The sequence below is a fragment of the Sminthopsis crassicaudata genome, chromosome 1 (assembly GCF_048593235.1).
Source record: "Sminthopsis crassicaudata isolate SCR6 chromosome 1, ASM4859323v1, whole genome shotgun sequence".
NCBI classification, from domain to species: Eukaryota; Metazoa; Chordata; class Mammalia; order Dasyuromorphia; family Dasyuridae; genus Sminthopsis; species Sminthopsis crassicaudata.
This window is the reverse complement of record NC_133617.1, coordinates 736,952,727-737,024,815: the sequence shown is the minus strand read 5'-3', so window position 1 is coordinate 737,024,815 and position 72,089 is coordinate 736,952,727. Positions and strand designations below refer to the sequence as shown.

Below are 72,089 nucleotides of genomic sequence, written 5' to 3'. Positions count from 1 at the left end.
AGAGCATCACATTCTTGGAAAATGATAGTTAGAAGTAAAAACATTTTGCTTGGCCATTCTTCTTTACCTAGTGAGGTCACAGCATTTTTCATCCTCACTTCTGACTCCTATTCATTCCATCCTATAAATAGATACGCTCAAATCTCTTAGGGGCAAACCTTTTCCTACAGTGAGACCCTTCCCTTTGATGTACCAGAGTATTCTGCGTCTGCAGTATCTTTCATGTGGTCAGCCAGGGCTAAATGACCCTTTATTAAATTGTTTTTCTGTAGCAAATCCCAATCCCCAAATAGATTCTCTTCATTTTGTTTGGTGCCTGATTTTTAAAAGTATAAATTGTGGGCATGGGTTTTCTGATGACTGTTGAAAATGAAACATAGATGGCAATTTTAGTGAGCTGGAAGCAACACTATATGTTTTTGTCTTGGTAAATGTATTTGAATTCAATTCAATCCAAGTCAAAATGCATTTATTAATACCTGCTTCATATAAGACATTGAACTCTATAGTTTGTGTCTTGGAAAATATATTTGAATTCAATTCAAATCCAATTCAGAAAGCATCTATTAAGCACTTTCTACATTTAAAGTATTGAGTTAGGTCATGGACGGAGACTGCTCTTGAGTTCATATCATATAAAGATCTGTTAAAGGAAATGGAGATGGTTCTGGAGTACTCTATAACCATCTTGAAGTGCTACCAAAGAGAAGAATGAGTCTCATTGTGTTTGTCTCCAGAGGACTGAACCAGGAGAAATTAAGAGATGTGCAGAGAGGCAGATTTAAGCTTGGTGTGGGAAAATGACTTTACCTCAGCTTTGTTGAGGAGAATTGGGCCATTTTTGAATGGTAGCAAACTCCTCTTCACTGGAGATCTTCAAGCAAAAGTTGGATGACTGCTTACTGGAATTTAGTACAAGAACAGAACCAACCTCACTCAGAGAAAGAACACTGGGAAATGAATGCGGATTCCTTGCATTTTTGTTTTTCTTCCCAGGTTATTTTACCTTTCTAAATCTGATTTTTCTTGTGCAATAAGAGAACTGTATAAATATGTACACTATATTGTATATAAGATATACTCTAACATGTTTAACATGTATGAGACTGCCTGTCTTCTAGGGGAGGGGAAGGAGGGAAGGAAAGGAAAAGTTGGAACAGAAGTGTTTGCAAGAATCAATGTTGAAAAATTACCCATGCATATGTTCTGTCAATAAAAAGCTATAAAAATAAAAAATTAAGCAACTATTCATACTGTTGTTCTTATTATGGTTGTTCTTGTTTGTCCTTTCTTCTCAAAGACAACTACTACATCAAGGAGGTGATGTCCTGACTTGCAACTGAATTGGATTGAAGTAAGGGAGTGCTGTGTAAAATCACCAGTCACAAATTCTGCTTCAGAGACAGACATGTTCTCTGAATTCTAAAATTCTAGAAGGGATAAATACAAAATCTTATACTTGGACTCATAAGTGGGAGATGGTGGAATTGTGACCAGATAACAATTGGTGATTTGGAAAAGATGGGGGCAAGTGTTGGATAATAATGAAGTCACTATGCCCTTTCTACATTATGGATAATAATGAAGTCACTATGCCCTTTCTACATTATGGATAATAATGAAGTCCCTATGCCCTTTCTACATTATGGTCTTGTTATAGTGGACAGACTTATGTAGATCAATGAAACTATCACCTATAAAAGTTATCCAAGGCAGATAGGTCATAGTGGAGAGTTCTGATCCACTAGAGAAGGAAATGGCAAAGCAATGTAGTGACTTTGCCAAGAAAACCCATGGACATTGCTAAAATGATAAAAGAGATGAGTCCCTCAGGTCAGAAGATGTCCAAGATGGTACCGGGGAAGCAGAAGACAACTTCAAACAAGTCCAGAGAGAAGGAAGTGATTGTGTCAAAGCAAAAAGGAAGCCCAGCTGTGGATGTGTCTGGTGATGAAAGGAAAGTTGATGCTGTAAAAATCAATATTAACAGACTTTGGGAGATAGTGGAGGATTGAAGGATCTGGAATTCTAGGATCCATGGCGTCATGAAGAGTTAAACACAACTGAACGAATGAGCAACACCATGGCCATTATGAGCTAACTCTATTATATTAGTCAGACAGCAACCATTTGTTAAATTTCTATTATGTGTCAGGCACTGTTAAGCACTGATGTGGTAGCCAAACAAGCTAGTTTGATCTTACATTCTATTAAAAGAAGCATAGTTCTTGGGACTAGGGAGGGAACAGTTCCATCTTGTTTTCTACTTTCTACCTCCATAATACTCCAACCAGAATATCATGTTCATTTCATGCTTTAGGAAGGACATTGAAAACCAGGCGATGTTGAGAATAATTATGAATGGCTCAAGTGGATTGCTTAGCCTGAAAAACAAAAGATTTTGGGAGAATGTGAAGGGCTGTCTTAAGGAAATGGTACAAAACTTAATTCTGTTTAGTCCTAGAAGGATGGGAAGAATTGTAAAGAGCCATATTTCAACTTGTCATGAGGAAAATATTTCTAAAAATGACAATTATTCAGAAGGTCAATGATATTTCAGGCAGCAAGTTGATACAATAGAAAGAGCACTGAACTTCAGAGTGAGTTGTTTCATCCTGTCCAAGTCCCTGTGACCCCATTTGGGATTTTCTTGACAAAGACACAGAAAGGTCTTCCATTTCTTTCTGTAGCTCATCTTATAGATAGGAAACTGAGGCAAAGAGGGTTAAGTGACTTGCCCAGAATCATTATAGCAAATTAGTGACAGACTGTTCAAGTATTCTTGACTCTAAAGCCTGATGCCCTATTTGCTGTGCCATGTAGCTTCCCTGGAGGCAAAAAGATCTGAATTCAAATCCAGTCTCAGATACTTACTAATTATGTGACTCTGAGCAACTTAAGTAATTTCTGTTTGGTTTAGTTTCCGTAGCTCAAAAATGAGGATCATGTACCTTAACAGTATTGTTGTGAAGATTGAGATGCTTAGAACAGAGCCTTCCACTTAGTAGGTACTTAATAAATGTTTATTCCCCCTTTTTTTCTCTCCCCTCCTTGGGAGGTGGGAGAATTCTGGCTACAGATGGAGGATGGGGAGGTTGTCTGGGAGATTCTTGTTCAGCTATGCTTTGACCTCCCATCTTCCTCTGCGTTGCTGTGGTTCTGGAAAAAGAGGCAGATTCTTCTCTAGAGATTTGGCTGATAGGTCGTGAATACTATCTGGCCATATTGACAAATGAAGACCATTAATGAAGAGAATGGTCATAATCCATCCATGAAAGGGTGCCCCTGAACTGATGAAATCCCAGATCCTTGAAAAAGTAAGTATATGAACCAGGCTGGTCAGATCATGCCCCCTTCCCAAAGGAAAGAAGGGAGACATGAAGAAACAAGAAGAATGATTGAGAAACCCAGAGAATAAGCATTGAGCATTCAAAGAATTGGACCAACCTCTGACCAATCTCATTCTTACCAAACTTACTCAACACTGTTGACTTAATGGCACCTCATCTCAGCTTACCCTTTGTAGAGAGTATCACTTCCTTTATTTATGTCTGAGTATCAAGCAGATAGTGTTCAGTCAGGCTGAAATCTTTCCCAAGCTGGCTACCTCCTGTTTGAGCTCACATTTACTGTGACATATCCTGAATCATTACAAACATGATACCTCACTTTATTCTTTGACAATAAATGTCAAAAAAATTTAACTTGAAAGTCTTAGAGACACAAATCAACCCAACAAAAAGATTTACTAAGAATTTTTTTAACTTCCAAGGACTGAGATTAAAGAGATTAAAAAGACAAAAATGTTGCCCTCAGACAACTTGTCTTCCACTTGGGAGATAATTATATATTTAATCTTTCTTAAGCATATAATATAAACAAAATACAAAATATAATATAAACAAAATTCAAGGAATCAGAAAAGACTTTTTTAAAGGAGTTGGCACTTGAAATTAAAGAAAGTTAAGGGTTCCAAGAGACAGGAGCAAGAAAGAAGAACCTTTGCAACATGGAGCCTGTACAAAGGGATGAGGGTAAGCTGTAGACCAGACTGAAGGCTAATAGCAAATAACTCAATTTGCTGGAGTGTTGAGTGCCTAAGGGAGAGCAATATGTAGTCTTATGTGAAAGGCGAGCCAATGGGAAGAATTGGATTCCAATACTATTTATGACTTGGGCTCAAGCTGGAAGTGACCTGGTTTTCTCAGTACATTGAGGAATTGGGGAAAACTCCAATTGATGTCATGGTGACCGGAGCAGGCTGACCAGATCAAATTGGAGCCCAAGATGCTAAAATTGTTGTCCAGAGGAGCTGAAGAATGTTTTGTTCATGACCAGGAAACCTTTAAAAATAATATTTTGTCAATGAAATCTTAAACATAAGTTTCATTCCACTTGAAAATAAAATTCCTTTTCTTTTTATTGATTCATTTCCCTTGGTTGTTCCAGTTCCTGAGTCACTCTTTTATTTTAATTGTCTTTTACTAACACAGAAGAGAGAATTCAGAGAGGGGGTGTATGAGGAAATGACTATGTTATAAAAAATAACAAGCATCCAAAATACTTCTTTTCCACAGTTACTTTCTGATATACTGCCCCATTTTTATTCATGTCTCCCTTGTACAAAGAAAAATCATTAAGTAAAACTGAACGAAGGGACAGGCACGTGTAATAGTATGTACAACATTCTAGCCATAAGTCAATAAACATTTATTAAATGCCTACTATGTGCCAGGTGCTGTGATAAGCAGTGAGGTTATACAGAAAGGGAAAAAAAGTCCCTGATATTGAACTCACAATCAAATTCCGTTCTCCTAGTCCAACATATCTCTACTAAGAGAGATATTTCATCTTCTCTTTCCCAGGACTGAGACGGATCATTGGCATTACGTCTAATTTCAACTGTCTTTTTGGGTTGGTTCCCATCTCTTTGGCTGCCATTTATAGATCTACCACAAATTAGCTGGATTTGAATTAAATTTTACTTTGGATGGACAAAGTTTAAAATGTGTGCTTTCATTGTGACCCTAGAAAGAACATCAAATGTTTGATTACATTAGTTGAATATAGTTCAAGGAGCCTTAAAGAGATTGATTTAAAAATAAAATATAAAATAAACATATCATATTAAAATGATTAAAAAAAACCCCTAAAATCAACTAGATTTCTGAATGGTGTTCATCAAGTGCCATAATAAGTTTTAATGGATGGTTTGTTGATATGGCACAAAACAGCAGGTACAGTCAAAGCCCTAATTAGCAATTTTGGCACCCAGGGAATATAGTACAAAATATATCCTCAAGTCAACTTAAGAAGGGGTAGATTAGGGGAGAGCTATGCCTAGGAAAGTGTATGACTATCAGGGGGAGGAAGTATGCCATATTCCCCCTTGTGTTAACTAACTGTTCCTTTTAGTTAGGTACTAACAACGAGGTGGTGCTGAATAATGGATAGAAAGCTAATCTTGAAATCAGAACAGATCTGGCTTCAGGGTTCATCTTGGGCACATACTGTGTCATTTCAGGAAAGTCACTTAACAGTGCTCTACACAGCTCTTTTAGGCTGTAATTTACTGAGAAGGAACCTACTAACATTGGTAAGGAGAGTTGGCTCACCCCAAAGAATTACAAGACAAGTACTCATCCCAAACGAGAAGCTAAGCTCAATTACTTCTATATTGCCAAAGTTCTGCAAATGCTTTCAACCCTCTCTAAATTTTGGTACCCTGCTCACCCTACCCTAGTTTTACCTTTAGGAAGAGTCATATGTAATATAAAATTATTAGCAGATCATTTATATTTTTTGAGAGAAGCACATACCACTTTCAAAAACGAAAACTGTGAAATGATGAATCGCTGGAAGCTGTTGAGCTGGGAGTTACTCCAATGACACATGTTAGTATTTATTATATTCAGGAGCTCTTGGTTAAAAAGACATCCAGGAGATAGCTGGGTGTAAAGCCACTGTGTTATAAACTCCAGCTGATGCTTCTGTCAATCACCCTACTCCAGTGAGCAAGAGTCTCACATTAGAAGACATTAATCTCACACTAGCTGATAGACAGAAATGCAACTCTGCTCTTCCATTAAATCAAGAGTTCTGAGATCTCCACCTCAATACATCTCATTGTGCAATGGAGGAGGGCCTGTGCTCCCTGGGAAAGTGCTGTTCTTGACAGTTTAGAGAAAACAGTCTGGCTTTGTGTTTGCATGTTGTAGGGAAAATTTGGCTGCTAACAGAAATTTAACAGGGTTCCAAAGGTAAGGATTCAGTGGTTCACAACTGCAGGTTCACCCCTTAATGAGAGGAAGAAGGAGTAGTTGTTCCTTTAAAGGTCTCTTTCTGATCTCTCCATTTGCCCAATTGTAAATGGAACTAAAAAACCTGTAAATGTATAATTTCACAGACTTTCTCAGCCTCCAGTCCTGACATTTATTTGATATAGCAGGAAGCTTACCAAAGAGAAATCAATAAAAGAAAGTGGAAAAGAGGGATACTGAAGAGGAATTAACTGACAAAGCAGAGGCTTGAATCTTGCCTTGCCAAAGGCTGTCTTAGCAGCCTGCTTGGGTCAGTCTGGGACTTGGCTTCATTGCCTACTGGCTAGTTTCTCCACAGTCAGTTGGCTTAAGAGCGTAGGGGTAGGACAAGGAAACTATGGGCCATTTTTTTGGGGGGGTAGAGTTGGGAGAATTCATAAAAACCTAGTCAGAATTCTGGGGGAAAACTGATTTTGCAAGTTAATAATACAGCACCCCCGCTCCCAGATAAGATTTCCATTTCCATTTGGCATCCCTGCAGTCCAACAGGCCAAATGTTCTTGACCTTGTTCATGGGCTGTTAAACTGTTGTGCACTTGAAAAATATTCTGAACTTCTTGTCAAGACTGCTTGGAAATTTTCTGTCTGACAATTGATAAAACTAGATTTTCAATGAAAATTACAATTTACTTATGTTTACTTTATATATATGTATCTTATTTATCTATTTATATCTATATCTATATCTATCTATCTATCTATCTAGTCTTAGCTCTATGGAATGAAAATGGTCAAATATCAACTTTGAAACAAAAATGATTATTTGTGATATATTTAACTTAAGATGACACTTTTCATAGTTATAATGCAAGTAGTTTTTATTTATACACTCTGAATGTTTACATCTTGCTGTTCTTTCAAGGAATCTTATATGGTTTTTTCCTATGTGGGGCTAACATCATTTTGGAGGGGAACTTTTTTTTTAGTTAAAGCTTTTTATTTTCAAAATATATGCAAGGATATTTTTTCATCATTGACTATTGCAAAACCTTGGGTTCCAATTTTCCCCCTTTTCTTCCCAGTCCTTTCCCTAGATGGCAATCCAATATATGTTAAACGTGGTAAAATATATGTAAATCCAATATAGGCATATGTGTTTATACAATTGTCTTACTGCACAAGAAGTATCAGATCAAAAAGGAAAAAAATGAGAAAAAATAAAATTCAAGCAAAAGAAGTGAAAATGCTATGTTGTGATCCACACTCAGTTCTCAGAATCCTTTCTCTGGATTCTGATGGCTCTCTTCATCACAAGATTATTGGAACTAGCCTGAATCATGTCATTGTTAAAAAGAGGCATGTCCATCAGAATTGATCATTGTATAATCTTGTTGCTGTGTACCGTGAAATCTGGTTCTGCTCACTACTGCTCAGCATCAGTTCCTGTAAGTCTCTCCAGGCCACTCTGAAATCATCTTGCTGATCATTTCTTACAGAACAATAATATTCCATAACATTCACATACCACAATTTATTCAGCTTTTTCCCAACTGATGGGCATCCACTCATTTTCCAGTTTCTTGCCACAACAAAAAGGGCTGCCACAAATTTTGCACATGTGAGTCCCTCTCTGGAGGGATTCCTTTTAAAGAAGCACTTTGCTCTACAAAACCAAGCATGGTTTTATAGTAAAAAAAACAAGGTATACCATGAAATTTTGCATCATTTAATTCTTTGATGTGGTCTATTGTGAAATATCATTCATGAAATCAAGTCTATTCTCTTACCATCCTCAAGGACACTCTACATCAATGGTCCTTAAACTGGAATCCATGAATAGATTTCAGGGGATGTATGAACTTGGAAAGGATAAAATATCCTTATCTATATATTATTTTTCATTGACCCCTAACTGAAATTTGACATTTCCTTCAATTTAAATATAGACAACAAAACATTATTTCAAGAAAGAGTTCATGAGCTTTACTAGGCTTCTAAAGTGCCCTATGATACAAGGTAGTTTAAGAACTGTTTCAGATGAGTGGCTAAATAATTCTCATAAGAATCTTAAAATAGGCATATGGATCTGCAGTTATTTATAATTTCTCAAATATAATATGTTTGATAATATTAGTAGATAATATTTGTAAATATTAAATTATATTATAAACATTATAATGATTAATTTACATTAATAAACATTAATTTACATTAAATATAAATGTAAAGTACTAGCTAGCTCCCTGGAGGGCCTCAGGGTCAGCCAGAGTCAAGATAAATCAAAGTCCTTGGTCTTTAGGGGGAGAAGTGAAGGAGGCAGGCAAGCTGTCATGTGGATTAACAAAGGTGTATCCTGGATTCTGGAGTCTGGAGTCTCCAGCCTCTCTCCTCCTTGTCCTGCCACCATGTACCTCTCACTTCTCTCAACTGGCCCTCCAGTCCTTGCCTACGATTATCTTATTATCAAACATTCAGCAAGGACCAATGGAGAGGAGAGCCATCACATCACCACCTCATCTAAGTATGTATATAGAGCCATTGTCTCACATGGAATAGGTAATTAGCCTTCAGTGCTCCGTTGTCTTATTCAAGCATATCTTTTTGGAGTTTCAGCCCTCTACATATAATAATAAATAGATAATATTTGTAAAATGCTTAGTACAGTACTTGGCACATAATAAGTGAATAATAAGTATTTGTTCTCTCTTTCCTACTTCTGTTTTATCCCTCTCCCCCATTTTTGGTTAATGATAAAGTTCAAAACTTCCTCCCTCCCTAAAATCGTTGGTCTTCCTTCTCCTTTGAAGACCTGATCCTTCAATAATTTCAAAATTCTGTCACTTCCAGCCTAAATTTCCCTACTATACTTGGTTTAGCCTAGCTGCTTTCTCTGTTTTTATTGAGAATTTTCCAAAGGGCATCGGAAGACACTTTTGGGCTACAATTAGGATGTAACACAATACAATAAAAAAATTGGAGAGATAAATGCTGGTGAAAGATTGAGGAGAGGAAAGGAAGGGGAAATGGTGAATGCAAACTGATTTTTTGGAAACTCTATGAGAAAGGGACAAGAGATGAACTTGAGGGGATGGTAAAGTCAAATAAATCTTTGTGAGCCTCAATTTCCATTTCTATAAAATTGACATAATGATGCCTTATGGGTACTTTGTACATTAAAGTTATTTATGAAAATGCGCTCATTATTAATGAGCAAATGGGTTGTCAAGGCAATTTTAAATAGGCTATGTCTCTAACCCAAAGGGCATGGAAAGACTAGTAAGCATTGAGAAGGCTGGAGGTGTCAAATAAATAGTCTGCAGAATGGATGGATCCCACAACACTCCCTACTGCAACCTGATTCAGATTAACATGTAATTGGCAAATATCGAACAAAAGAAATTAAAACACAATAAAACATAGATAATATTACATGTCAATCTGCACCCAAAATCCCTTCCATGTGGATTAGTATCCCTGTTTCTAGTTGAGTTTGACACAGCTGAAGTAGACTATATTTATTGTTTTCCTGTTCTTCAGTCATGGTCCATTCTATCCTCCATTATCTTTTGAAGTCTCTCCAAGTTCTTGTTCATTATTTCCATGATCCTATCTATGCATTGCATCTTTTGCTGTCGCCTTTTATTTTGCCTTTAATCTTTCTCAACATCAGGGGCTTTTTGAATGAGTAAGCTTCAGTAGCATGTTGCCACAGGCATTTAGAATGCCAGTAAAGTAAAATACATTATTAAAGATATCTATTAGAAGAGGAATAGTATACTATGATGAATAGAGAGCTGGTATTGGAAGTCAAGAAGACTTGGATTCAAATCCTGCTTCTTACCTAAACTGACTGCAGGCCTATGGAAAAATCCATATCCTAAAATATTCTTTAAGAATATAAGATGTGGGGGCAGCTAGGTGGCACCAGCCCTGAAGTCAAGAGGACCTTGAGTTCAAATCTGGCCTCAGACACTTAATACTTCCTATCTGTGTCATCCTGGGCAAGTCACTTAACCCCAATTGTCTCAGCAAAAAAAAAAAAAAAAAAAGATGCAAAGTAGATGTCAATCTGTATTGGGAGAGGAATTTTTTAACTGTAAGTTCTTTACCCTGTCCAAGCAAACAATAGGAAGATGTCAGAAATGGTGCACTAGCTATGTAGAAAAAATTGATTATGTAGAGACAATAGATGAGCAGTTTGAAGTACAAATTGATATCTTTTAGATAATCAACAGTGAAAAATGTCTCCTCAGGGACATTATGAAAATTATTGATGAAATATTGGGCAGGAAACACATAGGCTTAAAAGATGTGAAAGGTCCCTGGTCTTATCTGTTGAAAGGAACCCAAATATTGATAAAGCCATTGATCTTTTTTTTTTTTTGATAAATAATTTTTATTAAAGCTTTTTATTTTCAAAACATTTGCATAGATTATTTTTCAATATTAACCCTTGCAAAACCTTGTGTTCCAATTTTCCCTCTCTTTCCCTTACCTTCTCCCCTAGATGGCAAGTAATCTAATGGTAGAAATATATGCTAAATCCAATGTATGCATACATATTTATATGATTATCTTGCTAAATAAGAAAAATCAAATGAAACCAGAAAAAATGAGAAAGAAAATAAAGTTCAAGCAAACAACAGCAAAAAAGTGAAAATGCTATGTTATGAGTCATACTCAGTTCCCACAGTCCTCTCTCTGGATGCAGATGGCTGTCTTCATCCAAGATCATTGGAACTGGTCTGAATCATCTCATTGTTGAAGAGAGCCATGTCCATCAGAATTGATCCTTGTATAGTCTTATTACTGTGTATAATCTCCTGGTTCTGCTCATTTCATTCAGCATAAGTTCATGTAAATCTCTCTAGGCCTCTCTGAAATCATCCTTCTTATCATTTCTTATAGAACAATAATATTCCATAACCTTCATATACCATAACTTATTCAGCCATCTCCAACTGATGGGCATCCACTCAGTTTTCAGTTTCTTTCCACTACAAAGAGGGCTACCACAAACAGTTTTGCACATGGGGGTCCCTTTCCCTCCTTTAAGATCTGTTTGGGATATAATCCCAGTAGAGGCACTGCTGTATCAAAGAGTGTGCACAGTTTGATGGCCCTTTGGGCATAGTTTCATATTGCTCTCCAGAATGGTTGGATCCATTCACAATTCCACCAACAATATATTAGTTTCCCAGTTTTCCCACATTCCCTCCAACATTCTTCATTATCTTTTCCTGTCATCTTAGCCAATCTGAGAGATTTGTAATGGTATCTCAGAGTTATCTTAATTTGCATTTCTCTGATCAATAGTAATTTAGAGCACCCTTGTATAAGTTAATTGATCTTTTAAACCATTATGATAAAATATCTAAATTAAAAAAAATCCTCTTTAACAATAGTACTTGATCGTTATTGGCAAGAATGGGGTCCATGGTATAGAATCAGAAAATCCAGGTTGAAGTTCAAACTCATCTAATTAACAGAGTGTTTTTAGACAGGTCAATTAACCTGTCTCGAGCCTCAATTTCCTTATTGGTAAAATAAGTATCATAGATAAAGGGTAAGAATGGTTCTTATAGGTTGTGGAGTCCAACTATCTTATTTTACAAATGAAATAAACTGAGGCCCAGGAGTTAGCATAACTTGTGTAAAATGTCTGAGTTGTGTTTTGCACCCAGCTGTTCCTGCCTTCAAGTCAAACTCCATATCTACTTCTATACCCTAGTGAACAAAAATAGTCTTCTGAGGTTCCTTTTAATTCTAGATACGTGCATATCCATGTGATCTCTGACCTTTTTGTTACCTTCCAATCTTAAATATATGATTTATACTTATCAAATTGACCCTGGGGCAGACTTCAAGCATTCAACATCTGGGATATGAAGAGATAAAGATGGAGAAATCCAAAGACAATTTTTCTTCCTTTGTCATTTACTATGAGAGCACTCTCTTCAAGGTCTCTCTTATTGATAATTATAGTCATTCTCTCTCCTCTCCCATTGCTCTTGGTCCTATATAATTGTGGGCTAAGGAGAAATTATTAGATGCTTTGGCAGGAGCCCAGGAGGTATTGCTAATAACTTAGAGAACCAAAAAGATTGGGTATAATAACCCCTATCCAAAGTTCTTTCCCATGGTCTCTAAAGCAAATCACCACTTCAATGTTCTAAGTGGGTTTACGGTATGTGGCAGTGACTGACTCTATATTAGACATACTGTTGACCCAGGTTTCCCAGTTTTCTCACATTCCCTCCAACATTCTTCATTATCTTTTCCTGTCATCTTAGCCATATAAATATACACAAATTTACAAACATCTTAGTGCAGGCTATTAAATTCTTAAAACTGCACAAAGGATTTTGAGACACCCATGTGTGTATGCATGTATACATTTATACACATGCACATGGAACACACAGGTGTATCTTTCCATGTGAATAAACATGCATGCGTGTCAAACAATATTCACCTAAATTGGTGCGATTCATCTGAAAATAATTATACTAATGATATCAGTTAAACATTTTAGTTTCCCAAAAAGGTTTATGTCCAGTGTCTCATTTGATTCTTATAACAGTCTCATGAGGCAAATAGTAGGTTTATTCAATCAGAATTTAGTATTAAGTGACCACTGTGGTAGGTGCTGGGTATAAAAGACAAAGAATGGAATGATGTAATGATAGAGAGAAGTACATATATACATACATAGATATTCACACACACACACACACACACACACACACACACACACACATATATATATATATATACATGCAGAATACAAATAAAGAGACTTAATATGAATCAATGCAAAGTAACTAAACATGAGGTCATGGGAGAGGGAAAGCAGACACTAGGAGTTTGGGCAGACCAGGTAGGCTTAGAAGATGATGCTTGAGGAAGAAAATGAATATAAAGAGGTAGAGGTGAGGAGAGTACAAAAGGAGGAGGAGGAGTCCAGTACAAAGACACAGAGGGTTGAAATGAAGTATGTGAGAAACAAAGGGAATGCCAGTTTGGCTGGACTATAGCATGTGCGAAGGGGAGTAATGTACAATGAAATTAGAAAAATAAATAGATTGGGAGCCAAATTTTGAAAGGTTTCAAAAACCAATCAAGTTTATAATAATATATAATATACTAGAGAAAATAAATAAGGAGCCACCGAAGTTTATTGAATTGGAGAGAAACATGTTCAAAATGGTCCTTAAGGCTGATCACTTTGATAATAGTGACTAGACTGGGAAGAGAGCATGGCCAGAGAAAGCAATTTGGAAGCTGTTGAAACAATCTAGATGTAATCTAGGATTTTCTAGATAGAGGAAAGGAGAGTTCCTTGAGGAGAAGAGGACTGATGATTTGGTTCTATAACAGCAAGGACCCTGAGCCTAGAGGAACAAAAACTTGAAGTTGGCCTTCAGTTATCACTCAAAGTTGTTGCCAGCCAGGTGATGGGAAGACAGATGTTTTCTCTAGTAGCTTCAGCTTAATATTCTGTAATTTAAAAAAAATTAAAAACAATTTTTAAAAAATGAGCTAGACTAATATCATAAAACAGAACATTTCCATATATAAAGAACAGAAAAAGAATTATGTAAGAAAATATGAACTTTATCATGTTCAGAAAATAAAGTACGTTTTATCACAAAAATAGAGTATACTAAAGTTTACAAGATAATAACCCAGTTGCCCCACCTTCCTTCTCAAGGTATCTTGTATTTACTTACTTTGTACAGATTTAAATTCATTCTCTTCATATATATTCTGTAAGTCTGTGTGTGTGTGTGTGTGTGTGTGTGTGTTATTATATATATATATAATTATATATATCTATATATCTATATCTATATATATATATATATATGTATACACGTACATACTTGTTTCTCCTATCACATTATTCCATCCTTAGCATAGTTCCTGGCACACCATAGTCACTTATTATATACACATTGATTGAATAACATCTATCCCATTTGCTTCACAAAGCGTTGTAAAGTTCAAATGAGACATTAAATATAAAGCTTTTTGAAAACTGAAAATAGTTCCTTTCTAAACATTCTTCAGCTCTCCTGAGTGAATGCATTGATGCTCTTTTCTTTTTTTCCTGTCCTTTATTGTAATCATTGTATAAGTTGTTTTGGTTCTGCTCACTCCATCAGTACATATACAAGTCTTTCCAGCTTTCTCTGACTTCATTCCTTTTGTCATTTCTTAGGTTATAATAATATTCATAAGGATAAGGTTAGGAATAGGACTTGTGATTTTATTAAAATTCTTGGTAAAGAAATTCCCTCTACCAATACAAATTGGTACTCTTTGCTAGTTACAATTTTAAAGTCTCATAGAGTACTGAGAAGTTAACTTTCCTAGGGTCACACAGCTAGCATGTGCCATCTCTCCTGGCTCTAATAGTATCTCTTTTTATTATACCCCTCATGTATCATACTTTGTCCAGTTATTTCCCAACTGATTGGGTACCTACTTTATTTCCAGGTTATTTTTTTAAACAACAAAAAGAGTTGCTATAAATATTTTTGTACAGATGGAATATTATCTCTCTTTTAACTCTTTGGGAGTATAAGTTTAAGGAAGGGTATTGTTAGGTAAAATGAGATGTGTGATTTGAAGACTTTAGGGTATAATTCTACAAACCTTACAGGAATTATTGTGTCTATCCTCCCACATCCCATCCAACAATTAACATTTTTTCTTTTTTGTCATTTTTGACAATCTACTGCATCAGGTAGAGCCTTAGCATTTTAAAAAATTGCCTTTCTCTTATTATTAGTTATTTGAAGCATTTTCTTCATATGATTGCTGAGAATTTGCATTCTTCTTTAGAAAACTATCTTCTCGTCTTTTGACTATTTGTCTACTGGTAAAAGGATTCTGTTCTTATATATTTCTATTAATTTCTTCTATATTTTGAATGTCAGAACTTCATTAGAAAAACTTCCTACATATAACTACATTAATTTGGTTATGCAAAAATCTTTTCATTTTTATATAATCACTTTCTTCTCTTCTACTTTGTTATACTATGACATTTGGTATTAAGATCACATGGAGTTTATTGTGGTATGTGGAATTAGATATTGGTCTAAACCTAATTTATGCTGATTTCCCCAACACTGTCAATTTCTGTTGATATTGCCCCAAATGGCAATAGGTGACATTATTTCATTTGTCAAACAATTTGCTATTACATTAATTTTTCTGGGTTTTATTTACCTAAGCAAATTCACTGGTCAACTATGCTGATAATTTTTAAAAATTGTAATACATGATTTTGATTAATCACTGCTTTGTAGTATGGTTGGGGATCTGGTACTGCTAGGCACTTCTCTTTCTCAGCTTTTTCTCATTTTACCTGGTGATCTTGATCTTTTTTTTCCTTTCAGATAAATTTTATGATTTTGTCTAGTGCTATAAAGTAATCCTTGGGTAGTTTCAGTGTTAAGGTGATAAATGTGTAGATTTATTTATATGATACTGTTATTTTATATTAGCACATCCTACATATACTTTTTTCCCCAATTATTTGCCTTTTTTCTATAGAGAGTATGTTATAGTTGTATTCATAGAATTCCCTTGTATATCTTAGAAGTAGATTCCCAGAAATTTTATATATTCTGCAGTTATCTTAAGCATAATTTATTCCTCTTTATTTTCTTCTTAGTGGAATCCAAATTCATAGGATAGTATTATAAAGCTGGAAGCCAGTTAAGTCTGCAGAATGAAAAGGGGGTTCATTAGAAAGTCAGGGAACTGTTTTTCTAGTCACCTCATTAATTTTCCTTCCACAGGGTGGTGCTATGAGTCTAGAGGCCTTTTAGGTCCTTGGACAGAATTGTGGTCTACTGGAGAAAGAAGAATGGTATCATATATTGCGTTTTTTTTTTTTTTTTTCTACGTAGGGTGAAATCAGATGTGTATTATTATCTTGAGTGCTTGCATAGAAAATGAAGGTCCCTTTTAGCCATACCAGTGTAAATTTATATATGAGCTATATCTAACCTATCCAAGGAAAACAGTATAAAATAAACCAAAATAAACAGGTTTGTCCTTGCTCCTCCAAAGATTGAATACATTTTGTATAAACCCAAAGCTTGGGATTTGGGACTATGATTTACATTTTTCAAAATTTGGGTCTCCTAAATATGTATGCTTTTCTAATTCTTTGGATTTCATTTTGTATCATCTTTTATAGGTTTCCATAGATCACTTGTGTGCTTGATATTTATTGTTTTTATAGCACCATAATATTATATTAATAAACCATAATTTATTCAGCCACACTCCAATTTTTTTTTTTTTGTTGCTATGATAAATTGAGAAGCTGTGAACATTTTTTGAACAGTTAGGTACTTTTGTATTTTTATGATGTTTAGGGGATAAATTAATTCAGTGCATTGAAATTTATCATTTTCAGGGCTTTTAAAGAATGAAGATATCATTAAAGAGTACTAATATTTGAATAGCTACTCTGATCTTGGCAGACATAGATTAGCTAATTTGATTGACCAATCAATTGATAGATGGATGAAAAAGAAAAATAGATTGATAGATATAGACAGGTAGAAATATAAAGATTAAATCTTTAAAAAGCGCTTATTATGTACTTGGCACTATGTAAATAATAGGTTTACAAATACAGCCAAGCCAGATGGTCCTTGTTTTCAAGGATTGTGTGTTTTGCTGGAGAAAATAGTATATGAAGAAGAGATGGATGAAATTTCCATGGAGAACTGGTTCCAGATAAGATAGGGCTCATTTATTAGAGCCTAACATTGTTGGGACATATTCCATTTGTCATTCTTATTTCCCTCTTATCAGAATATCAGGGTATGAATGGAAGTATTGGGAAGCGACTTGGAGACCAGAGTGCTGGAAAATGACTGGAAAACTGAAGTTCCATATCATACCCATTATACTACATCATTTTGTTGTCTATTTCCTCCTCTGTAGGTTGCATTCATTATAAAGTCAAGGGAATCCAGTTTTACTTCTTGTTGATCTGTTGTGATCTTCACTCAAATCCTCTCTTATATACTTCCCTATTCTTATTCTTGAATTTCCTCTTAAGAATGTTCTTGTTTAACATACCACTGTTCTCACATCTAATCTATGGAACAAGGCACAAGTTTCATAGTTAAGAATCTCATGTCATCAAGTCTTAGTGATGCTGTTGAGGTCAAATTTGTCTCTTGGTCTTGGTAGTTTTGGTTTATTTTGTTCCTTGTATATTTTCCTGTATTTGTGCATTGACTTTTGAGACAATGAGCTTTATTTATTGGCAGCTCCTCAGATTCATCTCCTATGATTTCTGGACATTTCTGTCACTAGAATTTCTCCATATGATTGCTATTCTGTTGTCTTTAACTGGGTAGATACACAAATTAAGAGTGTTTTTTTCATCTTTTTCTTCCTTTTCAGTTTTATGACTTTTTGATTTTATTGTGAGACTCTAAGCTAGGGGTTCTTAACATTAGAAAGATCAGATAAATACAATGAGACAAAATTATGTTAACATATTACTTTGAAAGAAGCTTTTCATCCCTACCATCTTTATTTTCTTTGCCTTATGGATAAAAATTATAACATATTCTATTAATTGATGTAGCTGGTTCTTTGAAATATACTTAAATTCTGATACTTCTTTTTTGTATCATGTATCCCTCTGGCAATTTGGTGGAATCTATGGACCCCTCTTCAGGACAGTGTTTCTAAAAACATAAAATAAAATGCATAGATTTCAAAGGGAATCATTTATATTGGATTACAGTTAAGTAATTAAAAAATTAATGGATCTCAGGTTAAGAATTACAGGTAAGTATATTTTTAGAATTGTGTTGGTTATCATTTACATTCTCTATTCCTGGCCAAGAATACATCATTTTTACATTTTAATCTGTGGTCCAGAAATTCAAATCTTGTGCTCAAACCCTATCCTTTTAATCTTTACTTTCCAAATTTGCATTTTTCTTCCAAAATCTTTTTCTTCAACTACTAGCTATTATCATTTCATTCTGCCATCTTTATTTATTTATTTATTTATTTATTTATTCATTTATTTATTTATTTATTTATTTATTTATTTATTTGTTTATTTATTTATTTGTTTATTTGTTTGTTTGTTTGTTTATTTGTTTATTCATTCATTCATTCATTCATTCATTCATTCATTCATTCATTTATTTATTTATTTGTTGCTTTATGGATAAAAAAGTACATTCTGTTAATTAATACAGCTTGGATCTTTGAAATATTCTTAAATGCTGGTACTTCTTTTTTGTATAACATATCCTCTGGTAATTTGGTGAAGCCTATGGACTCCTCAGAACACTGTTCTTAAAAGCATAAAATAAAATGCATTGGATTTCAAAGGGAATCATTTATATTGGATTACAATTAACTAATTAAAAAAAAGTTAATAGATCTCAGGTTAAGGATTCTAGGTAAATGTATTCAATGCACATATATGCATATACATACATATATACATACATACATGTGTATTTAAGTCTAGTTTTTTTTCTTTGTCGAAGGAAATGATTTTTGTTCATACACAGCAATCACATAGTAATGACCAAAATAAAAACATGACACACTATGAAAAATTGTCCTTGCGCTTAGTGCTTGCTGGAAGGAAGCTCCTCAGTCCTATGTTATTCTTGTTCTTGGTTCTCCTGTTTAAATATTGTGGCAAGTCACCTGTTTGACATCCTGACAGGTGGCTCCTCAGTGAGGCTTTATCTATTTACAGCAAGAGGTTCTTAACTTAAGATGTAGATTTTCTGTTCTTTCTTCTCTCTTTCTCTTTTTTCTTTCTTTCCTTTTTTCTTTCGTTTTCCTCCCTCCCTCCTTTTCCTCTCTCTTTCTCTCTTTCTCTTTTTCTCTCTCTTTCTCTCTTTTCTCTCTTTCACTCTCTTTCTATTTCTCTTTCCCTTTGTTTCTCTCTTTTCTCTCTCCTTCCCTCTCTCTCCTGTCTCCCTTCCTTCCTTCCTTCCTTCCTTCCCTTCCTTCCTTCCTTCCTTCCCTTCCTTCCTTCCCTTCCTTCCTCCCTTCCTTCCTTCCTTCCTTCCTGCCTTCCTGCCTTCCTGCCTTCCTGCCTTCCTGCCTTCCTGCCTTCCTGCCTTCCTGCCTTCCTGCCTTCCTGCCTTCCTCTAACCCTCTCCCTCCCCCCCTCTTTCTTTTTGTTTCAAAGAATTTGAACATTGTCATTTGATATAGGCATCTAGAGGGCTTGCTTAGATAGTTTGGCATTGACTGATGAATACCTGAGTTCAGATTTAACTTGAGACACTAGCTATGACCCTGGACAAGTCACTCAAAACTCTCTGAGTCTTAATTTTCTTATCTGGAAAATGAGAGAATGACAGCACTGACCACCCATGGTTATTGTAAAATATAAAATGCTATAAAGCTGTAAAACTATAGATTATGTTGTAAAACACTTTGGGAATTCTTAATGCTCTCTATAAATTTTAATTCCTGTAGATAAAAACATTTTCCTTATAAGGAGTTCACAAGCTTCATCAGATTACCATTGGGGTCCCTTGTACAAAAAGTATAAGAACTTCTGATTTATAGTACTTGTCTCACATTTCTTCATAAGATGGAGCTGCCTTGATCAGCTGCTTCCAGTGGGTATTAGTAGCTTTCTCCAAAAGCCTTAATACAATCAGAATGGGAACACAGCTTGTGGTGGGGTGGGGAGAAGTGATACAGGATTTGGAGTGAGAACTAGATTCTAATCCTGACTCTGCCACTGATTGATTTGACTTTGGCCAAGACATTGATCTGCTCTTTGGGTCTCAGTTTTCTCTTCCATAAAATGAAGGGATTGTACTAGATGCCCTCTAAGGCCCCTTCCATGATGTAGCTCATGTGTGTGAAGGCAGAGGCAAGGGAATTCCAGCTGAATCCAATTTCCAGACACTTTCACTCCTAATGGTCATATTGTATTTCCTTGATGCTCTTTGTCTGATAAATACATTGATTCTTGCAGATGAATAACTGACACTTAAGGAGATTTAGCAGCTTGTTATATCTATACTACTTTATTATAGAGTTTTGTTGAACCCAATAGATATGTTCCTGAAAACTAAGGATTTTGTTAATCTTTTGTGATTTTAGATGTATTGGGAAAGCTTGCTATTGAAAAGACTTCTGTAATGAATGTTTTTATAAAATGAAAAAAATCCTTTTGTAATGTAAATTATAATCTAACTTATCTATTTTATAAATCTGAGTTTTTGTGTAGCCTTAAAGTGAGCTACATCTGAGTTTTAAAAAATGTACAGTTTCCCCCCTTATATTTCTTCTTTTCAATAAGATATTGTTGCTTCATTTCAAGAACCTAATTAAAGCTGATAGACCAGTAAGTGATGTCAAATGTCAAAATTCACAAGGGCTAATTGCTTTTGGATGTTTCATGAAAGAAGAAAAACATATAAAAGCAATGCAACTATGTAATGAAATTAAATTATCTCAAAATTACTTTTCTCAAATGTATAATTTATTTAAGCATTTTGATGTTTTCAAAGCATACACTTATGTTATGTCTAATGTTCAGAATTTGAAACAACAATCAACAAATTATTTATTTATTTTAAGTTCTCTCTCAAGACCAGTTACTTAATTAAGATTTTCTGCCTTGACATTTATTGTCACCTGAGAACATCTGATGACTTGCTTTACTGGTATGGGTAATCTATGAAAGTGAAATGTTTTTGTGAGCTACAAACATATTTCTTTTATGAAGAACTTTTAATTAAGAGCTCTCTTCCATGAGTTTTAGAAAGATGAGTGAAAGCAGAAACATAATTCATGCTTTTTAAAAAAAAATTCTCCCCCTAAACTTATAATTTCATTAGTGGAAGGAGTTCCTCCCTGAATAAACTCCTTTACTTATACACATTCACAAGTGTTCTGTAACTTTGAGATTTGTCTAAGAATGCTGAAAAATTAAGCTACTTGTCTGTGATTATATTATCAGGATGTGTCAGAAAAAGGAATTGAACCCTTAAGTCTTCCTGATTTTGAAGCCAGTTCTCTATTAACTATATCCTGCTGGTTCTCACAAATACCAGTCAGTATTTGGTCTCTTGTTATGATGTCTGCAAAACTGAGCTTACATTTTATTTTTATGTCCACTTTCTTGTTCTTATGTCCTCTTCTTCGTAAAAGAGTTGTTCTGTGCTGAGTCGGGCAAGCACCAAATAATACCATAAAGAATGACATTGACTACATTTTAACTGACAGGGAAAACCTTACTGTTTATGTAGGAATTGTTTCTGCATCAGCTTTCTGTGTATGGTAAGAGGATTAACTCATCACATATAGACCAAATTTTGTAAAAATCAAAAAGAATCAAAATGACAAAATGGCATGCGATTAAAATTATTTAACCTTGAATAATATAACTAGTTATTGGCATTTCTAAGAATAGGAAATAGATATCAGAAATGACACTGACACTATAATAATTTTAGCTAGAAGCTAAACTAATATAAATTAATTACCATAATGAAACCAAAAGAACCCAGAAAACACCTTAGCCATTATCTGATTTCCTATCAAATAGAAAGAGATTCTGTCTGCCAAAGGGTTTAAATATAAGCTCATCTGTAAAATCTTACATGGAAGGATGACGAATAATTGTGGGCAATGTTGTTTCATAAAGCAAAGAGAAGATGCAGAGGGCAAAACCCATTTAAAGAATGATTGGAAAGAAATCCAACTAAGCAAAGTCATTTCAAGGGCACTCAAAGATGAAATGAAAGAAAGACTACAAATGGAAGAAAAATGGAAGAGATTGACAGAAAACATTTCAACAGCAATCTGACTGTTTTCTCCATTAAAGATAGTGGAACCATCTCATTTCAACCTTAATGTCAAAGTTCTTTTTGTGCTTATAGAAAAGATAGAAATGGCAATAAAGAAAACAAAGAATAAGAACCAGGAAAACATCCAGATCAGACCAAATATATATGGAGCTGTACTGGAAGTGACAGAATTGTGTGGGTGTTGAGGGACTTATATATATAGGTTATCTGCAGGGGCAGGGAAATAAAATCTCAGATTAAAGTTACCAGGAGAACAATAATTACAGCTGTATATATTTACTTTTCAGTCTACACATAGATGAGTTTATAAGTTACCTCTCTATTATTTTAGGGTTTCCTAGATGAGGACATTAGTTAGGAACAGGAAGATTTTTGTATCTGATACTCAACGATTGATCACAATTGGCCATTTCTAAGTTAACCAAATGATATAGATCATTGTCAAATACGGTGCATAAGCCTACAATATTCAGGATTGCTGTTTGAATTATATTAAATTGTAAATATTTTATAAAATGAACAAAAATCCAACAAAACACAGATAGTATTTAAAACAGTCAAAATTAGTCCACAATTATCCTTTTATGCAACTTGGAGGCTCTTGTTTCCTATTTGTTTGATGCTACTGTTGTAGATGAAGCTATTCAATTTTACTATTTGTTTCTTGATTATGAAAACAAATTGGTTCTGCAGAATAAGATACCAGCTTACAGACTATTTTACTATTAGGTATCTTACTTCTATACTATACTATAAAATAATTAAAGGTTTCCTGGGAGATATGAAAAGAAAAAAATCCCTGTTTAATGACTGCACTTTTAATAATCATCACCCAATACTCAAAACAGGGAGATATGTGCTTGCCAAAAGTATTTGCCACTGTGATGGTGAGATCCAGTGCATAATTCAAGTTAAAGACTCATTTTCTCTAAATGAAATGGTTCTCCAGATGCCATTGCTTAGGGATAACAGGTGTTGTTAGCATCAAGTGCAGAGACATTGGACCCTTCCTCCTAGAAAAAAACTGTGTCATCACTTGAAGAAATGTGAAGGTTTAGTCCACACAAGAAACACCAAGTGGATGAACAATGTGCTGCATCCAGATTTTAAAATGCCTTTGGATGTATGCCCTACAGAATTTCTCTAACAGTATGTCTATCTAGTACAGAACCCACACATGGACCATGACTTGGGATAAGAATTGGAAGGAAGATTAAGACTAGATTTCATATGGGAATTTTAAAAACATTATTTTTCTGATCTTATCTCAAGTTTCTAATATAAGAAAGGCCTATATTTTCAACATTAACATTTTATGGGGATTATGAGATGTGGAAGCCACTGCTTCAGAAAATACAAAGATGAATATCATAAAGAGGACAATAAGGAAGCAGGTGTAGAGAGATTGTGAGCAAGCCCTGACATATAAGACCAATGAGGAACTCAAAGAGGAAAAGAGATAAAAGAACTAAATGATAGAAAGAGAAAATGGGCTGGTGATTTGATGAAACAGAAATAGCAGATGGACAATCAAAATGCTCCACTGGTCTCTTTTGTTGACAGAAGCTAACAAGAACAAATTCTACTATAATGGATGAACCCACTATGATGAGTTTTTGGGGAATATAGATAAAGGGGCATAGACAGACAGGCATGGGTAATTTGAAATCTTTCTAATCAATGAAATAACCAATCTATTCGAACATCTGAATCATTCCTCACATTTTAATCCAGGTTGGGGCAACTAACTAGGTGACACAATGGGGCAGCTAAACGGTATACTGGATGGAGTACCAGTCCTGGTTTAGGAGGACCTTATATCATATCCAGCCTCAGATATTTATTCCTTACTAACTGTGACCCTGGGGCATATCATTTAACCATTATTACCTTGCAAAAAGAAAAATTCAGGTGAAAACACCCCGTGGCTATACTATAGGAAACAAAAGGTCAATAGAGAAAGCAGTATTCATATATTTTGAAAAGTGGAGAAAGAACCAGTATTCTCTGCAAATATGTTTTCTAGGGAACTTGTTTCTGTATTCATGGAAATCTACCTAAGGGGTAGAAAAAGCAAAGGCCCTCGAGCTCAATGCAAGAGAATCTCCTCTTGGAACTCTGCTTTTCAGCCAGTCAGATGTAACAGGCAAGAATCAGAACATGAATTTCAGCACCCTGGACAACGCCTTTATTATCCTGATCTCTCTATAGTCTTAAGAAGCATAGACAAAAGACTGGAGTTTGGATGGAACTTGGTATGTGTATAGAAGTGAAGACACAGACTTGGATGAAGTGGAGGGATCATGCTGAGAAGTTATGGGACATAAAATGGACAGCTAAAATAGGACTAGATTATGATGCCTGGAATAGGTGTTTTCTGTGAGTAATAAGTGCTAGAGGGCACAGACAAATGCCTTTGTAAGGACCCCAATTCAGGAGATGAACTGGATAAAAAACAAATCTAGGGACCAAGAGGATTCTACACCCATCTTTGCTGTTGTTTAGTTCTGTCAATTGTTTCTGATCTTTATTACTGAATTTGGGTTTTCTTGGCAGAGATATTGGAGTGATTCAGGACTTCCTTCTCCACCTCATTTTACAGATGAGGAAAAAATGGCAAAAAAGGACTAAATGTCTTACCCAGGGACACAGAGCTAAGAAATGTCTGAGTCAGATCTTCTGACTCCAGACTTGGCACTCTTAAGAACATACCACCTAGCTACCTCATTCATTGGAGCACCTCTTTCAGATCCTGTCCCTTCTCTTAGGAAACAGTATTGCTTGGAATATCCAGTTGTTCCATAGACAAATTTAATTGATTGGGGTTCAGTGATTGTAATGCATAAAACACCCTGCCTTGTAAAGATAGTGCATAAATTTTACCTGTTTGAGAACTTGAAAAATAGGCATTTTTCATTGCTGGAGGATTTTTGTGTTTGTTTGTTATTCCTCTTCCTTCGATAGTTATTTTAAAAACATTTTACGAGGGAATAAAATAGTATACTGTTTGGAAACTATCTTCTAGAGAATGGGAATGGCTAATATTTGATATATAATAACCCATTTCCTCCTCTGGGCAATTGATTCTGTCCTGGGTGCAAGTTTCCCTAGTGATGGGACTATTTTTAAAAATTAATAATAGCGTTTCATTTTCAAAATACATGCAAAAATAGTTACTAACATTCACCCCTACAAAACCCTAAGTTCCAAATCTCTCTTCTTGCCCTTCCCTTAACCCCCACCCCTAAACAGGAAGCAATCCAATACAAACTAAATATGTACAGTTCTCCCAAACACACTTCCACATTCATCATATTCACAAGAAAAATCAGATCAAAAAGGAAAAAAATATAAGAAAAAAAAAGCAAGCAAGAAAACAACAAAAAACACTATGCTGTCATCCACACTTAGTCCCCACAGTCCTCTGTGCAGATAGCTCTCTCCACCACAAGTCTACAGGAATAGCCCCAAATCGCCTCATTGTTGAAAAGAGCCAAGTCCATCACAGTTGATCATCATATAATTTTGTTGCTATGTTCCATGTTCTCTTGTTCTATTCACTTCATTTAGCATCAATTCATGTAAGTCTCTCCAAGCTTCTCTGAAATCATCCTGCTGCTCATTTCTTATAGAACAATAATAGTCCATAACATTCATATACCATAATATATTCAGCCATTCCCCAGCTAATGGACACCCACTCACTTTCCAGTTCCTTGACATGACACAAAGGGCTGCTACCGACATTTTTGCACCCTTTATGATGAGTCTATTATTACTTACACATTTTCTCTCTTGTTGTTCTTTCTTGGATACTTTCATTTTTTACCTCTGCTTATCAAAATCCTTTTACTCTCTATGAAGCCATCCCTGATCGCTCAAATACTAACAGATCTCCCCCTCTGAATGCCTATCTCACTTTCAGTCCATACTATTTATAAGTGCTTATTCATACCCAGATCATTAGTGCTTGCTGTTCCTATGTTATAATTCTCTAATTTAATGGAAAGATCCAAAAAAGCAAAAATACCATCTTTTATGTTTCCCTATATCTGCAAATCAGAGTACACGCTCAGTGCTCAATAAATTCTCTCCAGTTGATCGCTGAGCCCTTAGTTATTTAGCCTCCATTTTCCCACCTAATTAAAAATTTCATCTTTGCTACTCTTCACTGCAGCCTTCCTTTCCCCACTAACCTTTCATGTGGCACTCAATGAGGCAGTCTTGGAAGACTTGCATAGTCTATCAGCTGTCTTACTTCTAACAGCCAGCCCTCATTGTTAATGCTATAAAAGATCCCCTGAATATGACCTCCTCTTCCTAAATTTCCTCTGCCTGTCTTTGACCATTCACCAAGGATTTTCTCCAAACCTCCTTCTATTTTATGCTGTTGCATCAATTGTCAAATTATAACCTCACAAAGCCGGACTGCCACTCCTGCCCATTCCTTTTCAGCTTTCCTCTAGCACAGATCTCCTTTTGGCTTTTCTCCAGGACCTTGGTGCTTCTGTGATTCACAGGCAGGATTTTTTTAATGCATTCCCTCCTTTTCCTGCCCTCACTTTCAGGATTTTGGTATGCAAGTTATCTGCTCCTGAAAACTTCTTTGCTCTGAGTGCCTCTCATGGCCATTATCTTTGCTCTAATAAATGAAAATCCGTAGTCATTCCCTCTCTTTTGGCACATTTTCTTTATTTCAGATGCATTTTTTCTTCTGCCCTGATGAACAAGAAGCAAAGCTTGTCATTCTCTACTAAGTCTCTCTCCCTTCTGATTCTCTGATTAATCCCTCTTGTGATCCTGCAGTGAACTTCTACCCTTTTCCAGGTAACCTGTGCTCCTTGCTGTTATCCCACAATGAAATGTTTGCCCCCTGAAATGAACAGTATCCAGAGATTCTTAACTTGCATTTGCCATTACCAGTCTCCTTCAGGTGATTTGAGTTACTCTGAAAGAATTACCTTCCAGATGTTTAATAGCCATCTTTTAATAAGTTTTTTTTTTAGGAGAGCCTTCCCTGTCCACTCCAGGCCAGGTTGATCTCAATTTTCTGACCCAAATCTCTCCCCAAATCACTGAATAGCCCTTGGTTCAGGCAAGCGATAGCTAGAGAGGTAAGAAGTACAAACCTCTATCTGCTTTATTGTATTCCAGGACTTTCAGAACAGATCTCACAAAAGTAGAACAAAAGCTCATAATCGGGGACCCGGGGACTATGGGTAGATTTTAGGGGTCTATGAACTTGGATGAGGAAAATGATATTTTGATTTTAATTAAAACCTTCTATTGAAATTCAACTTTTCCTACAATTATAAATGCTGACAACTAACATTAAACCAAGCCATAGACTTCAACGGATTTCTAAAGGGAGCCAGAGCACAAAAAATTTAAGAACCTCTCGTCTAAATAAAAAAAACACTATTATTTGATGTTCATATTGTTTTCACGTGGACTGGCTTTATCATTTCTATGAAAAAAATATCAGAAGGATGTGAGTCTGAGGAATTCCTGGTGCCAGAACAGATGTCAAACCCTCTATGACTTGGTAGCTAAGTCCTAGGGAGTTGCTTAAGGCTCAGAGAGGTTGCAGGATTTGCATGCATTTATCCAAGACTGTCAGAAGTGGGAAATAAAAAGAAGGGAACAATATTCATATAGTAGCATGAATGATGCTAAATACTTTTACAAACATGGTCTCACTTGATCCTCATGACAACATGGGGAGGTAGGTGCTATTATTATCCCCATTTTACAGATAAAGAAACTAGAGTACATAAGTTGAGTGATTTTCCCAGGTTCACACAATTAGTGTGAGATGAAAAATTTGACTTCAAGTCTTTCTAACTCCTGGCCCAGATTCCTCTCTACCACACTGGCAGCTCCCTCTTAGAGAAGAGCCAGTACCTTCTAGAGAGGGAGATCTGGACCAAAGTCCCCTTGATTCTAAAACAGTCCTCTAGTGATTATATCATTTTTAGAAAGGTGTGAAATGGATATAATTCTCCATGTATAGACGACATATAGAGCACAGCATTAAGGTATGAAGGAGTACCGTACTGTTTTTTATGTGTCTGTTTTTGTGAAAACTCAGGAGTACTTTATTGCTGCCTATATAACTATTGAGCAACCCTATCCCAGAATCAGGCATTGCCCAAATAAAACAAAACACCAAGGTTACTCTATATTACACCACCCTGCTATATGGAGAACTATTCCATATTTGGAGTTGAGGGAGCATGGAGTTTGGGGGATATTATTATTGGCTCAGCCATGTTGGCCCATTAAATATGAAGCAAATTCTGCTGTTTAACTCCATTTTTTCAGAAAAAGAAAGAATTATTCTCAGCAAAGGAACAAAAGGGAGGATACTAGACTTGTGGTCAGGAGACTTGGCTTTGACTTTAACCTCACCTATTTGCTAGCTGGATGACTATGGCCAAATCACTGAACTCCTCAGAATCTGTTTTCTCATCTGCAAAATGGGTCTCGTCCTTCTTTCATTTAAAACTGATATTTTTATAATGCTAGAAAGTTTGCAAAGTATCTTACACTATACCTGTTATTGTACCATTTGAGTCTATTGGTACCCCACTCAATGAGGTACCACAGGCATTTTTTATCCCCCTTTTATAGATGGAAACTGGAATTCACAGTTCAGTGACTTGAGTTTAGTTACAATTAAGTGTCAGAAGTAGAAACTCTCCATCTTGGGATTCCTCATGAGGAAATCTGGGAGGCTTTGCACCACTCAGATTACTTAGAAGTCTGGATTCTAGGATTGTCCCCTCCTCTATTTTGAAGGCAGCAGGGATGCATGAATGACATTGTCTAGGATCTTCTCCTTGGGCCATAAGGATGAATAGATGAAACTTAGCATGTTCTATTTTTTTGGAATGTAGGAAAGATTTTTATTTTATATTCTTGCAAGAATGGGTGTGTAGGTTAGGAGATATACCTTTAAAATTCCCAAAGGCAGCATTTTATTTCCTATTTGAAGGGCAAATCCCTTCTCTGATTCTCCATTAATTGGATATTATAGAAATTACAAGACCTGAATCTCCATCCCTCATTACAGAGCCAGTCCCTGCCCCCATGGAACTTACATTTAGAAGGGGGGGAGTTACCTTGTTCTTTTGCCATAAGGCTTTTAGTAACAGATCTCTTTGGCGACAGAAGGGATTCCCCGCCACTTCTTGTGTTCCTAGAATCTCTCATAGAAAGATGAAAAAGGTAAAGAAGAACTGAAAGTGTTTTGTCTTTTCCTTTTGTAAGCCAAAACAATGAGTGGGTATTCCAAAAAGTGTCCATCTTCCCCAGAATCTGAGCCAGCTGACTCATCTTAGGGGCAGCTGTCATCAGTTCTTCTTAGACGTCCATCTTCCAGGAGAGCTAATGGGTAGTGCCAAGCCAACCAATTTATCTTAGACACATCCATCCTGTTTGTCTTGCAAGTTGCTAATGGACATGACTAAATTCTTGGGCAATCAATCAATCAATGAGCATCTTTTAAACTGCTCACTTTAAGCCCATCAAAGTAATCAGGCAACTGCCAGCTTAATATTTTACAGCAGTTCAAATGGAATACTCCCTGCTTCCAGTCATTCAAGGTCACCATTCTGCAGTCATAGGACCAGAGATCTTAGTAATGGGGAGAGACCTCGATAGGACCACAGTAAATCAAAATTTGAAATCTCCCTGGATACCCATATATTTTGGAAAAGTGTAATTTTTTTGTTGCCCTTTCTTAAAACTTTGAAATCTGCTGCATGATTTAATTAGTGTGCTTAACTGAAAGCAAGGCCATTTCCTCCCCTGGAATTGATGTTCCTGCTTCATTTATGTTATTCATTCACTTATTCTCACATCACTCTTGTTTCTGCATCTTCATCGTGATCATTATCATTTTTTCTCTCCACTCTTTTGGCTATTAACATTTTCTGTTCAATGACAAACAAAAAACTGAAGATGCTCATTAGTGGACTCCAGAGATGAAAAGAACTTGAGAGATTGTTTTTAATCCCCTAATTTTTCAGTGGAAGAATATGGGTGTCTGAGGGGGTGATACAACTTGTATAAAGTAGTTCCAATAGCAAGAACTAAGAGCAGAACTCAGGCTTTTTTGGTCCCAATTCAATATTCTTTCCCTTCAATATAAGAACCAACTTTCAAATACTTCAACAGAACTATTGGGTCATTTGGCAAAAGGTGAGACTTCCTCCCACTGAGACCCAAAGGGCAGATCCAGGAGCAATGGATGCCAAGAGGTAATTTTAGATTCTTTTGCAGGAAAATTTTCTAAACAAGTTAAAGAAAAACTTCTAAATAATTCTGAAAGTGGGACGGGCTGGCTTCCAAAAGAGTGGCTTCCCCTGATGTTGTTTTTTTAAACAGAGACTGACTGCCAATCTGTCCGCTGTTCCAGAGTATGCTTATGGTTGGATCAGGTGGCAGCTGCCATCCTTTCCAACTCTCAAATTTGCTGTTTCTATATATAAATAAATAAAATAAAATAAAAATCTGATCCTCAAAGTAGCTTCGTGACCTAGCCAATACTTACTTGACCATCTCTATAAGTGATATTTTCCCCTTCTGTAATCAAGAGTATCCTTATGGTCTCCATTCTATAGGAGAATCAGCCAGGAAAGCCCTTTAGGTTTCCTTCAAATACCTGGGAGAGCAGGGCTAAACTTTAATTAATGTGAATGTTAGTTATCTCTTCGGGCCAGAGGGGGGCACTGTTGCATTTTGCTTATTTCTTGCAAAAAAACCCCTCCAGCAAATAATAACAGTGTCCTTTCCTCCCAATTTAACTTCTGCATCCCAGGAAATCTCATTTTTCTTTGGAATCTGATTTGCATTCTCTTTTATACCCTTGAGCTCATCAGTCCTTTTCACTCCTTCCTCCTCTTCTTTGGGTGCCCATGAATGAAGGGTGCTTTTGCAAAAAAGAACAGCAGCAGGGGGGCAAGCTGTGTGTGTGTGTGTGTGTGTGTGTGTGTGTGTGTGTGTGAGAGAGAGAGAGAGAGAGAGAGAGAGAGACAGAGAGAGACAGAGAGAGACAGAGAGAGAGACAGAGAGACAAAGAGAGAGACAGAGACTAAGTAGGATCCTTTTTCACATCTGGGTCTTCTCTCTCTTGTTTATCTTCCTCAGACAGGGTGAATTTATCACCTTAGCCACAGATGGGACAAATTTGGTAAAAGTATCATCCAGATGCAAAACCCTGGAAGGCTCCCAGTGGCAACATCTGGGGCCAGGTTATTTTCTATTTCCCAGCTCCTTTTCTTGAGGTCTTTGGATGGGGAACTTTGAAATGACATGATTTTTTCTAGATCCCCTTTTCCTTTGACATTCAACTTAGTACTGAAGAAATGATGTATTTTACTAGAAAATGGGTTTTTATGTTATCCTTATCCAGATCTAAATATTCATCTTGGCATTCTGTAATCAATAGGTTAAGTGTGTAAATGTTTTATATATATATATATATATATATATATATATATATTTTTTTTTTTTTTTTTAATTAAGCCTTTTGGGGCAGCTAGATGGCGCAGTGGATAGAGCACCAGCCCTGAATTCAGGAGGACCCGAGTTCAAATCTGGTCTCAGACACTTAATACTTCCTAGCTGTGTGACCCTGAGCAAGTCACTTAGCCCCAGCCTCAAAAGGAAAAAATAAAAAATAAGCCTTTTTATTAAATTTATTTGGAGGAATATTCTTTGGGTTCTAAATGTAGATATTGCATTTATATCTGATGTTGGATCCTCTGGATATAGAGGTGCATAGAGAGTTCTTGGCAATGTAATTCCTGTCTTTCAAAGGACCTTGGAAATCTTCTAAGCACGTTGTCTGAAAAAATGCCGGTGTTGATTTTTGAATTAATAATATCCATTGGCGTTTATTTTCCCACCTGACTGCATTCCTCCATTATATCTTCAGGTACCTCATCCTGGCTCCCAGGTCGCATCAGCATCGATGCTCAGATCTCTAGTCCCCTCTGGCTCTAGTCCCCTTCTTATTGGAGAACACTACTCCAACCTCTATACCATCCTTCTCTTTATTTCCCCACCTCAAATTGGTCTTACTCATTATGCTGAAGACCAGTATTTTTTTCCTCCTTACTTTTCAACTTCCTTTGAGTATTATTTCCCCCTTTAGATTTTAAGCTCTGTGAGAGCAGGGTCTCTCTTTCTTTTTTTTTCACATTTGTAACCTCAGAGCTTAACACAGCACCCATCACATAGGTGCTTAATAGATATTTCTTGTCTAACTTCAGGGATAAGTGAATAAATAAGTGGATGAATGAAGAAAAGCATTTATTAATGAATCTTACGTGCTGAAAAGTCTATTTAACAAGATACTAGCAAGAAGAGACAATAACTGCTCTCTAGGAGTTCCCATTATAACTGGGGAGGGAGGCAATCCAGGAAGTTTCAGCTATAAACCAGACCTAAACCTCCATGATTCTTAGGGTGCAACAGCAAAGCAGGGGAGAATGAATGGATAATCCCTCCAAATAAATTCCATTTTGGCAAGAAAAAAGTGGATTTTATTCTATAGGGGGCTAAAGAGTTAATGGCTCATGATGCTCACACCAAACTATATTCCCCATCTCCCTTTTACAGATTCCAGATTGTAACATTTAGAGAAAGAATTCTTTGCATTGAAATGGTTCCATGTATTTATGGATTTAACATTTCAAAAATCAACTTGAACTTACTGATATAGCTTGTTTAAAAAAGTCTGAGTGATATTCTTTTCATGCCTAACTATTTCATCCCTGAGGTCATCTTTATTCTAGAAATCTTCAATTCTTGTTCTACCCTTTAAAACTGGAATTCCTAATCTGAAGTCTTTTAAGAAAATTGATAATCATATTAGAATAGCTTGGTTTCTTCTAAGTAATACCATGTATTTTTATACATTTCAAATTCTTAGAAGGCTTCATCAGCTATACCTGGCTGGTGAAGGGGCCCTTGACACAGAAGAGGTTACTTACAAACCTCCACTTGAGGAAAGAATAAAGGGGTGGGTCCTATAATATCTGACTATAACACAGGGAAACACTTTTCTTTTGCTCCTAACTTGGTCAAGTGTTTAACTAAATTGAACCCTTCAGCCAGTCGTTTTGGGGTCATGTAGATCAAGCCAAAATTATCAATGCATTTTTGCATCCACTAATGAAGAGTTTTAATTTATTTTTTTCCTCTTGATCTTTGCTATCTCATTCAAGATTTTGTTCTCAGAGAACAAATATTTCAGGTGTTGGTCACTTTCCTGTAGATATTCTGCCTGCATCTTGAATCAACTAGCTAGGTTTTCTGTATCCTGACAATCATAACTGTCCTGATGACAGACAACCAAGTTGTCAACATGAATTCTTAGAAAATTTAGCTAGTTCTGATTTTTTTTATATCAGAAAATATATCCATACAAATCAACTATAGTCATTTTCCCCAAATACATGATTGATATTTACATAGTGCTTTAACATTTTCAAGATACTTTCCTCCCAGGACCTTATTTGAACTTCACAAAACACTCTGAAACAAGTCTTAGAGATGCTATTATCTCCATTTTACAGACGAGAGAACTGAAGCTGAAAGGGTTAAAGAGTTTATTCCTATTTTCCAGCTTTGTGTTAAAGGTAGGATTTGAACCCAATTTTTCTTCCTCTTTCCAGGCTTCTATCCACCATACCATGCTGTTCTCCCCAGTGTAGAAAGTCATGGAGAACATTTGGAACATTTGTTTCTGTTAGCTTTGTGCTGTAATATTTCAACTTTATGATTTCCATTACCAGTAAATACATCAGTTAATAAAGCATGCATATATTTTATTGAAGCACTTTGTTTCAATAAAACTCTCACAAGTGAGGTTATCTGTTTTCCTAAATCAAAGCTGCTGTCAGCGACTAAGACTTCTGAAGCAAGACATACTCTTATGGAAAATAGGAAGGCCCTGGTGGGAAACTTCAGATAAGCAGCAGGTAACTGAATTTGTAGACATACTTCTTGTCACTGGTTGATTTTCCTTGGTGCTTGCCAGCCCAGATACTGCACAGTTTGTTTCTAGGTTGACAAGACTCATAGTGCTTCAGTGACTGTGTCCCTGGGAAACACAGACAAGGTGATTTGCTGGCTTGTTTCTCAAAAACAAAGATATGAATAAGCCTTGTACTCAAGGATCAGAACCCAGGATTCATTGTCTTGTTCAACATATTTCAAGGGTTCACAGCATGCTAGACACCTGTAATACAATGATAAAAACGAAATTGTTGGTGCAGTGGATAGAGCACTGAAGTCAGGAGGACCTGAGTTCAAATCTGATACCAGACAGTTACCACTTCCTGGCTGTGTCAACCTGGGCAAGTCAATTAACCCCAATTGCCTCAGAAAAAAATATTAAATTGTTTCTACCCTCAAAGATCTTATCTAGGAAGATTACAAAAATACATATAGATAAAGAAGTGCCAAGATAATTTGTGTAGGTTCTTGTTGCTTTCTCCTCCAGGGTATATCTCTGATCCATCCCTTTCTCTCTATGCACAGTTACTATCAGCATGGCTGTAAACCCTTATCACTTCTGTTCTGGACTCCAAGCAATAATAACTTTTTAACTGGATCTTCTCCCCTCCAGCCTCTTTCCTTTCCAGTTCATTCTCCAACTTTACATTCTTAATGCAGAGACTTAATCATGTCCCATATAGAGAAGAAACTGAAGACCAGAGAAGAGAAATGAATAAAAGTTGAATGCTTTCTTTGGTTGTCTTCTGTCCGAGCAGCATCTCTGTACTATTGGTTGGAAAGCCTCTTTGAGCCAAGAATATAAGGTGACTTAGGTACAGGCTATTCAGAACAAAGTATTTGACTCAGAAGATGTATGTCTAAGCCAAGTGTGAACATGGGACCACATCAAGGAAGATATTTTTTTCTTCACATTTTCCACTTATGATATGAATAGTGACTCATAAGGACAGAAGTGGGAAGTTAATTTGACAGTCTATACTTGAAATTCAACCAAAACAAGAGTCTTAAAATTCAAGCAGTAATTTCTCATCACTGTACTTAGAGTTTCTGAACTTAAAAGGTAACTTGAGAAATCCCCAAGATTTGCCCATTTCCCCAATACCATCCACTGAAAAATAACAGAAATCAAGATAATTCAATTTATATACTTTCTAGGATAATGGAAAACTTTGCCACTTATTTGCTTCTGAAAAGAAGTTAGAGATACCTGTCATTATAGGTAGGTGCTAGAATGATTAGAGCTCTGGACCTAACATCAAGAAATCTTGAGTTCAAATCTGGTCTCAGATACTTACCAGCTTTGTGATCCCAGACAAGTCACTTAGCCTTAAAGTGCTTCAGTTTTCTCAACTTTAAAACTGGGATAATAATAGGACCTACTTCCCAGAGTTGTTGTGAGGACCAAATTAAATAATATATTTTTAAAGTGCTTAGCATAGTGCCCGGCTCATAGTAGGTACTATGTAAATGTTAGCTGTTATTATTCATTTTTGTGGTTGGTTTTGTTTAGCATTTATGGTAGTGATCTAATGTCAAGAAGTCTCAGGTTGAAGTCTTGACACTTGGCAACTGGGATAAATGGCTTTTATCCTTAGTATTCTAGTCAAGTGGAACCAAACTCGAATGGGAAGGGGGAATATTCCCTCAGAAACACATGCTAACTTAAAAAACCACAAATTAATTTTACATATCTTGTCTTGTATTTTTCTTTACTTTGCCAAAATTTCACACTTACATTTTAATCTGGCTTGGATGATATACTTTGGATGAGAGTTTAATACCTCTGCTCTAGGCAATTCTCTAAGATGGTAATTTGCAGATCCAGTATCTTCCCTTACTCCATAGAGGATATAAATTGGATATTTTAGTTTCTGTTTATTCAGTGGATGGTATTACCCTAGGTAGGGGAATGGGCAAACCTGGGAATTTCTTTGTCTACTGTGAAACTTAATTTTTAAGTTCAGTACTAGGGTGAGAAATCACTGCTTGGATAGTGAAGTTGCTATTTTCTTCACCAGTAGCTCCTTCCTTGCTGTAAGAATGCAGTTCCCACAAAACAAGAGAAGGGAATTGTAAGGGCCCTTTAAATGGGTGCCACAGCCCAACAGGAGATTGAGGCCCAGAAGTAATCTCTGTGGATATTAGGACTTCCCTGTGGGTGAGATCTTGGCCATATTGAGATAGCTTTGTAATGGGTGATGACTCTCTCCCTGATTGGCTGTGTGTGACCTCACAGGCCCTTTCCTTTATAAGCCCACTGCAGACAGCAGTTGCTCTCTTTAACCTGGTTCCCTAACCTGGGGTAGCCGAGCCAAGCAGATGGATAGCCGAGAGAGGTAAGGAGTTTGTTAGTGAACACATGGGTCTTCAGACCAGGTGTCCCCTAGGGAACCAACAAGTCAGGGCATCAGTCAGGACATTATCTAGGTAGGTATAATAAAGGCTTTTAAGATTACATGTGGCTGTTCTTGAGTGCGCTACCGGTTATTAAACTAGATTCAAGAGATCATGGCCAGAGACCTTTGAAGGCCTCAGAGGAGGCAAGCCGGGTAGAGTTGACACTGCAAAGGTCAGTGGTCAAAGGTACTCTGTTGGGCCTAGGACAGACTAGTAATTGTAACTGCAAGGAGTGCATGTTACACCATACAGCTGAAGATCTTGGTTCCAATGTGATTAGTGGTGTACAATTATTTTTTTCCAGCTAGGTTGGCTGTAAGAGATAACATGATTTAATGAATGAAATTTGTCTAGTAGTCAAGAATATTTATGTTGCATATCCATTTCTGACACCTGGAAAGACTTATATGAAATGATGATGAGTGAAGTATGGAGAACCAGGGAAACATTCTACATAGCAACAGCAAGATTATGTAATGATAGGGGATAGGAAGAACCAAGATAGAATAAAGACAGGGATTCATTGAGCTTGCCCCCAAACTACCCCTAATCCCTCTACATCATGACTGAACAAATTTTAGAGTATCAGAACACACAAAAAAATGGAATGGAACATTTTTCAGCCCACCATCAAAGGTGACTTGGAAAGTTAGCAGGAAAGATTTGTCAGTAGGATGAGAGAGCCTTGGGAAATCAGCAAACCAGGAGTAGTTTTGGCAGTAGCTTCTGGAGGCTTCAGTTCACAAGAAGTCTCTTTACCAGCACTGAGGAAGGAGTCTGTCTCATTAGCACACTATAGTTTATAACAATAGTGGAGAAGGGGCATTCCTTGATTCCAAGGTAGAAAAGAGTGCTTGTGGTTAGGTCCCTAGAAGGATCTTTGAAAACAGCTCGGGATAGTGCATCCTCCACCTTGGAAACAGAGCCCTACTTTAAGATAGAAAAGTCAAATAATAAGCTGGGAAAATGAGCCAACAATAGAAAAAAGTTCTGACCATAGAAAGTTACTATGGTAACAAGGAAGATCAAAACACACACTCAGAAGAAGATAAAAAAGTAAAAAGCTCCTACATCTAAAACCTCCAAGAAATATAAGAATTTGTCTGAGGTCTTGAAAGAGCTCAAAAGAGATTTTGAAAATCAAGTAAAAGAGATAGGGGGAAAATTGGGAGAATGGTGTGAAAGGAAATATAAAAAGCTAATGAAGAGGAAAATGCCTTAAAAAGCAAAATTGGCCAATGGGAAAGGAATTATAAAAGCTTACTGAGAAAAAATATTCCTCAAAAATAAGAGAGCAAATGAAAGCTAATGACTATGAGAAATCAAGAAGCAATAAAACAATACCAAAAGAATGAAAAAAAAGTATTTCTTTGGAAGATTGTGTGATGATCAACTATGATAGGCTTAGCTTTTCTCAGAAATTCAGTGATCAAAGGCAATTCCAGTAAATTTTGGATGGAAAATGCCATCTGCATTCATGGAGAGAACTATGGAGACTAAATGTAGATTGAAGCATACTATTCTTACCTCTTTTTTTCTTTCTCATTATTTTTCCTTCTTCTGATTTTTTCCTCCCAAAAGGACTCATGGAAAAAAGTTAAAAATGAAGGTACATATATAACCTAAAAGTAAAAATTTAAATAAAAATATAAACAGGTTAATAGATTTAAAAATAATATATTCACAACAATCTTTTAAATTTATTCTGTTTTTATATTTTCTATTATTTTCTTGTCTAGACAATAAAACAATAGCTAAAAAACCAAAAGATCCATTTCTGATAGACTGACAGTATGACAATAACAATGACTTTGAGCAGTAAAGTATAAATCTTGAATGACACAAGCACTTTTTTCATGGGGAATTCTGAAATCTAAGATCCCATCTTGTAAGGTGTTCCTCCTCTTTCTTTCCTCCCCCACTCTTTTGTACCATTTGAGTAATAATCTATTACAATTGTGAGAATATGGACATATTTACCTTTTGGATTTATAACATGGTGAGGGCAGTTATAGGCTGATCTCCTTTTTATTGGAATCCTATAATATGGGATTCACAAAGACTTTAATTTATATTGTATTCCACTTTATAACAGGGGACAGGGACTGGACTTCATTGATAACAGGAATTTCTGGATGAAGAATAATGTAATTAAGAATCTTCTTGGCATCTTAGAGTCTTAGAGAATTTCTTGGGATTTTGAGAAGTACAGTGGCTTACCCAAAGTTTCTGAGACAATAAATACTAGAGATAAGACTTGAAATCCAGTTCCCAAGGATTTTGGGATCATCTTTCTATCCATTGCAGGCTATGTTGCATCTGCTTTATAACAAATAGTTTTGCAGTGATTTTTTTTTTGTGTGGCCTTATGGGACTGAGCATGGAAAATGTGGGAGCAAGGATACAGATATAAATGTCTAGATTCTGAAACACCTATTTCCTATATCATCTTTTGATAACAGGTAAGCCATGGAGACCAAAGAGATTGGTGGTAAAAATACTTGAATGATTTGTTTTATCAACATGGTACCATGGGCTATTTGGTCCAATCTTTTTAGGGATTAAGCCAGTTGGTTTGGCATCCTGTAGACTTGGTCTCTGGCCATCTCCCTAACTTTTTGAGAGCATTATATTTTTGACCTAAGGCTTGACTGATGACTCCTTAGTGCCAAGAGAGGGATTATTCATAAAGCCCTAAATCAGGGGATCCTCTAATATGTAGAGAATCACACATCATCTAGGCTTACAATTATACAGATTCACTATGTCTCTGGAGAATGGGGAAAAGTAAGGGAAGGAAAGGAAAGACTTGTTCTTAATGTGTCATAATCTCAAAGTGATTTTGTCTGGACCAACAGAATATTTAACTATCAGAAATTGAGTTGATTTTGTAAAAACAAGTAATAAACACAAAAACCAATCGAACTAATCTAATAACAAAGTAGAACAAACCATTTGTTGCTCAATTAAGTTTTTCATATTTCAAGTTTATTTAGAATAAAGGTGTGCATGAATTATGCTGTAAGTTTTATTGAATTCTTTATCTCATTAGCACTTAGTAAGACTCTAACACTCTTCCTTCACTACATAATACAAGTTGTAACTCCTCCATAGCCTTGCATCCTGTGCAACTTTCTTTGTCTTTGTTCTTCTCTTAGTTTTCCACAGGGATCACTGCCACATACACTTTGGGTGGAAACCACTGGGGCATGTGGATTGTCCCTTATTCTCATTAAATGTTGAGCCTACTGACTTTCACAGTAATACACCTCTCTAATGATAAATATTCTTTATGTGATTTCTCCTTCACAATCCTTTGTTGGTAATATTCTGCCTCCTAACTAACATGAACCTCTCCATTGCCTTTTTGGGTGACTAGAAACTTTAATTCTTCAAAGAATTATTATATTCTATAGTTCACAGTCATATACTGGAAGAGGATTGATGTTAAAGAGATGAGAATCTTATGATCTGAAATGGAAAAGATGGAAGCAAAGCATAATTTTTCAGGACATTCATCCCACTTTTTTTTTAACTTCAATTCACTTCTGGACCCAGGTTATTATCCACCTACAGTATCTCTTTATATTATATATATTAATGGATGGATTTTTTTTTTAATTCTAGCTGCAGACTGTAGGTCAGAAAAATATACTTTTTTGTTTTCTTTTATGTAGATAATTAAATGGAATGCTTCTGAGTCATTATAGGTTTTATTTCATTCAGATCACAGATTTACAAATGGAAGAGAGTTTAGAGTTCATTAAGTCCATAAGGAGATGGCAATACTCTGGAACTTGTTGTAATTCAGTACAAAGCCATGAGAAAGCAGATGCATTGGGAGGATCTTATCATCTTTTAGGAATTCTTCCATTTGACTTTTCTTGATGTTTCATGACCAAGGGACTCTATTTTATCTGGATCTCTCCCATTCCTGCAATGTTTTCCTTTTACCTACAGGTTTCCATGATTTCCTTTAAGTCCCAACTAAAATCCCACCTCCTAAAGGAAGCCTTTCCCAACCTCTTAATTCCAGTGTCCTTCCCTCCATTAATCTTTTCCTATCCAAAGATAAATTATCTGTACATATTTGTTTACTTATCTCCTCCATTAATTTGGGAACTCTTTGAAGGCAATGACTACCTTTTGTGTCTTTTTGTATCCTTAGTATTTAGTACAATGCCTGGAACTACTAAATGCTTATTGACTTATTGACTATTCTGTATAACCTCCCCCAAACCAGCAGACACTTTTGACAGGCACCATTTTATTCTTTCTTATAGTCAACAAATACTAAACACAGTGAGATTTGATATTATTTACTTTTTATCAGTTGTGTCATGGTAAATATGTTGCTGGCTCTAATAAATTGTTTGAAAAGTCTTCTATTCCATAGCATATATATATATATGCATATACATATATGCATATATATATATACATATATAATTTTAAACAATAATGGCTTTGATATGTGTGTAGATTATTCTCACAATTTTGTCACCATGGAAAAATAATTAAATAGTCTAGGAGTCATTGGCTTTTTTCAAATTTTTATCAATTTTTTTCATCATTAGTAAGCTCTGTGATCCCTCCCCCCCAAGAATTTAGTATCCTTCCATTTTTCAGATAAGCTAAGAATCCATACTGTTAGGGCCAGAACTCTGAACTTGAAAGAAAGTATTCTTACAAGGTACTAACTAAGTGGAATTGAGGAGACAATGGTTATCTAGTTTATCATGGTTCAATATGATTGATTTAATCTTACAACAAAAATGGTTTCCTAGTTATATAATGAGTGGTTTATACTCAGTGTACAGCATATAAGCTGGGAGTCTCAGCCAGGATTCATTCAGAGAGATTCAGAGGGCAGAGAAGACAGGCGGGATCTCAAGCTCTTGGAACCAAGGAGAGAGATAGGCCTCTAAGAAAGCTAACTGAGCCCCAGAAAAGAAGACAAGACTTTGAAAGGGAATATAAAGGATTTGGACTTTAATCCTTGGCTACTCATGTGATGATTACTGAACTGAAAGGAAAGTTGCTCTCAAGAACCCAGAGATACCCAAGGAAAACCGAACCAGAGAATATTACATTATACCTTAGCGCCCTTAAAATTATGTTGACTCAATCTCCTCTGTGTAGTTGATCTAGTCCTATTACTTTTTCTATATTTTTTTATTGTCATGTCTAATTCCTCAAGAAACACTCTGGAGATTGTGCTGTTTGATTTCAAATGTGATAGCTTTATTGTCATAGAGGCAGAAAAAAAAATTTGTTATAGAAATCTTGACAGATCTTTTTTTTTTTTTTCATCCTTTCTGTCGTCTGCTTTCCTTTCTCACCTTTAAGGTTGATTTTCCTTTCTGGATTTTGTTGCTAAACCTTCTATTAACTTTGTTTTATTTCTATTATTTCTGTCTCAATGTAGGAAGTAATACTAATAATTTTCCACCATATTAGTTTAACCTATGTTATCTGCAGTTACCATATTTTTCTATTTGTCAAGTCCATGAAATGTTTATTGGCTAAGGGAATTCTAGGCTCCTTTGGTTCCTCATTGTGGCAAATGATTTAAATAAATGGGGATAGTTGCTATATATTCTGTTATCTATTTCCTATCATTCTTCATTGAAACTTGTTAAAATAAGTCAGGTTGGATTGAATTCAGTCACAAAAAAGAATTCATTTTATTTCTTCTAGACTCGTATTCATTTTGATCTTAACTCTAATGGATATATAAGCTAAATAATAATGGAACTTTTAGAAATCACCAAGGGATGGATAATCCATCCCTTCCTGTGTGTTAGAACATAATCGACATTATTTTTGCTTTTATGATATTTTCTGTTCTTACCATGTCTGATCTCTTTTTACTTTTGTTTTTGGAATAAGGCTTTCCTTATATATAGGCATGAAAAATGCCTGAATAGTCTACAAACCTTTATCCCCTCTCATTTCTTATCCCTGAATCGTATTTTCCAGAATATGCTGATTTAAGCTGAAGAGTTATATTGCAGTTATTGGTTTTCTCATCCTCTGTGGAAGGTATTGCAAAAGCTGCAATTATGTTTTTGGAAATGCTGATCATGGGCAATGCAATAGAAGATGACCTAGTGTCTCATGACTTAGTGGTTCTTATTGTTTCTGGATAAATGATAAAACCAATTCCTATACTTTTATCTCATGGAGAACCTGTGTGTCCTCCATCCATTTAACTGCCATTTCTTTTTATCTTCTGGATTTATTTATAGTGATGCTATTAAGACTAATGATTCATTTTCTTCAACTTCATTTGTTTCTTGGAAAAATCTCTCTTATTGAGAGAAACTATAGCTACGATAATGATTAGGTATCTTCTAAAAACTGATTTTTGACACCTTTTGCATCTTTTTAATATTATTTTACCACTATTACTGAAGAAGTAGGACGCCTTATCCCGTCTGCCTATTGACAACCTGCAAACGATTGTGGCAATTGACATATTTCATTTTCTACTTTCTAAAGTGTTCATTAGACCTATCTTATGTTTTTGTTGAATATAATCCTTTTCAGGGCCTCACTCCTATTGTGGAGAAATAGTAACTAACCACACTGATGGTAAAGCACACACTATACTCTGGAGTAATTTACACAGTCAAGACGGTTTATACATTAGATTTCTACCCCCTACTCTCCAAAAAGGTCTTCCACAAAGAACTTTGGATTTTTATTAGGCAGGCAGATTGTAATATATTTACCATCCTGTATCATTTCAGACCAAGAAGACCTATTATGATGCATGTGTTAGATCATTTGCAGAACAAGTAGGAAAATGGGGCCCAAAAGATGGGTGGACAATTCTGATCATTCCGACCACACACTTCCTAGTAAATGGACATATTGGTGTTGGTTAGAAAATCATAATCAGAATAATTAGTCATGGACTTTCTTGGTATGACCAGGGGCTTGTGCAGTGTCATAACCTTAATGTTACGGTTCACAGAATAGTACTTTAATAGCATAAAAGAATGTTTTAAATTTACTACCGTGAAATAATTTATTTTCTAGAAACAATTGGACTGCTTCTTCCCAACCTAGCAGGTACACAAGAAACCTCAGTTGGATATTAACTGAGCTTAAGAAAAATAAAAGTGTGAAATATGTGAACAGATGGACCTAGATGTGTTTAACTCAGTATTTTCCCTTTCATAATCAATTAACCAACAAGTGTGTGTATAGGTTCTTTTAATCTTATATGCATCATGTGACAACTAATGATCTTAGTCAATGGTCAATCTTAGTAATCTCAGATCAATTTTAGAACAGTGATCATTGATTTGAAATGGAAAGGCTCTTAGGAACCCATTAGTCCAACACCCTCATTTTATCACTTGATAAATAATAAATAATCACAGATTATCATTTGATAGCCATGGAATTTAATTTCATTGCCCAAGGTCACACAGGTGGAAAATGAGAGATATATGAAAATTACCCAAATCCAGTATTCCTTCCATTATAGCATATATAGGCCTGACTGAACTTAGCATTTTTTATAGCTCAATGACTGAAGGCTGGAAATCAACTCACAAATAAAGATAATGTATTTCATAATAATGAGTACTTTATGTGTTGAGTGGGAGATAGTAACACCATCTACTGCCCATTGCCATCTTTGTAGTTTGTAACTCACTGCCTGAAAGTCTTATTACAAATTCTTAATTTTCTAATTTACATCATTAGCTCTCCACTGAACACATACTGTGCATCCTAATTTCTTTTTGACATATTCAGTTTTCTCTTTTTGCTCAGCTGATCCAACTTAGTAAACAGGAATACCTTCTCCATTGCTTACCACTCCCACCTACACACATACATACACATATCAATGACCCAAAGGGTTCGTTAGTAGCCTTTCTCTCTGTACTCTCAGGTCATTGACTTAGATTGATATTTTTTTTTCTTTAAAAATTTCCAACTAATAAGTACTTACTGTCTCTCCTGCCACATTCCCACTGAAAAATAAGATAAAACAAAACCCTTGTAACAACTATGTGAAATGAAACAAAACAAACTCCACTACTGACCATGTCCAAAATGTATGATTGATGGAGATATCTGGAGGTAACTTCAGGATTTCATCAATGATTAACCATTGACTAACAGTTGAACCTATCATCCCCAGGGCAATGGACATATCTATTTTTCTAGTGTTATATTAATGCTTTCTTAATAATGTATGCTTTCCTGTTTGGAGATCAGCAGTGTATTTCTCAGCTCTTGTTTTAAGAGTCTTCCCTTCATCTTTCCCTTTTATTCCCCCCCCCTTTAAATTTTCAGAGTCAACAAATATTAAAAATCCATTTTTCATCTCATGTTCAATCTAGAAGGAAACACTACCATATTCAGAGTATAGTTTAAAAAGCATTAGATTGAACAAATAAAGTGTGGTGAACTTTTAAATATAAATCAGACACATCCCTGGGATTTTCTTTTAACCACACACCTTCAAAGAAATTATATTTTTACTCCCAGCAAATTACCTAGGAGAAAAAAATGACAAGAGTAATCTATTTTTTTCACAGCTGGTCGGTTGGCCAGAGTTTCTCATCAAGGAGTACATGCTGTTTGCTCCCCAGATGGACAGGCTGGATGAGCTACAAATCCACAGAGCCTGGGCCACAAGGTAGGAATTATACCGCGGGCGCTTTTAATCTTGCGCAGTTCTGCACACTAGTAATTGCAAGTGGCCCATTTCCAAATGAGCCTCTGTTGGGACAATATCCTATATCTTGTCAGAATGAGTCCCATTAAATCCTCAGCTGGAATTAGACCAAAAACTTGTAATAATTACGGGAAACTTATTAAAAAGTTGAGGCCCTAAACTGTGATGGTGAAGCACTCAAATGCCATTAACAGTAATTGGACTCTTCCCCCACTTTTTCTTTGTTTTCCATCAAGCTTTGTTGATGGTCAAGCAAAGAAAGGCAAAACAGGAAGATGGGAAAGGAAAGTATCTAAGTCCTAAATAGAATAATTGCCTTTTGTTTCAGGGCTAAATCTAGTGTGATCAGAGTGGATGCCTCTGGGTAGAGGTTGTTGAGGAAACTCTAGGGGATTCATGATAGTTCTAAAATCTCTGAGGGTCCAGGCTTTGGGTAGTCTGGGTCAGCTATGGGCCAGGTCTCTTCTCTTGCCCAATGGAGGAGCAATTTTTACTTTAGGAAAAGTACCAGAAACCCCACTAAAGTATGTGGTATAAGTATGTTCCTCAATATGGATGAGACATGGTGGAGGAAGTTATTTCAGCTCTTTCTCTCTCTGCTCTGGGTTGATTTCTATTTTACTTATCCTTACAAACTGAATGCTAAACTCTGCCCCTTTTTAGTTATGGTTCTGATAACTAACCCTTCTATCTTGAACTTTTCTGAAAACATAAATCCTGTATTTAGAGACCAGGGACTAGATGGACCTGTGGTTTCTTCAATACCATGACCTCCTAGGAAAGGAAACTCCCTCCACCTAGGTAAATTAGCACCCTCTAATTTTAGGAAATTGCCATTAGATAAGTTAAGTGATCTATCCAGGGTCACCTAGACAGTATGTGTCAAAATGGGGCTTGAGTCCAGGTCTTTCTGGCTTGAAAGTAAACTCTCTCTATCATACCACACTGACACTCATATGCCCTAATCTTGGCTTTCCTTATTTGATTCTTCAGCAAAAACTTAAAACTATTTTTCTTATAGTATCAAGGATGGGAAACCAATTAGAAGTACTTACATGGAAATCTACTTTCTTCCCAATAAATCCAACTCAATGAACCACTCACTATGGTGTAGATTCCAGCTTCTTAAACTATGGTTTGTAACTCTATAGTAGACCTTATAATTGCATGTGGTGGTCATGAAATTATTTGTGCATTTAAAAACATTATTATGAGGAACATTCCACTGGCTTTATTAGACTGCCCAAGATGTGTACAGGATGCAAAACAAAATAAGAATCCCTGCAGTAAATCTTAGGAAAGAGGAGGAATTGATCTGAAATTTTCACTTAATGTGGTAGAATAGAAATAGGTTTGAATTTGAAATCTAAAGAATCTCAGATTAAAGAGAGAATATATATATATATATATATATACATATATGTATACATATACATATATATATGTTAATATTTGCAAAACATTTTGTAAACCTTACTAAAGCACTTTATAAATGCAATGTTATTGTTATTGTTATCCTCATAATTTTACTTACCAGCTATGTATTGTTGAGCAAATCATTCTGCCTGTCAGTGCCTAGTTTCCTCATCTATCCATTGAGAAGGCTGGGCCAGATCACCTCAGAAGTCCCTTATATCCCTAAACCCAAGATCTTGTGTTACTTTCCCTCTCTAAAATACAGTTTCTCACTCTGTGAATGAGGATCTTGCACTTTCTCCCCCTAAAGCTTTCCAGCTCTAAAGCCTAGATCCTCCAAAGCATCGGTTTTCAAAACTTCCTTGGCAAGTCTTTTTGTACCTCAGTTCTATAGAAAATTTCTAAGGTTCTTCCTCATATCCCCTAAGATATTTTAACTAGGTCATGTCTGTGTTCCTTGTCCACCAGAATAATCTGAAGATACAAAGTCCAAATCCCTGACCAATGAATCTTTCAAAGCAAGAGCCTGTCGAATCCCATTTTCTCTGAATGTGTAACTCCTACTTTGGATCAATCCTGCTTCAATTTCCTCCAGCTAAGTAGGGACCCTTTCCAAAATCACTTTCCCAGTAGTAGATAGTTTAGATTTTTTTTCAGTTTATTTCCCAATGGCTCTTTTAATGAGCTGGCTGCATCCCTGCCTCATCCCATCTGGCCATTTATCATGGAGGTCAATTCATCAGGTCTTTAGTTTTTCAACTTTTCCAAAGAGCTTTTACTTTTCTTCTTCTTAGGGACAATTTAAGGTTTAGTTAGACAAAATTCAAATAAATCAAAAAGGCAATGATTTGCCCTGGGAGATATTTCCTAAATACTTCAATGGATCCATGATCTAACTGTTATTTAATGTGGTTTAACTAGGGCCATTAGCACATTCTTATCCTAAATGATTCTTTCCCATGTTTTTCTACAAATGCCCATGAAAGGTCCACTCAGAACACAGGAGCTTCATTTAATGATTTTTATCTTCAGAGCAGAGAAAGTCCTTCCCTACAAATGCATGTGTGCACACACACGTTAATTTTGTACACATATAAGTACAATTCTGGGAACATTAAGTAGGTGCTTAATAAATGCTTGTTAACAATGATAAAAAATTAATTTAGTACAATAAAATAGTACTTTATAAATTCTCCTCTAACAAGATGTTTCTCATTTTTGCAAGGTTCTTTAGTCAATTGTTTTCTAATTATTAATGTCATATGATTTCAGACAAAGATATGTTTGTCAAAGGTATTTGCTAGTGTCAGGAGATGCACAATGGAGAAAGTCCAATTAAAAAGGGATTCTTTAAAAAGGTTGAAGTTCTCCAGATGCTCCAGTTAGTATAGGATACTCTTGATTGGATTAAGACCCCTGAGCATTTTGGAGCTTTTTCTAAATGAGATTTATGACTATCTAATAGAATTTGGGCTAATGATTCACATTGGAAAATAGAATGTATGAAAAACAATTATTGTCCTGACATATAGAGCACTCTTAAAAGAGACTTCACAAAGCACATTCATTAAAAGCTCTCCTGTACTTTGTTCATAGAACAATCCCTTTCTTCTTTTCTTCCCTCATTTTTTTCTGTTTTAATCTGTGGACAGCAGGATAATGTTTAGTTTATCCCTTTATTCTCTTTCCTTTATGTGATATTATTGACCCATTTCCTTATCGTTATTCTTTAACTATATGTGTACATATTATATATATGAATATTTATTTATTTATTTATCATTTATTGTTATATTACTCTAATTTCTAAATGAATTCTTCCCTCCAATCCAGAGAGCCATCCTTAGGGGAAATTAAATAAAATTTTAAAAAGTAGTTTAGTAAAGCTAAGCCACATAGGAATTTGAGTCAGACAGTATATGAAATACCTCTCTATCTTATATTCCTTCTTTTTGATGACTTTTACTGTACTTGTGAACTTCAAGTCCTGCTTGGTAATAAATTTCATTTTCCAGTGTCCAGTGGATAAATCTTCTAAGATGATTTGAATCAAAGCCACAGAGTTAAGAAGTACAAAAAACTTTGGTATTTGGGCTACTTTGGGAGAAAGTCCTTCTGAGGGGGTCAAAACTTTGAATCCTCCTTCAAAGGCACGTTAGTTATAGGTTCATGATGGATAAGTCTCTTAAATCCTCTCCATCTCAGTTTATGTAAAATGGGAGTAATAATGATAATGATGATGATGATGATGATGATACTTGTCTTACCTACTTCACAAAGTTGTTCAAGATCTAAGGAGTTTATCTATCAACTGATAAACATATAATGCTTATTATGTGGAAGCACTAAGAACTGAAAATATAAAAACAAACATTAAAACATATCCCATTCTCCAGGAACTTAGGATCTTTCTAGGGATAATTTAATAAAGACATTTTAAAACATTGTGGAAATGTCAGTTTTCATTATTTCATATCATGGCCAAATTGCTTTCAAAAAGTAATTTTCGCTTGTAAGCCTCCCAAATAAAAGTCTTGTTTCAACTTTGTGTATCTGAGTAGTATCTGAGAAGCTAGGTGATACAGTAGACAGAGCTTGGGACTGGAGTCAGGAAGGCTCATCTTCCTAAGTTAAAATCTGGCTTCTGACATTTACTAGCTGTGACCCCCTTTGCCTCAGTTTCCTCATCTGTAAAGTGAGCTGGAGAAGGAAATGGAAAGCCACTCCAAGAAAACCTCAAATGGAGTCACAAAGAGTTGGACATGATTGAAAAGGACTCAACAACCATGACAACATAAGTAATTAAATCTGGAGATACTAGTTGCATAACTCTTTTAGCCCTGGGAGCTTTACTACAATCAGTTCACTCTTTATAGATAACCCCTACTTGTACAGAGATGGGTGTAGTATACATGTGCATTTCAGACTTATACAAAAAGGATGGGATAGGCCATTTCCTATTAGGTCCAGACCCCGGTTTAAAATATATTTAAATTGTAACATAAAATTAAGGCCTGTTAGTGAAATAGATAAAGTTGGTCTTCAAGCCAGGAAGACATGAATTTGAGCTCAATCTCAGTCATATGTTGATTGGGTGAACTTGCTCCAATTATCTGACCTCTCAATGCCTCTATAAGGCAAACTCTATAGGACTCAAGTCAGTCAATCAGTCAATCAATGAGTATTCCTAAAGCATTTTCTATATGCTGAAAAACAATCCTTTAAGGAACTTACATTTTAATGGAGAAGACAAGTCCACTGTGTTCTATTTATGTATCTAGGTATCTTTCATCTATCTTTTTAAAAAATATTTTTCATCTAACTATTTATCATCTATCTATCCATCCATCTATCCACCATCCACCATCTATCTATCTATCTATCTATCTATCTATCTATCTATCTATCTATCTATCTATCCATCCATCTTTTCCATTTCTTTCTCTCTCTCTCCACACACACATACTCATACAAAGAAGATAGAACATTATTTCAGAAGGAAGACATGGGTAGAGGAAGAAGTGAAAGGCCTCTTAGCAAAAGAGCCTACCTTGTCTAACCCTCTGATTTTAAAGATGAGGAAACTGTGGCCCAGAGAAGTGAAGGGCTTTGGCCAAGGTCACTCAGTCCCAGCTAGCAGGGCTGCAGCTCTATTGTACTAGAATGAAGGTTGTCACCCTGAGGGGATTGATTGATTTGGATGGTAAGGAGGGGGTAATGATATGAGGTACAGTGGAGACTATGTCAAGGTGGAAGAAAATTCAGAAATTAGCACGTCACATCCAGAACAATTTTCTCTTCCCGAGGATATTTTAGCTGGTTCTTATCATATTTTCCTTTCCAAATCCTGGTTCTTATTTTGGTTCCTGTCTGTCTGATCCATCATTGTAGCATTTCTCTGGGTTCTTCCATATATCATGAGAGTGCTCTGAGGTCTCCTCATTTTTCTAGTTGCTCTGGAAAGGTGGTGGAATGATTGTGCTTTTTATTTAGGTCTCAACACTCACAAAAGCATCTTGTCAGGGCTTGTCTGGGACTTGGCCCAAATTTCTCTCTTCTAGTCCCCAGGCCTGTTTCAGATGCAGATAAAATTCCTAGTCTTCTTGCCCTGTGCTTTAGGCCTGCTGAGCCTCTTGTCCTGGCTGACAGGTGGCTCCTGATCCATTCCTTTGCTCTGATGTCTGACTCCTGCTTTATGCTTCCATTGTGATGAACTTCATGGTGGCTGTTTGACCCTGGTCTGAGCTCTCCATTGATTTCACCTTCTCTGTTATTTTTCTTTTTTTTTAAATCATAAACTCCCACAGACATTCCAATTTATAAAGAACAGAAAAAGAGAGGTGATGAATGTAACTGATTCTCAGTTCCATTTCATTCTGTATACTCTTCATTGCCTGAGAAAGAGCTCTTTTAGACTACTGAGTTGAGACAATAAGAGTTATCAAAAAGATGGATACATTTGCACTCAGAAAGCTTGAGTATAAACTCCATTTCTGCCATTTTCTATTGGTGTGATTTTAGATAAGACAAGTGCTTTGGTCCTTAGTTTCCTCATTTGTTAAAGTTTGGATTAAAAAATTTCAAGTTCCCTCCCAGTTCCAAATCAATGATTCTGTGAGCCTATAGAGACTAGATGGTGACCTCTTCCAAAAAGAGATTTAAGGATAAAATAAAGCACAGTAGATAGAACTCTGGAAGTAGAGTCTGGAAAGCCTAATTCAATTCTTGTCTCAGACTAGCAGTGTGACCCTGGACAAGTCATTTTATCTCTTTTGAACATTAGTTTCTTCATGTGTAAAGTGAAGAGTATAAACTTGCTCCATTAGCTTTATATGGTCTCCTTCCCACTCCCAGATATGTTTTTACTCCTTCTCCAACTCCTTATTAAATATTGTCTTCCTTTATTGGGCTATAAACTCCTTGAAGGTAGGGATTGTCTTACTTGAATTTATATTTCTGGTGCTCAGCACAATACCTGGCATAGAGTAAGCACTTACTGAATGCTCTATCTTCTACTTTTCAATATTTATACACATCTGTTGAACTCCATGTCTCTCATCTCCTCTTCTCTTCTCTCTCTCTTTCTCACTCACTCACTCTCTCTTTCTTATCTATCTCTCTTCTCTTTCTGTCTGTCTCTTTCTTTCTCTCTCCCTCTCTCTTCCTCCCTCAGTCTTTCTCTTTTCCCTCTCTCTACCTCTTTCCTTTCTCCTATCATCTACCTCTCTGTCTCTATTGTTACATGTCTAGCTAAATCTATATAGTTCTCTGTCAATCTATCTGCCTGCCTGTCTATCTCTGTATTTCTACATGTTTATCTGTTTATCTATCAACTATCAATCTGTATCATCTATCTCTATAAACACAAAGTAAACTGGTTATAATAAGGGATGGTGAAATATCCAGACCTATGATAAGTATTTTTATGATGTTTTCATGGAAACTGGTAATTGATTCAATGAAGTTTCTGTACCAGTGGGAAATTAAGATAGGCTGGTGGGGGAGATGAATTTGGGCCAAAATGACCCTCCAGTGATTCTCTAATCATTTCACATTCAATAGGCCTGCCAATTCTGCCTCTGAGGAGAATGGACTATTTCTATAGGATTTTCCCAGGTCTGAAAGACAGTTTGGAAGACAGACCATTAGCTTAATATGATATAATCTAGGAAGAAAGGATACTATGGGAAGAGAAAAGAGATATGGATGGGGGGACACAAGTATAAAGCATGTGAAATAGTTTGGCTTGTTGGTTCAGTAACAGTTGGCATCCATCTTGATTCTGAAACTCAACCGATTAGAATTATTTTGGAGAGGTTGTACTTCTTGACAACTGTTAATTGTGACAGATGTGTCTCTTGTGGCCATACATATGCACACACACTCTCACAGACATAATCTCAAACATAAATATATATATATATATATATATATATATATATATATATACACACACACACACACATATATGTATATATATATATACATATATGCATACACAAAGAAAACATTCATGACTCCCGCTAATGTTATACAATCATTCATATCACTTCCTCCTTTTATAAAATCAGGGACTTAGAAGAGATGAATTCCAAATTCTTCTCAGCTTGGATCTTATTTCTCGGTGTGATCTGGGGCCTTTCTTCAGAGTCCAGTTTCCCACCATGTTTTTCTGTTGCCAAGGAAAGTCAAATCTTAGTTGTTTTTAATTTCATTGCTTTTTCCATGGGACTATGGTATTTCTACCCAGCTCAATGCCAGTTGAAATGCCTTGGTTTTAGATTTGTTTTTAGCTTATTTTAGAAAAGAAGAAACATTGAATTATGTAGATAAATTTTCATGAATTTCTCCAGGCTTCTCCATGATGAGACTTCACTATTTCTAGCAGACCAGCCACCCTGCTGCTTCCTGAACATCTTCATGTCATGTTGGCCCATGCATGTTCTTCTTCCACCCCTTACCTTGGCCCTTTCCATATCTATCTCTAGGAACAATAATCAAATCAATAATAACTCTCAGGAAAAAAAATCAATTGTATTATGACACCACTTATCTTCTCTGTGATATCTCTGACCTCAACACTCCTGGAGGATAGAAACTGAATGGCTTCTTATGTTTGTATCCCTAACATTTGCCATAGAGCCTGGTACACCAAAACACTTAATAAATGCTTTTTCTTTCAATCATATATTAATGCGTCATAAATTTACAGAAGGATATGAGTTCAGGAGATAATCTAGCCTCAAATTTTAATTTTACAGATGAGGAAGTTGAGATGTACAGAGATTTTGAGAGACTCAACATTAATAAATGGCAAAGAGAAGATCTGAATTCATATCTTTTGACAGCGATTCTAAATCTAGTCCTGTTTCCACTGCATCATTCTGTTCTTTGATTAAGTATGAGCTAATGGCATTGCCATTTCAAGAGAGAAGAGAATTAAATATTCTTTGTGAGACAAAAATATCAGAAAGCCTTCTTTAGCTGAAGAAGGCAAAAGCATCCCAAAAAAGAAAAGTAGAAGGAAGCTCTTGGGTTTGGCAGTGAAAATATTCTTTATATCAGCCAAGTAAATCATGGTCTAAGTTCACTAAACAAATCTATGTAATTCATGGAGTCTTGCTTTTGCTCCACCTTCATTATTGACACATCTTTTCCCTGTGTCTATACTTTTCTTCCCATATTTTAAGGAATCACAAAATTGAAAAGGACCACAGAGACCATTTTTTCATTTATTCATTTAGGAAGCATTTTAAGTACCTACTATGCACCAAATACCTTATAAGGCTATGGTTACTGAAATGCAAAAATAATTTTCCCTGACCTCAAGGAACCTATCTTCTTTCCATTAGGGAAAAATGCATACTTATTCCAAAGTAAGTTGAAGAAAAATTCCCCCTGAATCATATTTGAAAGTTGGATATCTAGCCGTTGCTTGACAATCTACTATTGTCCACATTATGGTCAAAGAGAATGTGATCAATTGGCAGGAAAAGACATCCCATCTACATAATGCATGGCAGAGGAAAAATAGTACTACATGATATTAGACTATTAGTCTGACTGATTTTGAGTCAATTGATTGAATGTATCTCTTGCTTTAGTTATCGTAGACAAAGTCTTCAAATTCCTTACTGGTTAATCTACATTATGATTGACTAATTAGCTGGAACATGAAAGATTTAGTGATGGACAAGAGGCTGATTTGAATTCAGCAAATACACAAGACCTATCTCTGAACCATTAGCCAAATCCTCTTAAAAACATCTCCTTTTCAACACAAATAGATTCACAAGTGAAAGGAAAGAGAAAGAAAATGGAAGATTTTCAATGTCTAATTAACTCCGTTGCTTCATTTTTATTAGTGCTTCTCTAATTGGTTTCAAGCTTTTATTTCACAAGAAAATCTCCCTTTTGGGTGATTATTATATCTAAAATTTCTAAATTATAGAATAACAGAATCATAGAATTTCAGAGCTTAATTCTTTTAAAATTCAATGGGCATTAATTATCTATTATATTTCAGGTTGGCTGGTTGTTATTCTGTTATTCTGTTATCAAGAGGACCAAAATGACATTACCATGTTAGAGTAAAGGTTTGGTGGCTTGGAAGACTCTATCACAGCTTGGGTAAAAATAGTTTATATAATAATAATAATAGTAATAATGATAATAATAAATACTACAAAAGACAAAAAGCCAACAAAAGAAAATTACTTGCTCCTAAAAGCAAGGGTGTAAGGGAGGAAAACAGAACATATATGCAGATTAGTATGTACAAAATGCATGTAGAGAAAATATATAGTAATTTGGAGTGAGTGGAGAGAATTTCAGTAACTGGGTAAATTAGAAAATGCTTCTAATAAGAGATGGTACCTCAGTGGGCCCTTGAAGGGCTCAATGAATTCTTTGATCTACAATTTGAATAGACCTCTTGATTATGTAGATCAACCCAGATATGACAAAGTAGACCCATTACAATCTATACAACAATTAGTCATCAAGCATTTGAAAAATTTCAATGAGGAAAGGGCCTCCCAACTCCTGATTCAGCACATTTCAGTTTTGGACAGCTCCATGATTCTCAATCTAGCCCTGCAATAGCCACTCATTTCTAGTGGTTCTGTCTTTTGAATCTAAGCAGTTCTAATGCTCCTTCTCCTTCAAACCCTTGAATACACCCTTCATTATTACCATATAGTTTAATGTGTAGAGTTTGTATCTTCTCCTTTTATTAGACAAAGCTCCAGGGAGCAGGAACTGTATCTCATCAATAAAATAAAGGGGTTAAACTAAATGATGTTACAGGGTCTTTCTAGCTCTAACATTTTATTTATCTACTAAATTGATGCTTTGCTTGCTGAGAAAACAATCCTTTGTGTAGACTCCTTTCTAATATCTTCAGTGCAGTTCTGGGATTTAACACTAGTGTGCCTTGATTTCTGTCCAAATAAGGGCAAACATGGCACAAGATCAGGGTGCTTCTCAGTAAGGGAAGTAGATAACACAGGTTTATCTGCTTACTCAACCATTGAGAAATCTTAAGGATAAATAGAGAATTCTGAAGTACCAATGCTAAGACATAAGCCCCAACCAATGAATATCCTAGGTTGATTCTGATGGTAGCTTATCTTAACTGGCCAGTCCTCTGACAGGTCAAGAAGGGCTTAGCTCTCTCTGTCAGACGAGTGAAGTAAGATTGCCAGAATCTTCTTGGTCTATTCCCAAGCTTGTGCTTCTATATATATTCAAGTTTAGTCAATTTATATGTACAAGCAACCTAGAAATCCAAGGTGTCAGGAATTAACACTCTATTACTCATTTTTCTGGCTCATTCCCAACAAAATAAATATATTCTAAATCGAGTACTTCAACATATTTGTAAGTAATATAAGGCTGGGAGGGATCACAGCATCCTCTAAAATGGTGATCTCAAAAGAACTCAATAGGTTAGAACATTGACCTCATAGAATAAAGTGTGATTTAACAGAAATGGATATAAAATCTTACATTTGGATTTGAAAAATTAACATCACAAATCTAAAGTAGTGGGGCATGGCAGCATGACAAGCAGTGAATGGTTTGGAAGCTCAAGATGAGTCAACAATATGATATGATGGGCAAGAAAACAAGTTTGATCTTTAATTTTTTTATTTTACTAAAATAAAAAAGATAAACAAAAACCACCCCAAAATACAGAACAGAACATTGTCATGTGCCCAGCAGAACATCAAGGCAGAATTCAAAATATATAACAATAAATTACCAGTTCAAGAAAGGATATAGCAGAAGAAAGTTTATTTATGTGTTCATCTTTTCTTTCCTTCTCTGTAAGTCATTCTTTTGTTCTTTGCTGTGTACTTTTTAAACTTTATCCCTTTTTCCTCCTTTCATCCTCCTCTTCATGTCCCCTAAGTAGGCTATAATTAAGCAAGGATATATTTATGTATACATATATAGATATTACATGTACATACACAAAAATACCCCTACTCACCCACCCACATACCCATACCTGCATACGCAGACAGGTCCACCCACATATTCCCCCATATAAATATATATCCATATCCATATATGTGTGTATATATATATATATATATATATATGTATACCCCTATATCCACCCCTACCTACCCACACATACATATATACATATACATTCATACCCACATACATATCCACAACTACATATATATATATCTATATACACTAACTACTAACATACATATATCTATATACATACATACATAGAGCAATATGCTTACTTATTTATATATACTCAGACACATAAAACTATACAGAATTTTATCTATATGTAAACATGCATTTTAAAAATTAGTATGGCTGACATATAATGTAGATTTCTTTCTTGATTGAATCTTTAAGTTTAATTTTCTCTGAGATCAGTGACTACTAGCTGTACCTTTTTTTCCAATAAATTCTACTCCTGATCTTGTAGTGTTTGTGTATATCTCTTTTTTCCTATTCCTGCTAACTCTTGTGCTTTAATTCTGCTCCTGAACTTGCCTAGCTATTAATTCAGCCCCTCACCTCTGGATCCCTCCATTGTCTTCTTCCCTCACCCTTTGCTTCTCCTTCCACCTGTCCCCTTATTTCTTTATAGATTTTGGAGGGTGTTATACTCTTCATGATACACACACACACACACACACACACACACACACACACACACAGACACACTCATATAGTGTTGACTATTTAACCCATTTTTGATGTAAGTTCTCAGAACTATAAACTTCCTCCCTCCTCTAATGTCTTTATATCTCCTCTACACTCATTTATATAAATATAATTACTGTTTTTACTTTTTTTAAAGGCTGTTTTGCTTTTTAGAGTCAGATCACACTCTGACCCAATCTTTCCTTTGAGCTACCCAACTGCTGATATCAACCTTAACCATATGGTATACATTTTCCTGTTTAAAAAAACATGAATAATTTGTCCTTGTTAAATTTCTTGAAAATGTTCTTTGATATTGGCTCTTATATGTTAAATTTCCTATTGAGTTCAGGTTTGGCTAAAAGTCCTAAAATATGCGAGTTCATTGAATGTCCATTTTTTTCAATCAATATTATGGATAATTTTGCTGAATATGATATTTTTGAACTGAGGCTTAGTTCTTTTGATTGCCAATATATGTGATTCCTGGACCTCTGGTCTTTTATTGTGACTGCTGATAAATCCAATACAATTCTAATTGTAGCTCCAGTATATTTGAATTGTTTCTCCTTGTTTTTTGCAAAATTTTCTCTTTGCTCTGGGGTTTTTGAAATTTGGTAATATTCCTATGTGTTTTTCACAAAAATTTCTTTGAGATGGTATTAAGGGGATTTTTTTTTATTTAACTTTCTCCTCATGTTCTATCATTCCAGGACAATTTCCTTGGATTATTTCTTTCATTATTGTTCTTTTGGTCATAGTTTTTAGGAAATCCAATCATTCTTATACTTTCTCTTTATCTGTTCTCCAGATCTATTGTTTTTCTTTTTTTTCTGTTTATTTAAAACTTTTTATTTACTAAACATATGCATGGGTAATTTTTCCAATATTGACCCTTGCAAAACCTTTTGTTCCAAATTTTCCCCTCCTTCTCCCAACCCCCTCCTCTAGCTGGCAGGTATTCCAATACATGTTAAATCCAATATATGTATACATATATACAGTTATCTTGCAGCACAAGAAAAATCAGATCAAGAAGGAAGAAAAAGAAAAACTGAAAAAGAAAACAAAATGCAAGCAAACAACTGCATAAAGAGTGAAAATGCTATATTGTGTTCCATTGTCAGTTCCCAGAGTCCTCTCTCTGGGTGTAGATGGCTCTCTTCATCACTGAACAAGTAGAACTGCTTTGAATCATCTCATTGTTGAAGAGAGCCACGTCTATCAGAATTGATTATTGTATAATGTTCTTGTTGTCATGTATAATGATCTCCTGGTTCTGCTCATTTCACTCAGCATCAGTTCATGTAAGTCTCTCCAAGTCTCTCTGAAATCATCCTGCTGATCATTTCTTACAGAAAAATAGCATTCCATAATATTTATATACCGTAATTTATTCATCCATTCTCCATTTGATGGGAATCCATTCAGATTCCAGTTTCTTGCAAGAGGGCTGCCACAAACATTTTTGCACATATGGGTCCTTTTCCCTCCTTTAAGATCTCTTTGAGATATAATCCCAGTAGAAACACTGCTGGATCAAAGGGTATGTACAGTTTGATAATTTTTGAGTATAGTCCCAAATTGCTGTCCAGAATGGTTGGATCCATTCACAGTTCCACCAACAATGCATCAGTGTCCCAGCTTTCACACATCCCCTTCAACATTCATCATTTTCATTTCCTGTCATCTTAGCCAATCTGACAGGTATGTGGTGGTATCTCATAGTTGTCTTAATTTGTATTTCTCTGATCAATAGTGATTTGGAGTACCTTTTCATGTGACTACAAATACTTTTGATTTCTTCATCTGAAAATTGTCTGTTCATATCCTTTGATCATTTGTCAAGTGGAGAATGGCTTGACTTATTATAAATTTGTCTCAATTCTCTAAATATTTTAGAAATGAAGCCTATATCAGATCCCTTGGATGTAAAAATATTTTTCCAGTTTATTGCTCCCCTTCTAATCTTGTCTGTATTATTAAAGATTTATTTATTTTGTTGGTTTTTTTCTTAATTTTATTTATTAATTCAATAGGTTTTTTTGTTTAGTTTCAATTTTTTTGATCTCTCCTTTTATTTTTAGAATTTCAAGTTTGGCATTTGATTGGGGGATTTTAATTTGTTCTTTTTCTACCATTTTTAGTTGCAAGCCCAATTCATTAATCTTCTCTTTCTCTATTTTATGCAAGTAAGCATCTAGAGATATAAAAATTCCCCTTATTACCACTTTGGCTGCATCCCACAAATTTTGGCATGTTGTCTCATTATTGTCATTCTCTTGGATGAAATTATTGATTGTGTCTATGATTTGGTGTTTCACCCATTCATTCTTTAGGATAGAATTATTTAGTTTCCATTATTTTTGGTCTATTTTCCTTTTATTGAATGCAATTTTTATTGCATCATGACTTGAAAAAATGCATTTACTATTTATGCCATTCTGCATTTGATTTTGAGGTTTTTATGTCCTAATAGATAGTTAATTTTTGCATAGGTTCCATGAACTGACAAGAAGAAAGTGTACTTCTTTCTGTTTCCATTCACCTTTCTCCAAAGATCTATCATATCTGTTATGTTCTGATTGTCCCTCAATTGTAATCCTTCTCTGGGAGGAGGTCCCTTTTCTTTGTAATCTTTTTCTCTGTGAGCAGGTTTCTTGGAAGGTTTCTAGAGCTTCCAGCCAGAGCGAAGGTAGAATCTTGAATCCTCTTCGTCCTGAATCCTGGCTCTGAATCTCCTCGAGCCTTCCCTGAAGTTCTCCCGGGAAGTCTTGTTCTTATCCCAATCTAGACTGTTCTTCAGACTCAATGTTGCCTCTTTTTATCCTCCTAGAGAATGGGCTTGTGAGTACTCCCAGGGGCTTGTGGGAACTCCTTCAATCAATGAACTTGCTCCTTCAAGGTATCCCTTCAAAGGTGTAAACTCCTTTCAGAAGTTTAAAAGTGTAAAGGTTTGAACTAAAGGTGTGAACTCTGAGCTAGAGAATTGCCAAGTACCAACTTACCACTTAGTAAGAACCTAACACATACTAGCTTTTCAAGTATTCTATTTACCTCTCCAACTTCTTTCTTGTTTATTTTGTGGTTTGATTTATCTAGTTCTGAGAGAGCAAGGTTGAGATCTCCTACTATTACAGTTTTGCTATTTCTTCTTGCAATTCTCTTAACTTCTCTTTTAGGAATTTGGATGCTTCACCACTTGGTGCATATATTTAATATTGATGTTGCTTCATTATTTATAGTAGCCTTTAGCAAGACATAGTTTCCTTCATTATCTCTTTTAATTAGATCACTTTTTGCCTTTGCTTGATCTCAGATGAGGATGGCTACCCCTGCTTTTTAAAATTCACCTGAAGCATAAAGTATTCTGTTCCTTCCTTTTACCTTTACTCTGTATGTATCGCTCTGCTGCTTTAAATGTGTTTTTTGTAAACAACATATTGTAGAATCCTGGCTTTTAATTCATTTGCTATCCACTTACATTTTATGGGAGAGTTCACCCCATTCACATTTACAGTTGAAATTACTAATTCTGTATTTCCTGCCATCATATTAACTCCAAATTATACTTTTTTCTTTTCTTTTTTCATTTCCCTTCTTCCCAGTATTTTGCTTATGAGTACTACTTGCCTTAAGCAGTCTTACTTCTTTAGAGACCCTTCTCCTTTCTTATACTTTTTCCCTACTACTTTTTCCCTTCTCTTTAGCCTACCCATTTCCTTTTCCTTTTCCCCTCCCACTTTTCTATAAGGTGAGAGAAATTTCTTGGTAAAACCAAATTTATCTAGTATTCTTTCTTTTAGCCAATTTTGATGAGAGTAAGATTCACACAGTATTCATCACCTCCCTTCTTTCTCTCCATTGTAATAGGTTTTCTTTGCTTCTTCCTGAGATGTAATTTCCCTCATTTTACCTCCACTTTCCCCCCTTTTTTCCTTGTTACAATCCTCTTTCCATATCTAGTTTCTTTTTTATATTATAACAGTAAAATCAGATTGTACATGTATTTTCTCTATATACCCTCAACGAAATGGTTCTTTTTATCTTTTTATGCTTCTCTTGGGTTCTATATTTGGAGGACTTTTTTGTTGTTGTTGTTTAGCTCTGGTCTTTGTATAAAAAAATAAATGGAAGTTATAAGTTTCACTGAATGTACATCTTCTTTCCTGAAAGAGAATGCTCAGTTTTGCAAGATAATTTATTCTTGGCTGCATTCCAAATTCCTTTGCCTTTTGGAATATAAGATTCCAGGCCCTTGGATTCTTTAAAGTGAAAGCTGTTAGATCCTAACTAATCCTTGTGACTTTCTTGCTTCTTGTAATATTTTTTCCTTGGTCCTATAGTTCTGAAATTTAGCCATAACATTCCATGGGGTTTTAATTTTGGAGTCTCTTTTAAAAGGTTTTCAGTGAATTCTTTCAATGATCATTTTAGCTTCTGATTATATGACATCTGAGTAGTTCTCTTTGATGATTTCCTGAAAAATAATGTCTATGCTCTTTTTTCATCATGGATTTCAGGGAGTCCAATAATCCTATAATCCTTAGATTATCACTCCTAGATATATTTTCCAGGTTGGTTGTTTTCCCAAGTAGGTATTTTACATTTTTTTTTCTATTTTTGCTTGACTGATTCTTGTTGTTTCATTGAGTCATTTATTTCCATTTGTTCAGTTCTGAATTTTAGTGAATTATTTTCTTCCTTTATTTTTTCACTTCTTTTTGTATTTGTCCAATTAAATTTTTTAATGAGTTGTTTTGTACTATGAATTTTTTTTATATTTCAGAAATTGTTTTTTAAGGAGTTATTTTCTTTTTCTATTTCCCAAATTCTGTTTTTTTCTGAGAGTTTTATTTTTCCATTTTATCAAATCTTTCTTTTAATGAGTTATATGCCTTTTCCAAACCCTCTTGCAAGGTTTTTATTTCCTTTCCCCATTTTTCTTCTAGCTCTCTTTTAAGATCCTTTTTAATTTCTTCTAGGTTCTTCTAGAACAGGTTATATCCATTTTGGGGCTTCATCTGGAGATGATCTGCCTTTAGTCTCCTTAGGGTTTGAACTCTGTCCTTCTCTTTCACCATAGAAGCTATCTATCATCAGAGTTCTCTTTACTTTATTACTCATTTTTTAAAAATTAAGGTCTGCTTTTAGGGCAGGGAAGATATTTCAAGCTTCCTCTAAAAGCAATGGCTTCCTTTATGAATGGCTGCAGCTGCACTGGATCAGTGCTGACTCAATCCTGGTGCTGGGTGGGCATGGCAACTCAGGCTTCACTATTTACCCTTTGTGTTTGTGTTGGACATTTTCTAACTTCTCTGCTGATCTACTGGCTTGCAATCAGGGTAGAGTGGCCAACACTGCTATAGATTTTGCCCTGTAGATTTCTCCCACCCACAGAGTCCTCACCACCCTGGCACTCTGGGTTGTCTGCACTGGCGTTTGTGGTTAGCTGCTTTTGCTTGACTGCCTCCCTCCTGTTTCTGATTGAAACATACCTTTTTTGGCGATCTTCAAAATTATCTTCTGCTGGTAATTTATAGTACTACCAATATTTATGGGTTCTGCTGGTCCAGAGCTAATTCAGAGGCTGGATTTCATAATTAGAGTGAGGGTAGTAGGAGAGTGTCAGAGAGAAATGTGTGTTGTCTCCCCATCTTCTCTATTTTTTTACAAGATGTTTCATATTCTGTTCTATTTTTTTCATTCTTTGTAATCTGTTTTGTTATTTATTGGTTTCATAAAGCTTCACTGGTTTCCACTTGCCCAATTATAATCTTCTAAGATCTATTTTGGTCTTTAAGACTATTGCTTTTTCATTTGATTAACTTTTTTTTTTCATAATCTTTTTTTTTTTCTTGGATGTTTTTACTTTTGAATTTTGTTTAGTTTCTCCTCATTGTCTCTCATTTTTATTTTAAGATTCTTTTTTGAATTCTATAAATTCTCTCTGGGCAAGGAGTCATTTAATGTTACTTTTTGGAATAGAAGAAGCTTTTTTTATTTCAGAGTCCTCCTTTGAAGAAAAACCTTGGTCTTCCCTGTTTTCCATAGTCAGGTTCTATAGTAGGGTTTTTTCCTTCTTTCCTGGTTCATTTTCTTTAAAAATGAGAAAAATTAGTGTAATCATAGGGTTGGGGGATGATGCCTCTAGCTTCACTTCAGCTCTCCCCTCTGACCTGGAACCCCAAACCAAGAGCTCTTCCCTTCTGCAAGTGCCTGAAGTCAGCAGCAACCCTGTCTCACTGCCTCTGCCCTTCTTGTATGCTGGTTCCCTTGCCTCTGCAGCACAGCTGGGCCTGGCATTTCTTATCAGCCCAGGTTCTCTCAGGCTTCCTGGATTCAGATCCCCAACTCTGGATGGAGGTGAAAGTTCCTGTGGTTCCTTCTGTTGCTCTAGCCAAATCCAGCTAGCCCCAGGGCTCCCCACTTGGTATTTTTTTTGAAGCTCTCCTGGAGTTGTTTGAACTTCACTTGGGTTAATTTCCACCCTGGGGGTCGGTCTTTGAATCTTCTTGGGTTGTACCTGGAGGACTCCTGTTCTGCCCCAAGTCTTTTTGATTTTTTACCAGTACACGAGCTCCCTGAGGCACAAATTTGTTCTATTTGTGAAGGAAATCTGGAGAGCTTGACATTTACCAACATAATCCACTATCATCCCAGAATCCTCCTTGCAAGCAAGAATCTTCTCGCTGAAGAGAGACAAAGCTTCCAGAATTAGACAGGTGGCATGGTGTGGGGAAAGAACACTGAATTTATTGTCAAAAGATCTACATTTGAATCCTGCTTTTCTAATTGTTTGTGGGACTATGGAGAAAGTATTTAACATCTCTCTATTCCATTTTCTTGGGCATAAAATAAAGGGGTTGGACCAGATAGTTTCACAGATTCTTTTTGACAACAATAACTGTAAACATTTTTTCCCAAAGGAAGTGCCTATTTTCTTTTTTTTTATTTTTAAAATTAATTTTATAATTATAACATTATAATTTTTACAACATTATCCCTTGCACTCCCTTCTGTAACTATAAACATTTTTAAAGTGCTTTAAGGTTTACACAATGTTTTACATAATATTGTCTCATTTTTATTCTCACTACAACCAAGGGAGGAAAATGCTAATATTTTCCCCTTTTTACAGATGAAGAAGCTGAAGCAGAGAAAGGGGAAATGGCTTACTTGGTTAACATCACACAGCTAGGAAATATTTGAAGCTGGATTTGAATTCAGGACTCATTGACTTCCAAAGCCCATCTCTCTAATGATTGTTCCCTATTAGAAAACATGGGTAGTGACCAGTCCTACTATATTTTCCCTCATTTGATCCCATTTGGAATACCGTGCTTAGTTCTGAAATGACTGAACAACAAGAAGCTTAGTTCTGCACTCTATTTTAGGAAGAATTTTGATAACCCAGAATATCTAAATGGCAACTAGAATGGTGAAGAGCTTTTAGTTCATATCATGTAAGGATTGGTTGAATGAGTTGGAAAGGATTATTTAAAGGAGAGTGACATGATAGCTATCTCCAAGTGTGTCAAATGCTGTCATGATTAATCTCCTTCTATTTGGTCTCAGTAAGCAGAATCATGAATAATGAAGATATAAAGAAGAAAGGAAGATTCTAATTTGTGTTTGAAATTAGAAATGAACTTCTGGAGGGTGGAAAGTGTCCCAAAGGTGTTCAGGCTACCATAACAGTGGGGAGTTCTCACTCCTTAGAGATTCTCAAACAGAGCTAGGACCACTTTTTTGTTGTCATGAGGATTCTTTCCCAAGTTATGGATTAATCCATATGGACTCAAAGATTTCTTCCCACTCAGGAATGGAATGACATTTTCTGAAATGTCATGATTCTGTTTGAATCAGAGACAAGAAGCAGCCTTCAGAATTCCTGGAAACATTCTCTTCTACGGATGTTGCCTTTTTGAGCTAGTATTACACCTGGTCATCCATCTCAATAGTTTTCCTAATAGATCATTCATCAGGGAACTAAATCTATTTCTAGAGAAGCTGTGGTTTTTCTTAGGTGATTTTGGTTGATTGTTCAGAGATCCATCTTGTGTGTTTGCTGACTTCATCTGAAGGGCTACCCATCATTTAATCTTCAACATCCCCCTAATCAATTGATCAAAGGCAATTTGGATGAAATATCTATGTTCTCTCCTCTCCCCCCACTGGGTTTGATATCTAACCATTTAGAAATAATTAAATGACCTTCCTTCAACCTGCCCACATCTGACCTCAGTTACTTGTATGCAAACTTGATGCCGTGCCCTAAGGGTAAATGTACTCTTTAATAAGTAGACAAGTTACTTAACTTAAACTTGAAGATAAATCAGACTCACTTGCCTCCAGAGAATATTCCTCTTTGTTGCTTAAAAAAAAAAAAAAGAAAGAAAAGCAGCTTGGTATAATGGGTAGAAGGCAGGCTTTGTGTCTGAAAGAACTTGAATCAACCCCTACCTCTGACATAACATGGTGAAATGGGCTGAGTGCCACAACAGATAGAATACAGGGCCTAGAATGAGGTAGACTCATCTTCCTCAGTTCAAATCTGGCCTGAAACACTTACCAGCTGTGTGACTCTGGGGTAGCCATATAATCCTGTTTGTTTCAGTTTCCTCGTTTGCAAAATGAACTGGAGAAGGAAATGGCAAACGAGTCCAGTATCTTTGCCAACAAAACCCCAAATAGAGTCACAAAAAGTCGAACATGACTGAAAGTGACTGAACAACTACTTCTTCCTTAATCCAACTCTCAAAGTCAACATGTCTGAAGCAATTGAACAACAAAAGTGAGAGGAGTGTTGTGTCTGAGTCAGAAGGTCTGGATTAAATTTTTCTATTATTCATTACTTAGGCAAACAAATTCATGTTTTTGAGCTTCAGTTTTTTTATATGAAAAAAGGGGGTTTGAACCAGTTAATACTTAAAGGTCCTTCCAACTTAATGTTTATGATCCTACAGTCCCATGTGAATGGTCAACCTTTGAGTGCTGTAGGCAACTCATGAAGATTATGTTTAAATTTTGTTCTTACAGAATTTGGAACAGGATAGATGCTTAATAAATGCCTATTGAATCACTGAGGTTGTAGATAAGGTAGGTAGTGAAGTAGTTATGGTTGTTGTGAGAATTAGATGTGAAAACATATGTAAAGTGCTTAGCACTGTGTCCAGCTGGTAGTAGGTGCTTGATAAATGCTTGATCCCTTGTTTTTTCTCTTGAATCAATGGAAACCCTCGGACTTGACCAAGAAGAAATGTTTGTCTTCTTCAGTTCACTTGTCATTATTTCTGGAGGAGGGGTAGAATTATATTTACATTTAATCAGCCAATTAACAACTATTAGACATAGAAGGTTGGATAGAATATAAGTAAGAATTATTTAGTACCTAAATGCTTTAAGTCTTAGATGTGGCTAATAACATACGTTCAAATAACTTAGCTGTAGAACTTAAAGCTTGTCTGCCAGAAAGAGGATGGATGAATTCTTGTTCTATAATAATAACTTTTTATTTTTTCAAAATACAGGCAAAGATAATTTTCAACTCCCTGCAAAGTCTTGTTTTCCAAATTTTCTCAGCCCTTCCATACCTCCCCCCTTTCTTAGACAACAAGAAATCTAAGATAAGTAGAACATGCAGTTCTTTTAAATATATTTCCACATTTATCATACTGTACAAGAAAAATCAAATCAAAAAGGAAAAAATGAGAAAGAAAAAACAAACAAGCAAGCAAACAATAGCAGCAGCAACAAAAAAGGGAAAATATCATGTTGTAATCTACATTCATCATCCCCCATGATCCTCTCTCTGGATGCCGATGCTCTCTCTCTATCACAAGTCTATTGGAATTGTCTTGAATCGCCTCATTGTTGAAAAGAGCCAAGTCCAACACAGTTGCTCATCACATAATCTTGGTGTTGCTGTGTTCAATGTTCTCTTGTAATGGTTATGTAAGTCTAAGAAAGTTTTCAAGGGATTGGGAATGACTTGTATAAACTGATGCTAAAGGAAGTGGATAGAATGAAAAGTTAAATAAAAACAATGATGTTATTTAAATGAATAATTTTGAAACCATGATTCATGAAAAATAAAAAAGAAGTTTGTTCAGTTCAAAACAGAGAGATAATAGACACATTCAGAGTAATAAATGTGCTTTTGTACATGACCAAATATTGGAATGTCTTGTTTCACCATACTTATGTGACACAGAAGTTATTTCTTTCACCATCATCTTTCCCTCCTTTTCTCCATTTCTGTCTATCTTTTTTCCCAGTGAACATGGGAAGCTAGGAAAGAGAAAAAAAAAGAGTACTTTATAATTAGAGCCATAAAATAATATAATTTTAAAAGAGACATTTTAATTTTAAGGAAACATTTTATCTCAGATGGCTGGAAAAGAGCAGTAACTTTATTGTGATACCTTTAAACTTTTGTTATTGAAAATTGAGGTCTTAGAAACTGATTGCTCAGAAATTTGAAGCTTTTTCTTTTGAGAATTCCAAGAAAACAGAAACATCTGAATAACAGCTGAATCACAAGGGCTTGGGTCCCAGTGGTGTCTCCTCTGAATTATATATCAAGATCAGAAATAATCCAACTGTGTCTCTAGGCCATCCTCTGCAGAGATATACTGGGATGGGTTAAGAAAGAATAATTTGCTCCCCAGTGTTTTAGGTTTTTGAAGCATTGGAAAAACTACCTTTCTTTTTCTTACCTGCTTGAGAATATACTTGGTACTCTTCCAGTGGGAATACCTTTCTGCACTTGTCTGTCATGGGACTTCATGGAGTTGGATGTGTTTCCAAATTGTTTGAATTGAGAAAATCCAGCTGTAAATTTTAGCAATGTTTTTCCTCTTGTGTTCTGCATTCTAAAAGCACCTATGCTGGACTTCTGTTGTAATGGTTAACCATCCAGTTAGATGTCATACACACCCATTGGTTCCTTTTGGGACTCTCTTCTTGACATGAAATAAGAAAATGCTGGACTTTAGGAAAGGGTATGACACAATCATTAGTAGTTTCTCATGCAAATTATAAATACAATTATTAAAGCTTTAAGAGGGAATTTAATCTTGAGAGATTGAGTGGATTGAGTATTGGACCCCCCTCCACCATATTGATCATTTGTGCCAATTTTATTTCTTCCTTTTTTAAAATTCTTTTTATGTGGTGGCTTTTGAGGGGAGGAGTTGAAAGGATACAGGAAATTTTTTTAATTTGTATTTTTTATTAATTTTATAATTATAACCTTTTTTTTTTGACAGTACATATGCATAGGTAATTTTTTTTTTTTTACAACATTATCCCTTGTACTCCCTTCTGTTCTGAATTTTTCCCCTTCTTCCCTCCACCCCTTCCCCTAGATGGCAGGCATTCCCATACATATTAAATATCTTATAGTATATCCTAGGTACAATATATATATGTGCAGAACCGAATTTTGTTGTTGTTGTTGTTGCAAAGGAAGAATTGTATTCCGAAGGTAAAAATAATCTGGGAAGAAAAACAAACAAACAAACAAATGATCACAGTTTACACTCACTTCCCAGTGTTCCTTTTCTGGGTGTAGCTGGTTCTGTCCATCATTGATCAATTGGAATTGGATTAGCTCTTCTCTATGTTGAAGATATCCACTTCCATCAGAATACATCCTCATACAGTATCATTGTTGAAGTGTATAGTGATCTCCTAGTTCTGCTCGTTTCACTCAGCATCAGTTGATGTAAGTCTCTCCAAGCCTCTCTGTATTCCTCCTGCTGGTCATTTCTTACAGAACAATATTATTCCATAACATTCATATACCACAATTTACCCAACCATTCTCCAATTGATGGACATCCATTCATTTTCCAGTTTCTAGCCACTACAAAAAGAGCTGCCACAAACTTTTTGGCACATACAGGTCCCTTTCCCTTCTTTAGTATTTCCTTGGGATATAAGCCCAGTAGAAGCACTGCTAGATCAAAGGGTATGCACATTTTGATAACTTTTTGGGCATAGTTCCAGATTGCTCTCCAGAATGGTTGGATTCTTTCACAACTCCACCAACAATGCATCAGTGTCCCAGTTTTCCCACAGCCCCTCCAACATTCATCATTATTTGTTCTTGTCATCTTAGCCAATCTGACAGGTGTGTAGTGGTATCTCAGAGTTGTCTTAATTTGCATTTCTCTGATCAATAGTGATTTGGAACACTCTTTCATATGAGTGGAAATAGTTTTAATTTCATCATCTGAAAATTGTCTGTTCATATCCTTTGACTATTTTTCAATTGGAGAATGGCTTGATTTCTTATAAATTAAAGTCAATTCTAGGATACAGGAAATTTTAAACAATATAAAAACCAAAATATATTAATGATTCTTGTACATCACTTAAGCTTTCTTAGCCTTAATTTGCTCAGTCTCAATAAAATGTAGAGCTTGCCTCATAAGGTCCTTTCTAGCTCTAAATCTTTCTTTTATCCCATTCAATTTGTCTATCATTATGGAGACTTTTCCTCTGTCATTGTTAAAGAGATGCTAAAATCTCACTGTGTGAGTCTGATGAAGAAGATGATAAGAATAATTTCCTGAGAGAACTGTTTGAACTTTTATTATGAAAAGAAACACAAAAAGAATCATTGAGAGATTTTGGCTAGTATCCTAAAAAGACCAGATGTTGGAACTCTTATTTCCAGACATGTGAAATCAGTAATAGAAAAGGTGACTTTGGCTGTGATCATTCTTAGAGTTAAATTGTAATGATGATACATATCTTTGTTTTATTGTTTTCATTTTTATTCTCTTATTAAAATGAATGTCCCTGAGGGAAGGACTAGTTTCATTCTTTATATTTGTATTCTTAGTGCCTAGCACAGTACTTAGCACTCAATAAGTGCTTAACAAATACTTGTTATTGTTGTTATTTGTTTTACTGTTAATACGTAGCAAATCTAGTAACCTTGTTATCTATGTAAACCTAAGATTTGGGGTTTGATACAAACTTATAATTCTGAAGTTTTGATATGAAAATTATTAACTCCTCCTATACTTTATGTTCCAGCCAATCTGGCCTTCTCTGTGAACACATGCAGACACACCCAATGCCTCAGACTCTAAGATTGTCTTTGTTTTTATTTACATAATTGACTTTGGATTGTTAGCTCCCCTCCCTCCCTCTTCCTTTCTCCCTCTCTCTTTCTCCTCCTCCTCCTCCTCCTCCTCCTCCTTCTTTTCTTCTTCTGTTCTTCATCTTCTTTTGTTCTCCTGCTCCTCTTTCTTTTCCTTCTTCTCCTCCTCCTCTTCCTCCTTCTCCTCCTCCTCCTTGAATGCCTCGGCATCCTTTTTCTTGCTCTTCTTCTTGATCTCTCTCTCACTCTTTCTCTCTTCCCCTTTTCTTCCTCTCCTTCCTTCCCTCCTTTTTTTTTCCTTCACTCCTTTCCTCCCTCCCTTCCCTCTCTCTCTTAGGACCTAATAGTCTGGCATGAAGGACTTGCCCCAACTGAACTCCAGCATACCTTTCCTGTGTTCCTTATCTTTATATCCTCCGTACTATAATAAACCTCAATATGAACTCAGCCTGGATCTCATGTTGCTGCCTCCCTGCTCTGTGCTTCCTTACATGGCCTGCTTCCTACCTGTAGTCATATCCTATTCACTTTCCCTTTTTCTCTACTAGAGTTGCTTCTCTTCCAATGTTTAAGTCAAGGTATGTATTGTCTAAGGTCTTACCTGCCTTCTTCATATGGAAATAATCCCTCCCCTCTCTGGGCACCCTAGTTTAGAGACATTAGCCTTTATTTTCTAACTGGCATTATAATTTTCATTTATATCTCATCTTCCAAGTAGCCTGCACACTCCTTGAGGTATATTAGACAGTAAGCTTCTTATGAGCAGAGACTATCTTTTTCCTTTCTTTGTTTCTCCAATGCTTCCCATGTTACCTGGCACATAGATAGTTACTTATTCAATGCTGATTGTCTTGAAAGTGGGCACTGAGCCATATTTCATCCTTCTATCCCTAGAATAGATGCTGATATTTTGAATGTAGATGACACTTGGTAACTGCTGAAATCACCTCTGATCTGGGAGTGTGTAAGTTTGGGTGACAAAGCCCCTGCCCTTCCTTCTCCCCAGATCAGGCACCATTCCCAAGCTACATAAGAAACATTTCTGACATCCATGGTGAGTGGGTTAATTTTTACATCTGGAAAAAGAGAAACTGTCAAAATGAATTCTGAAAACATGTCATTCTGCCAGGGGGACAGGAGACTTTCCATTGAAAGAAGTCCAAAGCTAAAACTTCTCCTATGGGTCAAATCTCCTGAAAACATCTGTATGCCGATCAAGTTGCTGGGAGACCACACCTGATTGACAGAAACATTTCCCTTAGAAAGCTCATTCCAGTGACAAGTACCATATGATTTATTTGATAGAACTCAATCCCAACTGTCACGAAAACTATTGATCATAGCATATGTTTTACTCTCTAGGTAGCTCCTTAGTGTATGGGCAACCTTACGAACAGTAAGTCCCTCCATTCCCTTGATGAGTTGTAGCAGAAGGGCCAGAATGCTTTGGGCTAACTGGATGCTACCTATGCTGGCTGGGCAATCTGCTCTCATATCTCGTTTTACTAGGTTCGTGTTTTAATCAATGTAGCCAGTGGTCTTGTAGGCACATTGCCTTCAAATGACTTTAATGTCAGATTGCTACCGGTTACTGTGTTACTTTACCACACAAGAAG

At 35.7% G+C, this 72,089-nt stretch overlaps 1 long non-coding RNA gene across 1 annotated transcript; it reads left to right on the top strand.

Annotated features, from left to right (window-relative positions):
- Window positions 1-36,445: 36,445 nt before the first annotated feature.
- LOC141555887 (uncharacterized) lies at window positions 36,446-54,782 on the top strand. Its single transcript, XR_012486376.1, has 3 exons — window positions 36,446-36,489; window positions 45,115-45,215; window positions 54,697-54,782. It is a non-coding gene; the product is annotated as an uncharacterized LOC141555887 (long non-coding RNA).
- The last annotated feature ends 17,307 nt before the right edge of the window (window positions 54,783-72,089 follow it).